This window comes from Miscanthus floridulus, chromosome 14, assembly GCF_019320115.1.
Source record: "Miscanthus floridulus cultivar M001 chromosome 14, ASM1932011v1, whole genome shotgun sequence".
Lineage (NCBI taxonomy): Eukaryota > Viridiplantae > Streptophyta > Magnoliopsida > Poales > Poaceae > Miscanthus > Miscanthus floridulus.
The window spans coordinates 12,328,465-12,400,238 of NC_089593.1; the positions used below are offsets into that span (position 1 = coordinate 12,328,465).

The 71,774-nt window shown below is 45.3% G+C and overlaps 2 protein-coding genes and 2 pseudogenes across 2 annotated transcripts; 3 read left to right on the plus strand and 1 right to left on the minus strand.

Annotated features, from left to right (window-relative positions):
* Positions 1 to 23,640: 23,640 nt before the first annotated feature.
* LOC136503051 (uncharacterized) lies at positions 23,641 to 42,614 on the plus strand (annotated as a pseudogene).
* Positions 42,615 to 50,039: 7,425 nt separating this feature from the next.
* On the minus strand, positions 50,040 to 50,710 carry LOC136503052 (protein LURP-one-related 12-like; annotated as a pseudogene).
* A 3,177-nt stretch (positions 50,711 to 53,887) lies between these two features.
* Positions 53,888 to 57,013, plus strand: LOC136503053 (uncharacterized). The gene is made up of 3 exons (XM_066498255.1): positions 53,888 to 54,188; positions 55,152 to 55,482; positions 55,882 to 57,013. The coding sequence occupies exons 1-3, from the start codon at positions 53,888 to 53,890 to the stop codon at positions 57,011 to 57,013; spliced, it is 1,764 nt and encodes a 587-aa protein (XP_066354352.1).
* Positions 57,014 to 63,946: 6,933 nt separating this feature from the next.
* Positions 63,947 to 64,651, plus strand: LOC136503054 (uncharacterized). Its single transcript, XM_066498256.1, has one exon. It carries the CDS (start codon positions 63,947 to 63,949, stop codon positions 64,649 to 64,651), a length of 705 nt encoding a protein of 234 aa, XP_066354353.1.
* Positions 64,652 to 71,774: the final 7,123 nt, after the last annotated feature.

Consider the following 71,774-nt stretch of genomic DNA (forward strand, 5'->3'; position numbering starts at 1 on the left):
AATTATTTCCAATGATCAATAAATTCAGAGAAAATTACAATAGGTTACATATGACCCCAATACTCTCCGTACAAATTTCATGCCATTTGGATAAGTATAGCAACCTCTACAAAAATGTCAAGTTAGCAAAAATAGTTTAGCCTTGTGAAAAGTGTCAAACAACAGATTTCATATTTTCCTTACTTTGATCCTAGCATAAGAACACTGTGTAGAAATTTGCATGATCATAAGTTATGTATTTTTACCCTAATTAATTTCACTAGAAACTAACATTTAATTAAGGTAAAATAGAAAGACCATATTCCAAGTATGCCCACTATAGGTTTAGTATTTTTCCTAGCTAGAGCATGCCAACACAAGATCCACAAAATTGGAATCACAATTTTAGCACTTCCCTAGCTCAAGTTATGCATTTTATAAGATAGAAACAAATTTAAAAGCACTTTACTAGCTTAATTTAATTCCCCTAGAAAAATACCCCAAACAGTTGGTTTCATATTTTTATCAAATAGCACACTTCATGATGAATCCAATAAAATTTGGATGACCCCATTTGGGTACTCCTAGCACAAGATATGGATTTTTGAAGTTTGCATTTAAATATGTGAAAATAAATAAAGAAAACATTTAAAACTCTAATTGATAGCTAGGCCCCACGGGTCAACGGGACCCACACGTCAACGATGCAGAGCAGAGCGTCGGCTTTGACTGGCGAGAACTCACCGACGGTGAGGTCTCCAACGATGGCATCACCACCACTACACTCGTCTCGTTAAGCCGCATCAAGGGGTACCCTCGGTTGACTCAGAGGCTCACCGGAGCAAGCTCGATGGCGGCCATGGTGGCTCGGTGGTGATGTGCAATGGCGCACTAGCCATCTCCAATAGCGAGAGACTCAGGCGAGCTCCGCTATAGCTTTGTGGTGACCTAGCGAGGCTAAAGGGTGAAGGTTAGGGTTAGTAGCGGCATCGGAGGAGCACGGCCGCGTGCATGGTTGCACGGCGGCACGAGCATGGCGATGGTGAGGTCACCATTCTGACGAGACAGCCATCCATGATGGATCTCCATCTTTAGTGATGGTGCTAGGGTTAATGGAGATGCAGAAACACGCACTAGAGGGGGATGATGGGGCCTAGTCGGTGCCGGCCGCGACGAGCTTGAGCTCACGGCCCTGGTAGGCGCGTGCGGTGCAGTCGCACGTTCCCGCGTGGTGGCGGCGGTAGCGGTTAAATTGGCTATGGCATGAGCTACAATGACTTAAGATGACAACAGACTAGGGGAGAAAGAAGTAGGAGGAGTAGTGGATAAGGTTGGCCATGGCGAGCTCAGAGCTCGGCGATGCTCTGTGGCCATGGCGGCGACGGTGACGTGAAATGCCACTTTACCTTGGCTTGAATAGTGGCAGTGGTGGGTTGGGGAGGTAGAGGAGATGATGGCAGAGCTATGAGCGTGATGGATCGGATAGAGGTGCAACGAGGATGGTGAACGCTATCGGCGGAGTCTCGACGGCGGCATGCAGGTGCGGTGCCCGCTCTGGCATGGCGAGTACGAGAGAGAGCAGAGCGAGAGCGAGAGAGCGTAAGTGAGAGTGGAGAGCCAGCACCTGACCTCTTCTCCTCTTTAGCGCAGCGACGCGGGCCGGCGATGGTGTACGGCCATCACATGGAATGCGCGCGCTGACGCCGGTCGGCCACGACGCGTGCGGCTTGCTAGTTCAAACCGGCCATCAGGCCGACTGATAAGCCATCTTCGTGCCATTGTTACTCCTAATCCATGCAGAATTAGCAAAAACTCCCTTACTAAGATTTGTAGAGCTGTAGGAGATCTACAACTTTACTTTAGAAAGTTTAGTCAAATTCCCATTGGTTTTCAAACTACAGTGCTCTAAAGTGGTATACTTTGAAACTGTAAGTCATTAAAGACTTAAAATTTCACAAGTCCCTAAAATAGCATTTGATTGATTCTTGTGGGCCCTATTTGACCATGTTAGGCACTGAATTAGCTCATGACCCTTAAACAAAGTTTGTTCCATATAAGATAAGCTACAACTTTTATTAAGGGTGCTCTACCATGCAAACACTTTATGCTATAGTTCAACTTTGGTCAAAGTAGGATCATGAAAAATGACATTATGAGTAAACTAGGACTTAGACGCAAAATTGGCCCATGTAATGAAGACAAACATTGTTCCATTTACCATCCTAGATATGTCTAAGGTCTTTTTGTGACCTCACAACCATTTCTCACAATGGTCACATATGATCACAAACATATGTAAGTATATAAGCAACATCACATGTAATAAAGAGAAGGTGAATGAAATGAAACTTCACATGCTCATGCTCATGAATGCTTAGATGATGCTTGTGCTCATGAAATGCAAGTGCCAAATGCATGCTTAACACTAGGGTGTTACAACCCTGTCTCCCCTTATAGAAATCTCACCCTGAGATTTGAAAGACTACCATTTTTGTAAAAAGAGGGATAGACCTCACGTAGATAGTCCTCTCGTTCCCACATGGCATCTTATTCATTGTGGTTATTCCACACCACTTTGTAGAACTTGATGACCTTGCACCGGGTCACTCTTTCCATTTCTTCCAACACTTGGATGGGTTTTTCTTCATAAGTCAAATATGATTAGAGCTTAATATTGGCGGGTTCAATGGCTTCATCAGGTATGCGAAGGCACTTTTTAAGTTGAGAAACATGAAAGATATTGAATATGGCTTGCATCTTTGGATGTAACTGGAACTTGTAAGCTATCCTTCCACTTCGCTTGATGATCTTGTATGGGCCTACATATCTACGTGCTAGTTTCCTTTTCACACCAAACCGTTGCACCTTTTTCATGGGTGATACTTTGAGGTATACATAGTCACCTACCTCAAATTCAATAGGCCTTCTTCTCTTGTCAACATAGCTCTTTTGCCTAGATGGAGCGGCTTTCATATGCTATTGGATAATACGTACTTGTCCTTTAGCTTCTGTGACAAAATCAATGCCATAGTATCACCTTTCTTTGGGCTCAACGCAATTCAAAGGAGTTCTACATTTTTGACCGTACAAGCCCTCAAAAGGAGCCATCTTGATTCTTGCTTGATAACTGTTGTTGTAGGAAAACTCAGCTAAAGGTAGCCTTTTTTCCAATGAACCCTTGGAAGAGATCACACATGCTCTCAACATATCTTCTAAGATTTGATTTACTCGCTCAGTCTAACAAGAGGTCTGAGGGTGATATGATGAGCTTCAAACTAGGTTGGTACCTAACTGCTTGCGCAACTGCTCCCAAAACTGAGCAGTGAATTGGGATCCTCTATCTGACACAATGGTTCTTGGTATCCCATGTAGACGCACTATATGTGTGATATACAATGCTGTGTATTCATGAGGTCGATAGCGGGTGCTAACTAGAATAAAATGTGCAGACTTTGTTAATTGGTCCACAATTACCCATATCGAGTCAAAGCTCTTTTGAGTGGGTGGGAGTCCAACAATAAAATCCATGCTAATCTCCTCCCACTTCCATCCTAGAACAGATAAAGGTTGGAGCAATCCAGCAGGTTTTAGATGATCTGCCTTGACCCTACTACAAGTATCACACCTAGCAACATAGGCGGCGATTTCCTTCTTCATCTTTGTCCACCAAAAACGCATTTTCAAATCTTGATACATCTTATTACTACCCGGATGGATATACAACTTGGATGAATGAGCTTCATCTAGGATTTGATTTCTAAGTTCATGGTCCTTTGGTACCACTAGTTGGTTCTTGAATCATAGCACACCTCTTTCATCTTTCTCTTTATGTGAAACACACCTATATCTGTCTTCTATAGTTCTATGATTTTGCTCTCAAGTGAACAACTGACAGTGATGTTGTGTAGCACAATAGGATGCAATAGGTTAAACCCATCTTCCAACAAGGCTTCTAAGGCATTACAATGTGATTTCTGACTAAGCGCATCTGCTATAACATTGGCTTTTCCTAGATGATAGTGCACTTCCATATTATAGTCCTTGATTAGCTCTAACCACCTTCGCTGCCTCATGTTCAGTTCAGGTTGAGTGAAGATGTATTTGAGACTTTTGTGATCAGTGTATATGTGACATACATTTCCCAAAAAGTAATGTCTCCATATCTTCAACGCATGAACAATTCTGCAAGCTCTAAATCATGTGTGGGATAGTTAACTTCATTCTTTCTCAATTGTCGAGAAGCATAGACAATAACTCGACCTTCTTGCATGAGCACATACCCCAAACCTATACCCGATGCATCATAGAACACATCAAATGGCTTTTCAATGTTGGGTTGTGCCAGAATAGGAGTAGTGGTTAGCAAGGTTTGCAGAGTGTGAAAAGTAGCCTCACACTCTAGAGTCCAGTTAAACTTTTCATCCTTCTAAAGTAATCTGGTCATGGGCTTAGCTATTTTGGAAAAGTTAGGAATGAAACGAAGATAATAGCCTGCTAGCCTAAGAAAACTCTGAACTTCATGAACCAAAGTCAGGGCCTTCCAATCCATGACCTCTTGTACTTTAGATGGGTCTACAGAGATTCCATCTTCAGATAATATATGACCCAAGAAAGGTACTTTCTTTAGCCAGAATTCACACTTGCTAAACTTTGCATACAATTTATGCTCTCTCAGCCTAGACAAGACAACTCTCAGATGCTCTTCATGATCTGCCTCATTCTCAGAGTAAATCAGGATATCATCGATAAACATGACCATGAACTTGTCAAGCTCGGACATGAACACTGAATTCATTAGGTACATAAAATAGGCAGGAGCATTTGTTAGTCCAAAACACATGACCAAATACTCATATAAGCCATGTCTAGTGGAGAAAGCTGTCTTAGGTATATCCTCTGGGCTGATCTTAATCTGGTGATAGCTTGATCTCAAATCGATCTTAGAGAATACCTTTGCTCTTACCAATTGATCAAACAAAATATTAATACAAGGCAAAAGGTACTTGTTCTTAATGGTTACGGCATTAAGCGACCTATAGTCCACACACATTCATAACGATTTGTCCTTTTTCTTCACAAATAAAGCTAGACAACCCTAGGGAGACAAACTAGGTTGAATGAGACCTTTGTCCAAAAGTTCTTATAGCTAAATTTTAAGTTCTGCTAACTCATTGGGTGGCATCCTATAGGGTCTTCTTGAGATAGGTGTTGTACCTGGCACTAACTCAATCTTAAACTCCACATCCCTATCTGGCGGCAAGCCAGGCAATTCATCTAGGAATACATCAGGGAACTCACAAACTACTAGAATATCATAGAGAGTAGTGGTTTGGATGGCACATGACAAGTTTTGAAGATCAAAACTTCTAGGAAGTGGTACTAGAAAAGCATTACCCCCCTTGGGTTCCATCAGCATAATTATTCTAGTGGACGTGTCAATGAGAACTCCATGACCACTCATCCAACTCATGCCCAAAATCACATCTATGGCTAACCCAGGCAATACTATGAGATCCACAGTATATTCCCTCTCTTGTATAGAGATAAGCACAACTCTAACTATTTGGTTTATAGAGATAGTAGCTCCAGCTAAACTTATACTATAACCACCCTTGTCTACCTCAATTATCTTCTGATCATGCTTAGATGCAAATGTTTAGCTCATAAATGAATGAGAAGCTCTAGAATCAAATAAAACAATTATAGGGTGCTTGTTTATAAGAAACATACCAGTAGTCATGACTTCCCCTGCGGGAATCTCCTCTATGGCTCTATAGTGCACATATCCAGGACGTACCTTTAGATTAGCTTGCTTTTGGTTGCCTTGATTCTGATTAGCACCCTTCTTATATGGGCATTCCCTAGCCCAATGGCCAGTTTGGTTACAATTAAAGCATGACATATTGCTTTTTGGCCCTATGGAGCTTCCCTGGCCTATTTTACCCTTGGGTATGGCAATAGCGATGGCTCTGTGAAACACCTACTAAGGACGACTGGCTTGGGCTTTCTGCTAGGGAGGACTAAATTTAGGTGTTGGGGGACGGAATTGTGGCCTAGCTGCCACTAGAGCCATGGAGTGAGAGGAACCTAAGGCACCTGCCTTAGCTGCCCGCTTGCGGCCTTTTGCTACCACATGTAGGTTGTTCTAGTTTTCTTGTGTCAGGACATCACTGACAAAGTCATTGTATGTAGAACATTTTGTAACACCCATGGTGTTACGAGCTTGCTTAGCACCGAGATTTAGGTCCGAGAAGGATTAGCCTAACAAGTTTCTGGGTTTCAAAAATTTATAATGCACGTGAGGCGAAAAACAATTTCTATGAACAAGGATCAAACATAACTTGTATTTAGTACTTAAATAAAAATTGAAGTACAAGTTTAGTAGATGGAAAGGCAACTTTAACTTTTGGAAAATAGATGTTGTTAACTAGTGTTTTGGGAGCTCAAAAATCAAATTTTACGTTAAGATAAGCTCTTTTCTTTAAGTCGACAAACACTTGAATTATTGTTAAAATACCATTTTTGGCGAATTATATTGAGCAAAATAGTTAAATGATACTTAAATATTTTGCTCCTACGGTTTAGTATAAGGTATGGACTATTGCATGACGTATTTGTTGGTTGAAGTTAACATGGTTTAGATCTATTAAAAAATGCGACAAAAGAGTTAATGGTTACTTAGCCTTAATTGAAATACTTAACATTCCTAAGTATGGAAAAGCAGTAAGACAACACTATTTTGAAATTTAAGTTCTAACAAAAATGTTTAAACACTAGCTGCATGTTTTGGTACTGTTGATTGCATTAAAGTGAGTACATGAGCATGGTGTAGGTTGAAGTTGTGTTGGAGATCACGTTGCTCTCGTAAAAATTGCCCAAACATCATTGGAACACGCTGTAAACCATGTTGATTGGCGCTCTATTCGTGAACCGGCACTCCAGCGATGAACCCAAGTTGGCATCCTTTTATCTCCCTCTCTGGTTGCTCTTGGGTCATGACGATTGCTCTGCTAGCTAGTTGGTAGTGTCGACTTTAGGTTCATAGAATTGGTTGAGCCTTCATCAAATCAGTGAGCAGTTTTTGGCCCACTTTAAATAGCGTGCGTAACATTGTTCCTAGTTTCTTGATCTGAGGCCGCGGTCACCATGCGCGCAAGTGTGCTGCCAGTGATGAGCTTGGGCTATGGCTGGATGGCTGCCACTGGTCAATCCACATTCCATTGTCGCGTGTCGCTTGGTGCCGTGCACCGCCTTCGCCTCGCTGTGGCCGAGTCCCACGGGCCAGCCCTGGTGGTCTGCCGATTGTGCGCTAGGCCAGGCTTGGCCGCCACCACCTCATGTCATGTGCTCATATTGCCATGTCATGCACAAGACTACACTCTGCCTTCTCTAGCACTTTGCCTCGCTCTGTAGCACGCGTTCACAACTGCTTACCTCACATACCCCGCTCCTGCTCATGCTGCCTCCCGCCGCATCGCGACGCCACGCTGCCGTGTACACATGGCCACATAGGTACCCCCAAGGGCTCCACCTGAGCATTAACCATGCAACCCCTACCCTCGCTCGTGAGGTTGTGTCCTCATGCTGCCATGCCTTATCGTGTCTTGGCCAGTCTACGTTAAGTCTAGGCCTCTGTCCACAACGTAGTAGCAGCAGCACACCATTCCTTCCTTTCAAAATCACTAGCTCAGGCTTCGCAGTGCAATTCCAAGCATCAGTGGGTGGCATAGGTAGTCAGCTACGTGCCCTATTCTCCTCAAGCCCGGCCGATCTCTACCAACCGACAATTTGGCATTTTGCTCGCCATCGGCCGTGGGCGCCTCTGAATCGGTAGGTTGGGAGGTAAGGCATGTAGGAGTGGTAGCAATTCGATTGCTCGTTGTCACACCCAATTTTAAGGATAAAATGGAGTGCAAAATCTTATGTGCACCCAGAGATCAGTCACACACATAAGCCGACAAATTATGAATAGTATCATCACAAATATTTATTACATCACGAATAAGACATAGTTATGACCTAAATATAGCGAAGGTAATAAAAAGATCTCTTACGGAAGCTCCACTTCACAGGGACGTCGACTGGTTGACCACAAGACTAGTAGTCCTCAGGAAAATCATCATACCCATGGTCATCTGTTACCCATCTGGGATTTTTATCCAAATAATGAAAATAAACAAGCGTAAGTATATGTTGTACTCAACAAGTGTAACACGGGGTTCATGAGGCTCAAAAGGCTTGACACAGGTTTAACAGCGTTTAGCTTTTAGTTGTCACAATTTTAGCTTAAGAGTAGCAACAAGTTATTTCAATTCCCAATGCAAAACACATGATCATATGTAAACATGAGTAATGAATAGCATAAACAGATATTACTTAGTGAATCACAATTTTATTGGAACCCTTATGGAATAGTGGATCACTAAGAATTATCCGTTTATGCTATTCATAAGAGTAGAGACTGTCCTATACCCGATTCGTCAAGCCATTCTTACGCCAATAAAGATAACCACTAACAAGCTAGAAAAAATCCTCATACTGAGCTAAAGCCAGAGCCATGTAGCCCTCACAGCTGTACTATAAGTCCCGGATGATCATTTATAGATAAGTCCTTAGGGAGAGGAATCTGAAGCATTTAGAAAGTAGCTAAACACTCCAGCCCCCTGTTTTCATGTTGCTAAAAGTCATATTTTAATGTTTATTGCATATACCATTAGTCAAGTCACAAGATCATGGTTTCATTGAGCTCTAGCAAAGCTACCCAAATGCATAACCCATAGGTGACATGGTAATAGTTCAATTCTAGGGAATCCCTATCAAGGCGATCAAGGCGACATATGCAACATGAATTTAATGATTTAAAGTGAATAGGAAACAAGGATGATCCCATGCAATACTTGCCTTGAGTAAAGTACTTCTGCTGGTCCTGCTCATCAAAGTCGTACCCTTGATCTCCCACAAACTGCTCACCGTCTATACTCTATAACCACAACAACATACAAGCATCTAGGAGCAATCATGCAAAGCAAACAAAGCTATAGATTAGAACAGTACACCAATAGCAAGGAATCAAGATGAAAAGTTTGGAAAACGAATCTATGTCTCGCTACGAACACACAGACGCGAAGATCACAAAAATCGGATCTAAAACAGAAAAGTTATGGATTAAACAAGTTTTCCTATAGCAAAATAATAAATTAAATCTAAGATCGAATTTTAGAAGTTGGAAATCTACTTTACAGTAGCATGAATATGTAGATCACTTAATTATGAACCTAACGCAACTTGAACGGATCAAATTAGAGTTAAAACGGAGAAGTTATGGCTAAAACAAAAGCAGCGGCAATTCTGTAAATAGCTGAAAACGTATTTTAATCTAACCGAACCAAAATACGCTTTCTAAAGAAAAAAATAGAATCTGTAAAAGTGCTTTGGACTGTGGGTTAACACTAAAATATTTATAAGGACGTATTTGCAAAATCGGCAGCAAAGGGGTATCCTTCGATCTGAGCCATTGGATTAGAAATAGACGGATGAGATTCGATCTGGCGGGGAGAGAGAAAAAGAAATCGGCTGGAACAGTGCCAGCAGCAGGCTTCCGACGGTGGCACCATTAGTGACACGTCGGAGCTCATGGTGGAGGCTCCACAGTGCATGACTCGACGGAATAAAAGTACAGGGAGAGAGAGGAAGGGATGGGGATCTCACCCGAACCGGAATACGCGAGCGAGAAGCAACGATGGCAGCGCGGTGCTTGATGGACAGCGATGCTTGCGGCGGAGCTAGGGCGAAGCGCTGCTGCAGCTTGCTAGGGTGAAGAAAATGTGCAACATATGAGATGGGGAGGCGGCGTGGGCGGCTATTTATGAGGACAGATTTACTTGGGCGCGACGGCATCAAGGAGATCGTGGCCGAGGCAAACACCACCGATGGCATGGGATGAAGTCCGAGCCGGCTATGGCGGAAGGAAGGGGAAGGCCGGATGGCTGGGCCCAAGCGGTCAGCGGGCGGAAGGGAGGCGCGCTGGTCTACGGGCGAGTCCAGGCTAGGCCTGCAGCTTGCGGCGCGGGAGAGCGTGGACCGGCACTGGAGCAAGCCGAGTGGGCCACTGCAGGGAGAGAGTGACGTAGGCTAGCGTGGGGAAGATATGGGCCACGACAAAAACAAGCCTACAGGCCAAAACAGAGGAAGGGGAAAGAAAGTTTTTTTTTCCTTTGTCTAATTTTTCCAAAACAAGTTTCAAAATGAAATTTCAACTCGATTTAGAATCGACTGCAACCCAAGCAATTCAAAATAATATGCAGCGGCATGAAGGCACATTCATGGTTGTTGACCTATATTTGATTTTAGTTTGATAAACTTTATTATTCTTCCTAAATTTAAATGCTCACAAAAATGCTTAATAAATCAATTTCCCCTATTTTAAAATGTTGTAAAATTTAGGGTGTTACAGTCGTAACCCTGAACTCGCCTTGACTCCCTCGATCCGGTGCTCGCACTATTTTGGTTAGGGAACTTGTCGACGATGTCCATCGCAGAGCGCCGCCGCCTCGCTCGATCGCATGTGGCCAAACCGTTGCAGCACTCCCCTGCTTTAACCGTCAGTAGGGCGTACACCATGGTGAGCCACAGATGCTTATCCGCCACTTCTACTCTACTGAGCATATGTAGGCTTGCTGGAACAGTCACACCACCGCAGCCGATAGCCGCTCGCCACTATAGCCCATGACAGTGCGCCTCCGAGTCCCTAACTGCCACCCATCCTTGCACGTTTAGATGTAGATGGTGGTCGGTCCCTTAATTCCATCGTAGAGAGCCCAGTTTGCCCGGCGTAACCACCTTGTGCCATCGGCCGATGTGCCGGCGTGCGTGGGGATCCTTGGAACTCCCTGTGGTAATGGCAAAAACATCTGAGGGTTTGGTTGCAAAGTTACTGATGGTAGGAATAGTGCACATAGCAATCGTATTAATCTCTAAAAGCTTAGGGGCCTTTCTGCAAAATGGCCAATGCGCACGGACGCCCCCGATCTTGGGCCATACTGGGCCACCACACCACGTGCGCAGCTACGCCGTGCTCTGCTGCCGGGCCAGATGGGGTTGCTGCCGGCCCTTTTCCTTTTCTAAGTATTTTTCTAATTTAGTTTCTAAGGTAAACTTGTAAATTTAATATAAAATTGTGTATTTGACTAAAAATTGTGAAACCAATTTTGTTAAGTTCCTAAAATCATGATCTATCTGTTGGTATATTTTGTTCACATAGTTTTATAAAATTTTTTAGAGTTATCTAATTAAATTGAGATGCTTAATATTGTAAAATATAATCTTGTAGGAATTTTTATGATAAATTGGTGATAGTGTTAGCTCTGAAACTTTCACAGTAAATTCCTAACATTATTAGGTGCTCACTGTTATTTTTGTAGCTCTATAATAATTAGTTTGCTAGGGTAGATAAATGAGCCCTAGTTCGAAAATATATATTTAATCAATAAAATGCCGAACACATTGGGATTTTAAAACTAGAACATTTTTCTAGAGGCAAAGCCTTACTTGATAACGTGGATACGTAGACCAATACGTTACTCATTAAGTCTAGCTCGCTAGCTTGTAGAGCGTAATCGTATTTTTAAGAGTTGCGGTTACTGCTGATTAATTGTGTCTCTACGTTGCATCCACGTATATCATAATAGGAACAACGATTGATCATGGAGTCGACTGAACTAGCAGAAAAGATAATGCCTTGATGATCGTGTCACTATGATAGAATGCGAATTTTGGTTATATCTTACCCAGGCAAGCCCCGGTGCATAACCCCTATTATTCTACACTTTATCTTATGCTTGTGTATTAAGTTTTAAGGAGTTTAATGAAAACCACTTGCATATATATCCTTATCCTATGAGTCCTACTAGTATGTCAGGATCATGTAGATTGCTATGCTATAAGATCTAGTAGAAGTTGAGTGATTACCTGTCACTCACGAGATATAGGAAATATATTATTGTTGTTATTATATTACTGTCACATAGAATATATATGAATAATAATTGGAGACCGGGCAGAATGGTACTTTGGATTTGGACTTGGTTAGGCATTCGAGCGAGGCTCAGATTGCACTTGTTCCGCCTGTGTTGATTGAGGACCATCTATTGCTGTGGATGGTAGTCAGGTCACAGACTTATTATCCTGAGCACATACTTGCTTATGGGAGCAGGAGGCTCATTGCTCTCTTGTCGTGGGTTCTGGCTCATCCTGGACCAACTGATTAGAGGCGGGGATGGTGGAGGTCTATGCACCACACTGAGTCCGAGACTTAGGAGTGGGGGCTTGTAGTCTAAGTTTGGATGGGGACCTAGACCCCTTGATAGGAGAGTGGTGGGTTGGTTTTGCTTATGCCTGGGGTACAAGCGGGTCGTGCGTTTCAGGGTATCTAGCTAGGATACATTGGTTCGTGAATCATTGTGTGATATGGTACGACTTGACTATGGTTTAGCACCATAATAAGAACTGGAATATGAAAGATGGTAAAATAGTTCTGATTGCTTACCACCTGCTTGAAAGTAGCATAGGTGCTTACATAGAATGGTTAGTTAATGAACTAATGATGACTGTTAATGAAATTGAATATAAGGACACACATTTAGTAATGCTTCCGCAGATGCAATAACCCACAAGTCAGATAGCCTTGCATATCCTTGGAGACTTTTATTTTCCTCCTATTAGGATTTTATTCCCCTATTGTAGGTGATTGGAGGATTCTTAGAGCTGACTCTTATGTGTGGAAACCTCCTGGTGGGCTTAGAGAGGATTTCTTTCACGCTACGACCATAGTGTTTATTTATAACCCTCATGAAAGGTTTTTTATAAGAAAAGATGTAAAATCTGCTAGCATCTCTTGTATAAATGTCTACTATGTTAATGCTCCACCATGTCATTAAATTAATCCTGCTTCCTCTGTAACTCTGATAACATTGTTATATTCCACTGTTATAATAAATTAAGGTAATATTCTGGTATTGTAATAAAGTGATGTAAGAAATGACTTAAGAATATTGTAAGCTTTATTCTCTCATTTATGATCCTAATGGAAAAATATGGATTTTTGAGTTCTCCCTTGAGGTGTGCTCGATGAAACTACATAGTTTAGTGTCCTCTCTTGGGTACTTAGTGTCTAATGGAAGACAAGTACTCCTAAGAGGCATTAGATTATGCGGTTCTGCCACACATTTGGAGTTGGCCATTGTTTTCTTCAACTAGGTGCTAAGGCCTCTCTTAAAACTTTCAATCTTCTTTGCTTCTATATCAACAAATTCTAGGGCATAGTGGGACAAGTTATTGAATGCATGCGTATACTCTGTAAGAGTCTTGGTCCCTTAGGTGAGCTTCATGAACTCAGCTGCCTTCATGCGCATCAGCCCCAAGGAATATGATGCCCCCTAAATGCTACCTTGAATTGATCCCAGGTGACATTTGCATTTGTAGGTAGGGAAGACAAATAATGGGTCCACCAGATTCCTGCTAGCCCCTGCAACTGATGGGATGCATACTCTGCCTTCATGGGTTCAGTGACTCTCAGCAAGTGGAACTTTTGCTCAATGGTATTCAACCACTCGTTTGCTTGGAGCGGTTCTTCTACCTCTTTGAAGATCAGAGGCTTAGTGTCCTAAAAATCCTTGAAGGAGCTATACTGGTTTAGTTCAGGCCCTTGGTTTTACTGGCGGGCGCGAGCGGTATTATGCGCAATGAGGCGCAATGTTTCTTCCATCACTCTTTGATTCCCCAAGAACTGCGTGAAAAATTTATTCGCAGAGGGTGGCAGTGGTGGTGGTAGGTCACGATCATCGCCACCATTTTGGCTAGTGCTGGCCCTAGCGTGTGTGCGTGGCATCTACAAAATTGCAACAATAAGTGATTATTGGATGATGTCAAGAGATTGCAGAAGAATTTTATAATCATGGCAAACTAATATTACTAGATAGAATCTTAAATTCATACAATAAAATAGAGGCACAATAATTCATTATCACAATATAACATCAGCAATTTGATCACTTATCATACTCACAACGCGTTAACATGCATGTCACATTTCACCAGCAAAACGAAACTAGGATTTAATTAAAATTCCAACCATCATGGACCAACATGCAAGGTTCCAATGTTACATTAATGATACATCTGAAGATCAAAACTTAAATCACATGTGCATTACATAAAAGATCAGAAAAGATAAGGAGCTAGCGCATCTAGCTAAGCACTATAGCTGAGTTATGCCTCAGAGTGGTCACTGTCAACATCGGACATAGCATTTGCCTCGTCATTGTTCATAGGCACAAGGTGTTCTTCCTCTTCCTCTTCCTAACCATCATCTTCCATGAACATTTTTGAATCTTCCTCTTCTTCTTCCATGGCTACTAGGGGAGGAATAGGATTAATGATGTTGTTGAGGCGATGAACATCATGTTGAAGCTCCACAATGGTGTTCTGGTGCTCCTAAATCTGACACTGGTACTCCGCCTCCCTCTGATGGTAGTCATTCTCCAGCTACCCAGCTAGAATCATAGTCCTAGTCCTAGCCTCCTCTCTAGCCTCTGCAAGATAGTAGGTCTCATTCCTCTGCTGGATGGCCTACACCCTCTAAGCATGAGTGGCCCGTGTCTCTGCCTGTGCTACATTCCTATCTGCAACAACATTCTCCATCTGAGTCTGGAGGGCTCCCAATGCTGTATGAGCGTCAGTAGTGTCCTAAAGAGCCTCCCTAGATGTCTTCTTATGCTTACGCACACGCTTCTTCAGCCTTCGCTGTACTTCCCTAGCTTCCATGAGCTTGTTCACACATATGTTATAAGACTCTTGCCAGAAATAGCGGGCATCCTCTCGGGCATAAAACATCTGCAAGATAGCGAACATAGCACTCATAGCAGGACTCGAGCTCTGTGCCCGCTCATCATGGTCCCGCACCATAGAAACATGGTCATGCTGCCTCCAAACTACCATAGCTGTATCCACCTGAGAAATAGATCCCACAACACTGTTGGTGAGTGAATCACCATGCTATTGACAAAGTGTGATCAAGATCTCAAAGGCTACCACTTGAGTGCCTTCCCATGGGGTTCTTCCCTCAGACTCCGCTTTCCAGCCCTGGTACCGTGGTGCCTATGTACAAGCTAGGATGGACACTTGCATTGCCTCTACAATGGGGTTACCAAGGGGTTTGGGTGCCATATCCTCCACCAATGCCCATGTATCATCAGCAGAGGTGGGGAGAGCCTACTGGCCAATATCCAAGGTCAACCATCTTTAGCCGACTGGGCAATGATCAATTGAGCTCTAGCGGTGCGAATCAAGGCCGGATGATGACATCCTGGACTTTTCACTCCACAAGAGTCGGGGAAGGCACCAGTGCAACAAGTTTATGTGCCCAAGAAGGTTGAAGTGTTCGTTGTTCCCATTCTAAAGCCTACACCTCTCCCTACCATCACAATCAGCTCTATGGAGGCTCCTTTCATTAATAATCATTGTAACTGAACCATCCAATTTATAAGAGCACAAGTACAATGCAGCCCGTAAGCGGGCACACTATCATACTTGAGCCCAAATAAACCTGGTAGTCTGTCGAGTACCATGAAGGATCTTGATTCATCACCAACATACAACCAAGATCGTACATGATTCAACATACATGCCACATGTTACATAGAGTTCACAAATATATTGCCATACATCAGAGTACGATTAAAGTTATTACAACCCAAGTTCCAAATAAAGTAATAATAGCGGACAAAAAGTAGTTTTAAAACCAACATCTCACACCATTGTTTAATACAAGCCAGTTCGTGATCAACACCCACAAAAGCATCACAAATAAGATATATAAGTAGAAGCGCCTTGCCCGGGGCCAACTCCTCGTCCACAGCGGGACAAGCAATTCTTACAATAGCCATGAAAGACTGTGTTATCTGCAACAAGTGGGAAATAAAACCTAAGTACAAGAAGGTACTTAGCTAGACTTACCCATCATAAACCAAAAATAAAGTGACTCCAAGGATCATGCAAGGCTTTATAAGTGGAGCTAGCTTGACACCATTTTGCATAAAAAGCCACTAATTCAGCTATATATTTTATAATTCGGTCATCAAGTTAATTATTGCTATTCATCTCTAAATTAGCAACTAACCGATGCTAAACATATGGTATATCATTTATTAGCATAACAATAGTAAACATAGTTGGTGTAAGATTTTCATGTTCATCAGAACCATCATATTCCATAATCCAATTACTACGATAAAGGGGCTACGCCAAGTTTCTCACTATCCGGGAGAGACAGCGATTCGAATCGATTGCAACCAGCTGGATAGTATTCCTAATACAAACTCAGGTAGACCAGATGAACAGTCATCTTAGGTCACCTTTGATACAACTCAGGTCCAATTCGTGGGTTCGATTAGCGCCACATAATCAGGGACACTACCAGATGTCAGGTCGATTAGGACTCAAACCTGCCCTTGGCCTCACACCGGCTCCCCGCAAATCCTTACTACCTCCACTGTGCGCACTCTAATAGAATGAAGCCCGTCCTGAGTGGAGCTACTCAGCTTCATGGTCGGAACGAGTTATCCAGCCAGCTAAGTGAGAGGCATGCGTTCAAAATAACAAGAGGGCCTCCAACGATGCGGTCCTTAATCGGCATAGATGGAATCACATGAATCAACCTACACATAGACTCCGCCTGGCCTCTAGTTACATTACCCCATGGTTCTGTTCCACGATAGCAAATATAGCCAACCGTGCTCCGGTATCCACCTATATCTCGCAGGTGATAGGAAATCACCTGACTTCTACCGGTCTAAGCATTTATTCGATCCTGGACCTATACAGGGTTAAAGGTATATATATCTGGACAAGGTAGTTCTATGCATCAAGTGTTTCCAAATTAATTCTTACAACGTAATGCATCAAATATAAAGGACTCAAGTGATATTTTGTAAAACATAGGAGGCTTAAAATGCTCCGGAGCTTGCCTTTCAGGAAAGAAGTGGGTCGGTGATCAGGGCACTCTAGAAGTTCCTTAGTAGCTGGCTCCTCGCCTTCAAGAGCTACTGGCTATGGTGTCTCTAGATTCTCCTCTGCCTCTTCTTCGAATTCCAGTAGGGTTACTCCTTCGGGCGATCCTATATGTATGAGCATGAAATAAGATATCATGGATGATATGATATGATAAAATGCATACTCATAAGTGTCCTTAACAGTAATGTATTAAAGTGATAACAAGATAAATTTTCTTTTATTGAGTAGGTGCACATCTCCTCTTTAGTAATTAAACAAATTTTCATTTAAGCAATTTCTGGATTGCAAAACAGCAACCAATTGTTTTGACCATAACTAGAGATTTACACATCCAAAATAATATGATCTTAGGCTTTCTGGAATGCTTATAAAATTGTCTACAACTTTCTTATAATCATCTTAAGATGGCTCAGTAGCTATCCAGGTGAAACAATTCAATCTTTCAGATCTATCTAGAGGACAGGCAAATCAGACAGCAGACTTTTAAAAGCTATAATTTTCAAACCATTAGGCCTAGATGAGTAAGTTATCTACAACTTTGTTATTGACAAGTTTCACAGAAAAGATCATTATCATCATGAATTTGTCACCACAACAGAAACTACTCATGCAGCCATCTAGTTGAATTATAAAGCAATAATTAACTAGCTGCCTATAACCAATTAATTCTAAGCACAACTACTAATATCAACAATCATATGCATCACAAGCACCATAGAAAATATCATGGTTATTCCCAAATAATTTACTTATGTGCATTTATTATTTTCCTTATATAATAGGGTGATTTAGAGGATTATTATTTACAATGATCAATAAATTTGAAGAAAATTACAGTAGGTTACATATTACCCCAATAGTCTACTATACAAATTTCATGATATTTGGATAAGTATAGCAACCTCTACAAAAATAACAAGTTGCATAGGCTTATTTTAGCAAAAATAGTTTAGCATAGTGAAAAATGTCAAACAACAGATTTTATATTTTCCTTACTTTCATCCTACCATAAGAACACTGTGTAGAAATTTGCATGATCATAAGTTACATATTTTTACCCCACTTAATTTCACCAGAAACTAGCATTTAAATCTATGAAAATAAATAAAGAAAACATTTAAAACTCTGACTCACTGCTGGGCCCCGTGGGTCAACGGGACCCACATGTCAGCGAGGCAGAGCAGAGCGCGGGCTTTGACCAGCGAGGTCTCCGGCGACGGCATCACCACCACTACACTCATCTCGTTAAGCCGCATCAAGGGGTACCCTCGATTGACTCAGAGGCTCGCCGAAGCAAGCTCGATGGCGGCCATGGTGGCTTGGCGGTGATGTGCAACGGCGCACCGACCATGGTGGCTCGGCGATGATGCACGGCGGCGCACCAGCCATCTCTAGCCATGAGAGACTCAGGCGAGCTATGCTACAGCTTTGCGGTGACCTAGCAAGGCTAAAGGGTGAAGGTTAGGGTTAGTAGCGGCGCCGGAGGAGCTTGATCGCGTGCATGGTGGTACGGTGATGCGAGCGCGGCGATGGTGAGGTCACCATTCCAACTAGACGATGGTCCGTGAGGGATCTCCATCTTTGGTGATTTTGCTAGGGTTAATGGAGATGTGGAAACATGCGCTAGAGGGGGGTGATGGGGCCTAGTCGGTGCAAGCCGCGGTGAGCTTGAGCTCACAGCCCTAGCGGGCACACGCGGTGTGGTCGCGCGTTCCCACGGGGCAGCGGTTGAAGTGGTTAAACCAGCTACAACATGAGCTAATGTGACTTAAGACAACGATAGACTAGGGGAGAAAGAGGTAGGAGGAGCGGTGGATAAGGCTGGCCATGGCAAGCTCGGAGCTCGGCGGTGCTCCGTGGCCATGGCGGCGATGGTGACGTGAAATGCTGCTTTACCTTGGCTCGAACAGTGGCAGTGGTGGGTTGGGGACATAGAGGAGATGATGGTAGAGTTGTGAGCATGATGGATCGGATAGAGGTGCAGCGAGGATGGCGAGCGCTGCTGGTGGAGGCTCGATGATGGCATGTAGGTGTGGTGCCCACTCTGGCGTGGCGAGTACGAGAGAGAGCAGAGCGAGAGCGAGATAGCGCAAGTGAGAGTGGAGAGTGAGCACCTAGCCGCTTCTCCTCTTTAGCACGACAAAACGGGGCCAGCGACGGTGTACGGCCACCACACGGCGCACACGCTGACGCCGGTCGGCCACAACGCGCGTGGCTTGCCGGTTCAAACCAGCCATTAGGCCGACTGATAAGCCATCTCTGTGCCATTGTTACTCCTAATCCGTGCAGAATTAGCAAAAACTCCATTACTAAGATTTGTAGAGCTATAGGAGATCTACAACTTTACTTTAGAAAGTTTTGTCAAATTCGAAATGGTTTTCAAACTACAGCGCTCTAAAGTGGTATACTTTGAAACTATAAGTCATTAAAGACAGAAAATTTCACAAGTCCCTAAAATAGCATTTGATTGATTCTTTTGGGCCCTATTTGACCATGTTAGGCACTGAATTAGCTCATGACCCTTAAACAAAGTTTGTTCCACAGAAGATAAGCTACAACTTTTATTAAGGGTGCACTGCCATGCAAACACTCTATGCTATAGTTCAATTTTGGTCAAAGTAGGATCATGAAAAATGACATTATGAGTAAACTAGGACTTAGAAGCAAAATTGGCCCATGCCATGAATACAAACATTGTTCCATTTACTATCCTAGATATGTCTAAGGTGTTTTTGTGACCTCACAACCATTTCTCACATTGGTCACATATGATCACAAGCATATGTAAGTATATAAGCAACATCACATGTGATAAAGAGAAGGTGAATGAAATGAAACTTCACATGCTCATGCTCAGGAATGCTTGGATGATGCTTGTGCTCATGAAATGCAAGTGTCAAATGCATGCTTAACACTAGGGTGTTACAATGATGGGCCGATTGTGATTGAAAGTTCCACTCCAGCAAACAAGTAAGATGAGGCTCCCAAAGTTGTTGCTGATGTTGATGAAGAAAAGCGCACCGAAAGAGATCCCAAGTATACTCAACCCAAGTGGTGTCCTCATGGGTTGAATAAAACCCAACGATGCAAGTTGCAGCGAGCTCGGCATAAGCAACAAATGAGAGAAGCTTGGGATGATGGGGAATGAGATCCCCAAGTCGACATGTTTAGAGAATCATCCAGGAGGCCAAAATGTTACCGTCGCTGCTGCCAAGTTGGCTCAGCCAACTCTAGAATTGGCCAAGCCGATTGCCTCCCCTGCTGGGTCAGCTAAGCCGACTGCTGAGTCAGCTGAGCTGACCACCACTACGCCTGCCGCTCTGGAGAGCCTCGAGTCGGCTAAGCCAACTCCCGCTGTCTCAACCACCCCCGAGGCGCCTCTATGTGACTTTGCCGCCGCCGTTGCTACTATGGTTGGCATTGAAGTTGTGGAGACTTCTGAGGTCCCTGAAGAAGAGAAGGTGGACTATGAAGCTACTCCGAAAAGGGGGGAGTTAATGTTGTCTATTTGTCCACCGATTGTTATGTTGTGGGAGATGATTTGACGGCGGTGGAGTTTAACTTCGCTACAGAGAGCACTGTATTTTAGAAACTAGATGACTCCATCAACCATCTCAAGCCTCTACATGTGAAGGGCCATGTTAATGGCATGCCGGTCCACAACATGTTGGTGGATAGTGGAGCGAATGTGAATTTGATGCCATATTCACTTTACAAGAAGCTCGGTGGCAATGATGAGGAGCTAATCAAGACCAACATGATGATTAGTGGTGTTGGAGGAGGTGCTCCTACTCTGGCTAGAGGAGTTGCTAATGTGGAGCTCACCATTGGGAGCAAGACTTTGGCCACGGCGTTCTTCGTCGCCGACGTGCAAGGTAGCTACAACTTGATACTTGGGCATGATTGGATCCATGGCAATCGGTGTGTCCCATCTAGCTAGCACCAATTTCTCATCCAAATGGGTGGGAGATGTTGTTGAGGTTGTGCATTCAGATACATCGCCCGATGTTGCCACGACCGATGCTCCTTTGCTCGGGGGGCACGATGCTATTGCTTGCTTATCTGGCAGAGATCTTTCTGGTTTTGAATTTATTAGTTTCACTAAGCATGGCTTTATACCTGTATCTCTAAAGCCAATTGACAATCGGCTCAATATCATCGTGTAATCATTTATTGTAATGGATGCCAACGTTGAATGGTAAAACATCATGTTGAACAATATCGGGCTTCTAAGACCGATGCCTGTGAGGCTATTGATGATTTTGATGAGCTCGATAAGTTGGTCCAAGGTTTCATGCCGGTCGACCCTTTAGAACAGGTTGATATTGGGGATGGCTCTGTGCCTCGGCCGACGTTTATAAATCAAAACTTGAAAGCTGATTACAAAGTTGAGTTAATTGTGCTTCTCAAGGAATATGTTGATTGTTTTGCATGGAATTATATAGAGATGCCTAGATTGAGCCGAGAGCTTGTTGAGCATTGACTCCCCATTAAGAATGGATTCAGGCCTTTCAAACAACACCCATGTCGCTTTATTTATGCAATTCATGACTAGATTAAAGAATAGATTAATCGGTTGTTGCAAGCGGGGTTTATTCAGCCATGCAGGTATGCAGAGTGGGTCTCTAATATTGTGCCAGTTGAGAAGAAAGATTTTGGAAAGATCAAGGTCTACATTGATTTTAGAGATCTGAATAGAGCCACTCCGAAAGATGAATATCCTATGCGTATAGCCGATATGCTTATCAACGATGCTTCAGGACACCGGGTTATTAATTTTCTTGATGGTAATGCTAGTTATAATCAGATTTTCATGGTCGAAGAAGATATGTCTAAGACGGCCTTCATATGTCCTGGGTTTGTTGGTCTATTTGAGTGGGTTGTGATGACATTTGGATTGAAGAATGCAGGTGCTACTTATCAAAGAGCTACGAACTGAATCTTTCATGATTTAATTGGGGTGATCATGGAAGTCTATATTGATGATATTGTGATTAAATCGGCTGCCATAAATCTCATTTGTCCGATTTGCATCTTGCTTTTGAGAGGATGCGCCGCTATGGATTGAAGATGAACCCACTCAAATGTGCTTTTGGCGTATCGGCTGGGAAGTTCTTGGGCTTCATTATTCATGATAAAGGCATAGAGATTGATCCCAAGAGGATAGAGAAGATCAAGGGAGTTTAGGTGCCTACATGCAAAAAGGACTTGCAAAAGTTCTTGGGAAAGGTAAACTATTTGAGGAGATTTATTGCTAACTTGTCCAGGAAAATCATTCCTTTGACCCCCATATTGAAGTTAAAGGATGAATTTGAGTTTACTTGGGGGGCAAAGCAACAAGAAGTGTTTGAAAAGATAAAGGAATATTTGTCAACACCGCCTGTTCTTCGTGCACCTAGAAGAGGAGTTCCTTTCAAGCTCTATATTGCTGCCAAAGAGAAGATTATCTGGGCTGTTTTGACTCAAGAAGACAAAGGGAAAGAATATGTGATTGCTTATCTTGGTCGTCGTCTTCTTGATCCCGAGACAAGGTATGCCCATATTGAAAAATTATGCTTGTCACTGTACTATGCTTGTGCTAAGATGAGGCATTATCTTTTGTCAAGTACGTGTGTCGTTGCATGCCAGGCCGATGTGATAAAGCACATGTTATATCAGCCAATCCTCAGTGGAAGGATAGGAAAGTGGGCATACGCTTTGATTGAATATGACTTGACTTTTAAACCATTGAAAACATTAAAAGGCCAAGTCCCTGCTGATTTTATTGTTGAGCATGGTATTGATTTAGAAGATGAGATCAATTACCTTATTTTTACCCCATAGAAGCTATACTTTGATGGATCAGTTTGTAAAGATGGCTAAGGTGTTGGCATTGTTATTGTTTCTCCCAATGGTGCTGAAATTGGGATGTCAAGCCGATTAGATTATCATTGCACTAATAACCAAACCAAATATGAAGCTCTTTTATTCGGGTTGATTATGTTGCAAGGCATGGAGGTTTAACATGTTGAAGCCTATGGTGATTCCTTGCTGGTGGTACAGCAAGTTGCTCATGAATTTCAATGTTTAGAAGGATCACTAAGAGCTTGCCTTGATATAATCGCTTCTTTTGCCAAATTCCGAATTCGGCATATTCCAAGGCATGAAAATCAAAAGGCCAACATGTTAACTCAACACGCATCTGGCTATGACGTCGGTGGGCGAAATTTTCATATTCAAGAATAGCCGATGCATGAAAATTTAGTTTTTTCCCGTGCAGGTACTGATGGGTCAGCTAAGCCGGTAGCCCTGGTCGGCCAGGCTGATTCTGCCTAGTCGGCTAAGCTGACAACCCCAACCAACCAAGCCAGTTCCACCAGGTCGGCTAAGCCGACTGACCTAGTTGGCTCAGGCGACCCCCCGGTGGCCAGACTGGTCACTTTGCCCAAGAGGCTCCCAAATTGGCCCAATTTGATCTCGAGCGATGTTGAGGCCGATTTGGAGGATTGGAGGACTCCCTTGCTGAGATATTTACGAGATCCAAGTGCCAAAGTTGATAAAAGTGTTCGGCGGAGTGCATTCAAGTATACTTTGCATAATGATGAGCTCTATCGAATGACCACTGAAGATTTGTTGCTTAAGTGCTTGGGATCTGATCAGGTAAGAGTGGCTATGTGAAAAGTCCATGAAGGTATTTGTGGTACACATCAATCAGCCCCAAAGATGAAGTGGTTACTACGTAGTGCCGGTTTCTATTGGCCTACCACAATGGTCGATTACTTTCTCTACTACAAAGGTTATGAGGAGTGCCAAAGGTTTGGGAATATTCAGCTTGTGCCTGCTGCTATGCTTCATCCTATTATCAAACCATGGCCTTTCTGTGGTTGGGGGCTAGACTTCATTGGCCAAATTCATTAAATGGTTTGTCTTGGTTGCTATTGATTATTTCATTAAATGGTTTGAGGCAGTTCCTTTGAAGAATATGACACATAAGGAGGTGATTGAGTTCATTACTGAGCATATTATTTATAGATTCGGCATTACCCAAACTTTAACTATAGATCAAGGGACATCATTTGTGTCTAAAGAGGTGCGGAGTTTGCTGAATTATATAAGATTAAGATGCTCAATTCATCACCATACCATGCTCAAGGTAATGGCCAGGCTGAGTCTAGTAACAAGACTTTGATCAAGCTTATCAAAAAGAAGATTGAGGATAATCCAAGGAGGTGGCATGAAGTTTTGTCTGAAGCTCTGTGGGCACATCGCATATCAATGCATGGTGCCACCAAAGTTACTCCTTTTGAGCTAGTATATGGTCAAGAAGCCGTGTTGCCCGTCGAAGTGATTTTGGATGCATATAGACTTGCTAAACAAAATGATCTATCTACTGTTATGTATCATGATATGATGATGGATAATGTAGACGAGGTGACTGATAAGAGGTTAAGGGCTCTCAAGGACATTGAGAAGGACAAAGCTCGTATTGCCAAAGCATATAACAAGAAAGTCAAAAGCAAGTCATTCTAAGTGGGAGAATTAGTGTGGAAAACCATACTACCAATTGGATCGAAAAGCAATAAGTTTGGCAAGTGGTCATCAAATTGGGAGGGGTCCCTACAAAGTGGTCACAGTGATATTTAGCATTTCATATGTGCTAGAGACATTGCAAGGTGAATGCCTCACAAGAGCATTAAACAGGAGGTATTTGAAAAAAATACTTTCCAAGTGTTTGGCAAGAAGCCTAAGTGCTCTCCAAACAATGGCCGATACATGTATCGCCCTTAGAACAAAAATGGTCGATGTATGCATCGCTCTTAGTCGCTGAGCAGCCGATGAGATGGGTATCATCGCTGTATGGTTTAGTTTTGATAAGTGTTTTTAGGATCATGCATCATTCACCTTAAAACAGTGGGGCATGTGTTGACACTCAAAAATGTCCTAAGATGGTTTTGGGCATGAAGAACAAGTCATAAATATCTTAGACATGTTGGGGGTCAAAAGGCGCAGCAAGAAAGCCAAGAAATTGCATGGAGGAGATGGCGAGCCACAGCGAGGCGGGCCAGTCGGCTTAGTCGAGTCCTCAAGTCGGCTAAGCCGACTAGACCCTGATGTAGCCTGAGGGGCCTTCCGGGGCTCGTGAAGATCGGCTTAGCCAACTTGTCTAGTCGGCTAAGCTGACTTGGCCTACAAGTCCGAACCGATTTGTTTCCAAATCGTGTTTTGGCAAGTTTTTGATGTGGGAAACTTGGAGAACGAGTTTTGGGATTGTTTCCTACTGGGATCATACCACCCTCCCTCTATAAATACGAGAGGATCATGGCAGATTGAGTTCCCATCTATCCAATCAAAAAAACACATCTATCAACTTCTTTTACCCTTTACTCCGTCTTCAACCCCTCCTTATGTTCGACATGTCTCCCGGCGAGATTTGTCAGCATTCTAGGTGGCCTTGCTGGTCCTAGGAGATCCTCCATATGCTTCTCCCTGACGGATCCTCCCGGGAGAGGTTCGGGAGTCTTTTCAGCCAAGAACGGGCTCTACATCGGTCTCATCGGTCCCTTGATCGGTGTTGATCGATTACGCTGCGTTCTTGCTGCGTTGCGGGTTGGTTGCAACCTCTTTGGGCGTCCAAGGCCTGTGGGTGTGTGATCCAGACCCCCTCCGGCATCAACACATACATACAAAAAATACAATACGAGTTCCATTCTATACCTATTGTATGTGTATCCTTCTACTTTTCTTACTTTATAATGTATTATCAATAGTTTTTGGCAAACACACAAGTGGTCAGTCAAAAAGAGTTCTTAGACTAGTCTGTTGTCACTTTGCCTCCATATGAAGCAAGCTAGATAGCCTGATATTTGTTAAGGCCTAGCTACTTGTTAGCTAACTAATGTGATAGAGGTCAGCCAATGATTTCATCCTATTTATTATTTTGCAGCAGGCAAAAAAAAAAAAACTCTACAATACCAAGAGAATGACAACAAACAGACATACATATCTGATAAAAGTAATTAATTAAAATAATTGACTAACAGAAACACAAACAGGATCAGGAAGTACGTAATATGTATAAGGAAAGCTTGAGTAGTGTTGAATCTAGCTAGATAAATGCATTTTTAGTCGTGAACCTACTATGTCCTTAATGTGTGCGAGCTTGGCCTTGTTCTCTTCTGACTCACACCACTGCTGTAGTTCCTGGTTCTAAAAAATAACTAGCTTCTGGAGGTCGGTGAGTTGCTGTGTGCGTTCGTGCGTGTGGAAGCATCATATCGGGACATGCGCGCGCGCGTGCGTGTGTGAAAATGGAACCTAATCTCCTTCCCAAACCTGAACCAGGAATCTACCACATATTTCAAATTTAAGGGTCCTTTGATGGTATACCCTCTAATCTCTTAGGATGTACTCTCCCATTTCATAAAGAGTGTCATTTTCACATTTTAAGAAGTTAAACATTTTCAACTTTGACCAAATATATATAAGAAAGTATTAATATTTATATTTCATAATTAGTATCATTAGATAAATCATTGAATATATTTTTATAGTAAACTTAGTTGGAGATACTAATGTTGCTAATATTTTATACAAACTTAATCAAACTAAAAAAGTTTGACCAACATGAACTCCATAGCAGACACTTTTTTGGGACGGAGGGATTAAGGTCATTGTGAGAACGTATGAATTGGGGAGTATTCAATGTATTACTCAGAGGAAATCAGTGCATACATATAGGCACGGTGGGGAGCCTGGATCGGCAAGCCCACGGGCCAGTTTACACTCTAACATGCCCCTGCAGTCGGAACTTGGAGCACAGTGAACATTCAGACTGGACCTAAACTCCATGAAGATGGATGTTGACAAACCTTTGGTGAAGATATCGGCGTACTGGGACAAAGTGGAGACGTGCAGGATGCGGACTTCACCGAGGGCGACTCATTCTCTGACGAAGTACAAGTCAATCCCGACATGCTTGGTTCGCTGAAGTTGGACTGGGTTGGTGGAGAGGTAGACAACACTGACATTATCACAATAGACTAATGTGGCGCAGCGGAGAGGACAGCGAAGCTCTTGCAGAAGTTGTGGTAACCAGCAAGCTTCAGCAACCCCATTCGCAACAACCCGATATTCAGCATCTGCACTGGACCGAGACACTGTAGAGTGATGCTTGGACGACCAAGAGATGAGATTGTCCCTGAGGAACACCGCATAACCTGATGTGGATCTACGAGTGTCGGGACAACGCGTCTAATCAGCATTTGTGTAGACAGTGAGATCAGCCGGTGAGGTTCGGTGGAGGTGAAGACCGAGGTCTAGAGTGCCCTGAAGATTCTGGAGGATGCGCTTCATTGCGCTGAGATGAGGCTCCCGAGGGTCATGCATGTAAAGATAGACCTGCTGAACAACGTATGCAATATCCGGGCGAGTGAAGGTGAGGTACTGAAGAGCTCCAGCTATACTGCAGTAATGGGTGGTGTCAGTGACCGAGACTCCATCGGCAGGGAGCTTGGAGTGAGTATCCACAGGGGTGCTGCATGGCTTGCAGTCACGCAAACCAGCACGATATAGAATATCCAGCATATACTGTCGTTGAGAAAGAAATAAACTATCATCTCGGTGCTCAATAGTTACACCCTAAAAATGATGAAGAGGCCCCATGTCTGTCATAGAGAATTCCCGGCGGAGGGCTAAAATAATATGCTGGAGAAAACTCATAGACGAAGCCATGAGAACAATATCATCAACATATAGAAGCAAGAAAGCCATATCAGCACCTTGGCAGTAGATAAATAGTGATGTGTCACACTTAGCTTCACCAAAACTGAGGGAGGTGATGTGAGAGGTGAAGCGGTTGTGCTAGGCACGAAGAGCTTGCTTCAATCCAGAAAGAGACTTATTCAATCGGTAGACATAGTCAGGTCTGGAGGAGTCAACAAAAAACGGTTGGCTGAACACAATAAACTGTCTCCATAAAGGTCCCATGAAGGAAGGCATTCTTCACATCAAGCTGATGAATAATCCAGGAGCGAGACAGTGCTAAGGTGAGAACCACCCAAATAGTTGCAGGCTTGACGACAGGGCTAAAAGTTTCATCATAACCGATTCCTGGATGGTGTGTGAAACAGCAAAGAACCCACTGAGCTTTGTAGCAGTCAAGAGAGCCATCTGACAGGAACTTGTGATGGAAGACCCATTTCCCTATGATAACATTAACACCGGACAGACAAGGCACCAAGGTCCAGGTGTCATTAGCTAGTAGTGCATCAAACTTAGCTTGCATGGCAAGGAGCCAAGCCGGTTCTGAGAGGGTGGTGTGGATGGATGTAGGCACCGGGGAGAGGACTACCGTGTTGAGGTTGAGGTGGTCCATGGGCTGGCGAAAGCCAGCTTGGCCATGGGTGTGCATGTTGTGGCGCCATGGAGGTAGTCCAGCCGATGGAACGCCCGGCGCTGCTGGCAACAGCCTAGGATGAGGAGTCCGCATGGGCAGCGGCACCAGGTGGTGACGTCGATGAAGGCCCAGCCGACCCAGTCAGGGGGGGTAGCTGAGGAGTCAGGGGCGTGCATCGGTGCTGAGCCAACAAGAGCGTGTGGCGCCAAGCCAGCAGGGGCACGCACAGCACCAGGGGCACTAGGGGTGGCGTCCATGCCACCAGGAAGTCGAGTACCTACAGTCACAGCTCTTGGCCCAACGGGCAAAGAGGAACCGTCATCATCGCTCAATAACTCAAGTGTGGCGGGATCCGAAGGGGAGGTGGACATCTCATAAAAGGGAAACAGGGTCTCGTCAAACACAACGTGTCGCGAGACGGTGATCCGATTGGAATGGAGATCGAGGCACCTGTACCGTTTGTGATCGGTGGAGTACCCAAGAAAGACACACAGGGAGGAGAGAGGTGATAGTTTATGTGGAGCTGTGGATGATAGGTTGGGGTAGCAAGCGCATCCAAAAACTCGAAGATGAGTGTAGGAGGGTTGGGTGTCATAAAGAGCGAAGAAAGGAGGAAGTGTAACACCCTCGGTGTTATGCCCTAAACAAATTAGTAAACCATATCATGAGCATCATGTTTATGTGATAATACATGTGATGGAATGTGTGGATAAAATTTTTGGAACCTAAGATGATCAATAAAAATGCTAAATGAGAGGCTATTCCATAACCCATGTATACCAAGTTGGGTTTAAAACGAATTTTTATTAAACAAAAATACTATAGAACATATATGTGGCATTTAAATAAAGTTTGGAATATGAATTTTGTTGATGACAATGAAATCCTTGCTGTAGAAAAATAACATCGTTAGCTAACATTTTTGATAGCCTAGAAATGGAACTTGGAATCAAAATTCAAGATAACAAGACAATGCAATGTTTGGCGATTTATTTTGTGAAGTCGAGTTAGGAGGTGGTGCTGTGTTTTAGCTTGGATTGAAAGCCTGATAAGCCCTCTTGAGCATGGTGAAGGTGGTTTGATTCCTAGAACAACCGTTTAGTTTTTAAAAGATGCTTTAAAATTTGTGCATGGCACGTTCTCGGGCTGGTTCGCCGGGTGAGCGCGATCACCACGCCTGGCCCATGGCGTCACGCGGTGGTCACACATGTGCTGCCACGCGTGGCAAGTCACAGCTGCTCTAGCCTGGCTATGGTCTTGCCGCCATTGGCCTCTGGCGCACAGAGCTGCCGCTGCTGCTTGCGCAGCCAAGCGGTACTGTTACCGGCCTCGCCGCACTGCCGACCCGCCCTACGCCGTGACATAGCCGCTGCTGGAGCCGTCGCCTCACCATCATGTCCATGCTTCTATCTACACCTTTGCACCACTGCTGGCCTAGTTTGAGGCCACCACTACCGCACACACATGGTCGAGCTCATCGTCGCCTTGCCATTTATGGTGCCACGCCACGCGGGCCATGCCGGTCGTGGACGCGCATGCTTGTCCATAGCGTCTGCTCGTGTGCCTCCACAATCACGTCCTGCCAAGGCGAGCCCGAGTGGAGCCCACCTATCATGCCCCATCTCTCTCTCTCTCTGCTGCCACCGTCGAGCCACACCATCAAATTAAGCATCGAGCGATCACCTCCATTCAATTCGGCGCATCCATGGCTTCATCATCAAGTCCTCTCGCTGCCTGACCCCACCCAGCCTTGAACCAGCACGACAAAGCTCCAATTTGAAACTTTCCTCACTGCCATGCCAATAAGGACATGCTCGGCCATGGCCAAGGGTAGCCCTCCATCACTTCACCCCAAGCCAATTCCTGTGCACCACTAGATTCACCTTCATCCCCTCTTCGCCCTACGCGCCATAGCTGAACCTCTACCGCCTCTCCATCATTGCTGATGTGATCGTGCCGCCGTGGTGCATCATCGTACCACTCGGCCACACGTGGCCAACCCTTCTCTGTCATCCTCCACTCCAACAGTCACCTCGGCCTGGTCCATGATAGCCTCCTGATGCTCATGCGCTAACCAATTAGGTCCACAGCTGCCCTAGCTCACCGGAATAGTGGCGCCGCCGTCGTGGATGGCTGCGCGCCGCTGCAGCCTTCCCCAGCAAGTCATGTCACCTTGCAACGCCGCTTAGCGTAGCCGCTCGGGTTGGAGATGGTGACCGGCCCGTTAGAAGGGTCGACATAGGTCCCAAGTGGCCGGCGCGGCCGTGCTGTGTCACCGCTGCCGCGCTGCCGTGCGCTGAGTCATCGGGGGTGCACACGGGGGAATTCCAGGAAAACTAGGGGGTTAAGTGAGAAGGTTTGAGAGAGGGAGAAATAGCGTTAGGACTTAGTTATAATTCAGGAGAAATGTGAGGTCTATTTTGCAAAAGCGCCAGCGCAAGCGGGATTCCCCCACTGTGGGCCGTCTCGTGCTGCAGGCCAGCCTTGCATGGGCCGCATCTACGAGCCACCGCGCGCTCACGTGCACATGTGCTGCGTCGCGTGGGCCACGTGGGAGATTCAGTTTTCTTTTTCATAAGGAATTAGTAAATTGTTTTCTAATTTAAATTCTGAGCTGATCTTTGATAATTAATATAAAATCATGTAGGTGTCCAAAAATTGTGAAACAAATTTTGTTCGGTTCCTAAAATTGTGATCTATTTGTTCGTGTATTTAGTTCATGTTTATATGTGTTGACACTAGGAGCTATTAAATCATTTGAGAGCGCTTAATATTATTAAGTTAATCATTGTAGGAATTTTTGTGGTAAATTGGTGATAGCGTTATTCCTAAAATTTTTATAGTAGATTCATTGTATTATTATGTGCTCACTATAATTTTTGTAGTCTTAGAATAGACTAAGCAGTAGGGTAGTTAAATACTCTTTGTTTCAATATGCATTAAATCCTTAGTAGGAATAAAGATGTACCTTTAATTTGCAAAGTGTCGGCACGAAAATGTCGACACAGAGCAAGCCGGAAGGATCTGCTTAGAATGAGCCCAGAGATCCACTTGGCTTCAACGCAGGGTTAACCGATCCTGTGTACTCCTCCCGAGGCGTGCCAGCCAATTTGACCTGCAATTGACAAGGAGAAAAAATTTATCAGTAATTTAAGGTGGAACATGCCGGTCTTTGCCTAGATAGTTCCAAGTGTGCCGCTTCGGGAGCAGCCAGACGGAAAAATCAACTAAATAGCTGACACGCGAAGAAATCAACTATTACAGACAGTAAAGCTTATGGATTGCGATTGATTTTATGTTGATAAGTACAATGCCCGCAGATGTAAGTGAAATCATTAGCTAGATGGATATTACCAGTGTGAATCATTGAGCCGATGAATCTAACAAGAAATGATATAACATGCGAACAAATCGACTGTCTAGTACGAATAGATCTACAAACGCTCTGAATCTAATCTGTTACCATCAATAGTGAGGTTTGACCTGATCGATGGCAGCTATGATGATAATAACAAACTAAAACCTTAGAATCCGTAAAACCATCTATACATCGACAGGCTTTCGAAAGACATGCTATATGTGTGAAAGCTCAAAGTGGATCGGCTGAAATAGCCGATTCAGGTGAAGAGGGACTACAGCATGCGAACAATCGACTATTTAACATGGACAAACCTATCAACTCATCAGACCTAACCTGCTATCTCCAACAGTGGGGTTCGACCGGATCGATGTAGCCATGATAAAGACAACAAATCAAACCTTTAAAGTAAACAGATCTATTCACATTTAACAGAATCATGTAGACACACTATAGGCATTAAAGCATAGGCAATTGGCTATTTAGCCGATGCAGACATAGCAAACAGTTAAGGTCATGCCTAATCAAGAACAAATCTACTAACTAGCATCCTCCAATCTACAGTGCCATCAGTAGGGATCGACCGGATCGTTATAGCCATAATAGCGAACTATAAACTAGATTTAACTAACCAGCAAATCTCTTCAAGATCATACATGTCTTTACCGTGTACTATGCATGATCAAGATCGAAGTAAAAACAGCCGATGAAACATAACCCGTCGCTCAAAGTAAGAAACATCATGTTGTAACAAAGCAAACGACGGACTAATAGGATATGAGGCCGATCTAAATCGATCTTGACCGAGCAGATTGATGTTGCCGCAAACTAATAACAATAAGAACATCAGCAAGATCAGTAACTTAATGAATCTACCCGAAGGACGCCACCCTTAGGTAGAGCTGATAACTTGACCTTAATCTAATTCGAGTAGTGCAGGTCGACCGGATCGATGTAGCCGTACTTGAACTAGATAAGAGTCGATAACTAGCTTATACTAGAGTTTGCAGTAGAGGTCGAACATAACCGATGCAGCCATACAAACAGAAGTATAAGCCATGATGGTACTTACAGAAAAGCCAGAGGTCGGCCAGACCGATGCAGCCCTGCTTGTTGAAGAACTCGCCGAGATCTACACTACTCCTACTCCTAAGGGTTGGCACGGAGCCGAAAAAAGTAAATTATATTTGATTGATTGGATGTCCTGGCCGGGGTCCAATATTTATACCCGGGGCCTAAGCATGAATCCTACTTAAGTACGACTCATTGCAATCTTTGGTATAAAAGAAAACATTCATAACTTAAGATAACTTGGACCCTAATCTTTCTCTTTTTGTAGAGTCCAATATGTATTTCCCGATACCAACTGTAGCTCATTGTCGTTATCCACTGATGTCATTCGAAGAGAGCCAATTCCAGTGTCGCATCTGAATTAACTGATATTGATCCTTATGCAATCGATTCCTTGATTGACACAATCTTGGAAGCTTCGAGTTCCCACGTTCTTCTTCCCAAATTTTAGTGTAAACACAAAGCCAAGTGTTTGTTAGTTGAACACAACACTTTGCTTGATGAAAATGATAGTTAGCTTAGTATCTTAGTCATTAGAGCTAGCTTAGTAGTTTAGTATGCGTATTCTTATTTTAAGAGTTGTTGTTGTCTAAATGCTAAGTGTTACATCATCATCGCATGCATGTAGAGAACGAGTTGGTGGAGATAGAGACCACAGACGATCACGAGTTTGAGGAGATCATCGAGCAGTATGAGGAGGAGATTCTCACATAGGAGGAGGTCCCGGTGCCACTGACAACTGACTCAGCTGACACCATGCCTGCCCAAGGCAAGCCCTAGTGCATAACCCTTATTTTTTATAATCATTGTATATATGTTATGTGCATTTATATTACAGGAATTTTACGGAAACCACATGCATAGATATATCTGTCCTATGAGTCTTACTAGTGTAGGATCGAGTAGCTGCTATGTTTAGGTTTTCGGTAGCATGAGTAACCTGCCGTTACTCACAATAGGTGATTATTATAATTACTCTCATGATAAAAATGATGAAAGGAAAATGAAGACCAGGCAGTGATATGGTATGGGTTATGGTGGGTGTGACGAGTTGTGTCCCGTGGCCAACGGGGCTTAGCTTGGTTACACTATTTTCTCTGTCCGTGTCGATTGAGGACCATCCATTGTTGTGGATGGTAGTCAGGTCATAGACTTTTTATCCTGAGCACATACTTGCTTATGGGAGCAGAAAGGCTCATTACGCTCTTGTCATGGGTTCCGGCTCTTTCCGAACTGACTGAATGGAGGCGGAGAAAGGTGGAGGTTGAAGCACCATATTGAGACCGGTTCTCAAGTGTGGGGGCTTGGAGTCCAAGTTTGGATGGGGACCTGGACCCCATGATAGGAGTGGAATGGGTTGGTCTTGTTTGTGCCTGGGGTATAAACGGGGCATGTGTTTTGGGGTACCCAGTTGGGATACATTGGTTCATGAATCGCTGTTTCTGTGAGACGGTATGACTTGGCTATGGTCTAGCACTATAGTAAGAACTGGAATATGAAAGATGGTAAAATGGTTCTCATTGCTCAACCCTTGCTTGAAGATAGTACATGTGCTTACCTAGAATGGTTAGCTAATGAAGTAATCATGACTGCTAATTAAACTTGATCTTAAAGACGTACTTCTAGTAATGCTTTTCGCAAACAAAAAGAAAACAGCAAACCCATATTACCTATCATACCCCTTGGAGTCAAGGAAACTATTCTCACTAGTCGGGTAAGTCTTGCGAGTACATTGTGTACTCAGGGTTTATTTTACCCTATTGCAGGTGCAACCTGAGGAGTAACTCTTGTGTGGAGGATTCTTCTGGTGGGCATAGATGGATCTTTGAATCATTTCCGCTAGATGTTTATTTTTATTCTGCTGTTTAATTATCGCACTCTGAACCCTAGTATTATAATAAATAATTTTCAAGAACTCTCGTTGTATGAAATGAACTAAGTATTATAAGCTCGTACTCATTATTAGATTCTAGAGGTAAAACATGGATTGATTCGAGTTCTCCCATGGGGTGTGCTAGACGGAACTGTTCGACGTAGCTAACTTTTGGGGTACTTAGTGTCTAGTGGAAGACTAGCGCGTCCGAAAAGTGTATTATTTCAGGCGATTCTGCCATAGTAATGTCGTCTAGGGTTTTGGTGGGGTGATAATTGAGGAGATACGTGGCGGTGTGAAGGGAGTCAACCCAATAAACCAGGGGAAGACTGGCCTAAAACAAAAGGGAGCGCACGATGTTGTTGACTGTGCGAAGAGTGTGCTCGGCGCGCCCGTTCTGCTGTGAGGTGTACGGGCACGACATCCGGAGGACTACACCGTGGGTAAGAAGAATGTGCGGGCCTGAGGAGTGATTGAACTCACGACCATTGTCGCACTAAACTACCTTGATAGCGGAGTCAAACTATGTGTGCATGTATGAGAAAAAGTGAGAAAGGACGCCGAATGAGTCAGACTTGAGGCATAGTGGAAAAGTCCAGGTGTAGTGGGTGCAATCATCAAGAATGATGAGGTAATATTTATAACCAGACACACTAAAAACTAGGGATGTCCAAAGATCACAATGTATTAAATCAAAAGGATGAAGCGCTTGAGAGTTTGACATGCTAAAAGGAAGACGCGCATGGAGACCTAACTGGCAGGCATGACAAATATGATCTGTATGGTGCTTATTACATGAAATAACATTGGAACTGATGAGCTTGTATAGTGCCGCCTCAAGACCGATGTGACCAAGGCGGCGATGCAAGAGGGTGGTGGAGGATGCTGCGGCAGCGAGGGTGGGAGTGCTGGCTGGTGCTAGTGGGAAGAATGGGTAGAGGTCACCCATGCTATTGCACCTGGCGATCATGCTCTGAGTCTATAGGTCCTTCACAGAAAGACCAAAGGGATCAAACTTGATGGAACAGTTATTATCAGTGGTGAAACGACGAACAGAAATCAAGTTCTTAATAATGTTAGGGGAAACCAGAAAATTAGAAAGAAAAAGAGGACGTCATGGGGTGGAAAATGAGTGTGACCTAGCAGAGGTAATGGGAAGCAAAGCTCCATTACCGACAACTATAGATGAAGGACCAGATGATGGGGGAGGGTGAGAGGAAGATAGAATACCAGCGGTGTTGACCATGTGAGAGCCAGTGCCGATATCAGCATACCACTCAGGTCAATGGCGGTGGGGTCAATGACATGGTGCTGAAGTTGTTGACGAGCGACAGTGCATCCTAGGACCCCCTTGCATCAGTGTCCAAGGGGAAGCCTATTTCTGCTGCGGTGGTGGTGTGGCGTAGGGGTGGGCGGGACGCCCCATAGTCAAAACCTAGAGGGGCGTCGATGCCGTATGGCGACGGTGGTGGCACGAGGGTAGAGGTACGGACGCTGGGTACTGCTACTGCTGGGGCATGGTGGCGAAGGCAGCTAGAGGAGGGTGATGGGGCCCCCCGGTGTGCCGCCGAGGCTATACGGGTATGGCCAGAACTGCACCATACCGGCCCAGGGGTTGGTGAATGGCGCCGCTGGACGAGGACCCCCGGTGTTGGGGCCGGAGGCGTTCTGCTACTTGCCGCCGCAGCCACGATGATGGCTAGAGCGCTAGGAGGACTGGTCCGCGCTGCCCGTCCTGCCTGTGGTTGGTGCCACCCGAACCGCCACCACCGGTAGCAGGTCGTGGGGCGGCGTTGGGAGCAGTAACGAGGGCGAACGGTGGTGGTGGGGCGGCATCGGTCTCGGCGGCAACGTCATCGATGTCGATCTCCTTGAGGAGGAGGAGCGTGCGGGCCTCCTCAAAGGTGGGAAAGGGTCATTTGAAGTTATTTTGTCAAGGAAAACTACGTTTGAATTTTCAAATTTGAATTTGAATTTTTCAAACGACCTCGGATGACGAAACAACCAAAATGAAAGTTGTAAATCTCGAAAAGTTATACAACTTTGTAGTTGACAACTTTTTGATTTGAAATCATCTTGTCAAAGAAAACTATGTTTGAATTTCTTATATTTGAAATTTAAATTTTGTAAACGACCTCGGATGGACAAACAATAAAAACGAAAGTTGTAGATCTTGAAAAGTTATACAACTTTGTAGTTGATAACTTTTTCATTTGAATTCGTTCAGGGTCTCCAACAATCAATTTAAATTCGGTTGAGGATAATACGATGAGAAAGAAAATCCATGATAGACACAAGTGAGTATGAGGTGCAGTGGTTAGAGGAGTACCACGTGAGGGGGAGGTCACGGGTTCGAATCCCGATGACAGCGAAGCGCGTGATTTTCGCACGAAAAATGCCCAGATTTGAGAAATTTTGAAAATTTATAGGGACGGCTGGCGAACCGTCCCTACAAATTGAGGATTTATAGCCACAGTTTGCTAGGGTGGCTGGGCAAACTGCCCCTACAAATGCCTTGGAGCCGCCCCTACAAACTCTGGCTCTAGTAGTGTGGTCTGCATAGGCATAGCAGCAACGCCGCTGCCAAGTGATAGAGAACTTATCCATCAACAATGAGACATCTGTGGTGACTTTGTTAACCTCAAGCTCTATTGGCTGAGTCGCATGGAGTGGAGAAATAGTCTACATGTGTGTGCGTTCATAGAAAATGAGTGCACATACGTATTCATGGGCGTCTATGTTTGTGGTAAAAAAAGAAAGAAAATGCAACGATGATGACGCAGTAAATGTTGAACCAACATATGTGTTAACCTCAAGCTCTATTGGCTCAGTCGCATGGAGTGGAGAAATAGTCTACATGTGTGTGCGTTCATAGAAAATTAGTGCACATACGTCTTCATGGGCGTCTATGTTTGTGGTAAAAAAAGAAAAAAAAATGCAACGATGATGACGCGGTAAATGTTGAACCAACATATGTGCGAGAGCTAGTGTAGTTTCTCTTTCTCTCGATCGGCCAGTTGGTCCATCGTTTTCAGGTGAACTTTTGCACTTTTTTCTGGCCTACTAAATAAATGGATGAGCTTGCATTGTACAGGAAAGTGCGTGCACTTTTGTTGCCTAACATTCTCCGTGATCCTCAGACATATGTCCAGTGCTTTGTGCGCAAGGAAGGAGACGTTAGTTGTTAACCCGTGGCCTTGGTTCTCTTGTAGCCACAGTTTCTCACTTTCTCAGCACGTCCATCCGTACAGTACCTCGGATTGTGTAATCTTTTGCACTTTTTCTAAGTTTGTGGGTCAAATTTGATAACTTTTTTCTTGAGAAAATTAAAGCTGTCCTGTGATGCGGACGGAACGAAGCTCGAACGAAGCTGCTTGCATATTGTCTGTCAATTTTGAGTGCGTGTACGTCGTTGTGCCAAGTGTCAGCTCTGTTCACAAGGTACTATGTTGGTTCAACATTTACCGCGTCATCATCGTTGCATTTTTTTTCTTTTTTACCACAAACATATAGACGCCCATGAATACGTATGTGCACTCATTCTCTATGAACGCGCGCGCGCGCACACACACGTAGACTATGTCTCCACTCCATGTGACTGAGCCAATAGAGTTTGAGGTTGACAAACAGATGTCACATCGTTGATGGATAAGTTGTCTATCACTTGGCAGTGGCGTTGCTGCTACGCCTACGCCAGCCACACTACTAGAGTCAAAGTTTGTAGAGGCGGCTCATTTATAGGAGCGGTTTGTCTAGCCGCTCCTACCAAATTGTGATCCTCGATTTATAGGGGTGGTTCACGCGCTTCACTGCTGGCGGGAATCGAATCCCGTGACCTTCCCCCTCACGCGGTACTCCTCTAACCATTGCACCCCACACTCACTTGTGTCTATCACGGATTTTCTTTCTCCTCGTATTATCCTCAACCAAATTTAAATTGATTAGTTGAAGACCCTAAACGAATTCAAATGAAAAAGTTATCTACTACAAAATTGTATAACTTTTCAAGATCTACAACTTTCGTTTTTGCTGCTTGTCCATCCAAGGTCATTTACAAAATTTGAATTTCAAATATGAGAAATTCAAATATAGTTTTCTTTGACAAGATGATTTCAAATCAAAAAGTTGTCAACTACAAAGTTGTATAACTTTTTGAGATCTACAACTTTCATTTTGGTTGTTTTACCATCCGAGGTCGTTTAAATTATTCAAATTTCAAATTTGAGAAATTCAAACATAGTTTTCCTTGTTAAAATGATTTCAAATGAAAAAGTTGTCAACTACAAAGTTCTATAACATTTCTAGATCTACAACTTTTATTTTGGTTGTTTCTCCATCTGAGGTCATTTGAAAAATTCAAATTTCAAATTTGAGAAATTCAAACGTAGTTTTCCTTAACAAAATGATTTCGAATGAAAAAGATGTCAAACACAAAGTTCTATAACTTTTTGAGATCTACAACTTTTATTTTGATAATCTTTTCATGTGAATTTATTTGAACAATTCAAAATTTGAATTAAAAAAAATGACTGTTGAGACTTGCGGTCTCAGACAGTGTGGAGGAGGTAGAGGCCTCCGCCCGCCGAGCGCTGCCCTCAGACGGAGGCTCGGGAAACAGGCACGACAAGTGGGCGTGTAGGGAAATGGCACGTAAAACTAGGGTTTCATTAATTCATTTTCCAACCCCCGGTACTGTTACAAGTGTACCCTATTTATAGGGCTCAACTACCACTTTTACAGAGTTTACATTAGTACCCTTCAACTACTACAGTACATTCTCGGAATATTCCACTACTCGCCTTTCCTCTCGGGAGTAATCTTGTCATGCCGCCCTCAGGTACTGGGCCTGCGCGATCAGCTGGCCCATCAGGCCTCAGGATTCGGCGATGGGCCTTTGGACCTCCGCCGTCGGTCTCCGCCCCTGGGACGCCGAGGCCGTAGACCCCCGACGCCCAGTATTGTCGTCCTCCGGCTTGGGTCTCTGCCCCTACGAGCTGAGGCCGAACCGACGCGCCCGCGCCGTCCACGAGCGCCTTCCTCTGGTTACCTGCACACACACATAGGTAACGTTGGTACTTGATTAGCCTTGCAGCGGGGCGGCCTCCGCCCCCTCCGCCCAGAGATGCCTACGAGCTAACCGGGCGGAGGCTGCGCCAGGGTCACCGGCAGCGTCCTGCAAGCAGTCTAAGAAACCGTCATCTTTCTGGGTCTGGAGGCGTGGTAGTTAGGCCTTTGCTTAGGTAGTTGGTCGGAGACGTCTTTGCGAACTGCTGGCCGCGTAGGTCTCCGCCACTCTTGGAGGCCGTGTTACAACAGTTCCCCCCTTTTGAGACCATGGTCCGCCCGAGCGTGTCGTGAGCTCAAAAATGCCCTAAGCAAGGACGTCCGTGGGGGTAGAGACTGCGCGTAGTCACGTCTCCAACCGATCCCCGTAGTTTCCCCCTTGGCCCGCTCTGGCGTGGCCGTTGGTCTTGTCATAGTAGCCGTTAGGCTGCAAAACTAGCTGTTGTCCTACGCTATGGCCGTTTACGTCGTATTGCTTTCCATTGTATACCTTGCAACTTCTCCGGAGATGACCGTTGGGCGGCAGGCGCCGAAACGCCCACCCACGGCCTATATAAGGGTGGGGTCCGTGGCGGGGTCCCCCTCGCACTGCTCATTCGCTTTCTTGCCTCTGAGAAATCGCTCTCTGCTCTCTTCGCGCGTTCCGTCTTTCCGCTTGCGTCTTCCGCCTAGGCTGCCGCCACGGTGGCTTTCTTTTCCGCCTCCACCCATACTCGCTGGCCCACCTTCTTCGGACCCTATCGCCACCTTCTCGACGTTAGGGCCGCCGGCTGGAGTGCACGCTTTGAGGAGTGCATGCTTGCTTCCGCCTCTGCCTCCGCGTTGGAATTTGAAAAGCTAGTGGAGGATGATTTGGGGAGTGTCTCAGCGTCCATCAGAGACCTGATCGCTGTGGATTCCAGAGACATGGCGATAAAGTCATGGGATTTCAGCCCCTCCTCCATTACTGAAGAGGCGGTCCGCGAAGATGTTGAAGGAATCGTATTTTCCTTCTTCGAGGGTAAAAATCCGTCCGCCCGGCCAGACCGTTCTGGAGCTGGAGGAGGGATATGCGGTGGTGTTTCGGGACTTTTTCACCTGCGGCCTCCGCCTTCCTTACGTCCCCTTCCTCCGCCGGGTGTTGGAGACGTTCAACATCTAGGTTCACCATCTGACCCCTACGACCTTCCTTACGCTCAGCAAATTTTGCTGGGCATGTGTTTCTTATGGTGCCAAGCCGGATGTGGACACCTTCTGTGCATACTACGAGCTGCAGAAGCAGCCGAAGAAGAAGAAGGAGGTGCGAGAGGGCAAGGAGGTGGTGGTGACCTACCAGTATGGTAGGTGCACCTTTATGTCGAAGAGGAACCAAGGCGTAGACCGCCTAGAGATTTCTTTTTGCCAGAAGGGCAAGTGGGACTGCGACTGGCTTGAGTAGTGGTTCTACGTGAAGACATACGGGGTCCATGGCACTACCGAGGACGGTGCGGAGGTCACGGAGTATCCATTGACTTCAAGAATGGAAGAGATAGCGCCGCATACGCGCGTGGATCCACCGGAGGAGATGTCTCTGGCGAGGAAGGCTTGCGACCGGGCTTTTACATCTGCGTGCCGCAACTCCGGGGGTCATGACTTGGTGGAGGAGATGATGGCCTCCAACTACTGGCCCCTGGGCAGAGACAACCCAGCCTTTTGGCTGGAACAGGTGAAGGTTCCCATTTTTTGGCCGGAGGCCGGGATTCCTTTCCCCCGCTTCGGGCAGTCTTTGGGGGAGGGGGTGACGGAGGACAGTTTTGTCTCCGAGGTTGAGGAAGCCGCCGTTGGGTTGGTTGGCAAAATTTCTGAGCGTGAGTACACGTCTCGGAGAGCTGTGGCAGGCACCATGCCGCGGCTCAATTGAGTTTTTGAGGAGGTCGGGATCGTCTACCAAGAGCGCGAGGTTCCCGCCGAGGTCCTGGCTTCAATTGAGAAGAAGAAGAAGAAGAAGAAGAAGAAGAAGAAGAAGAAGAAGGCCTTCGCGAAGAATGTTACGGCGGAGGCCGAGTCGAAGAAGAGGAAGGGCGCCGCTGTTGCTCAGGCGCCTGCGAAAAAGAAGAAGAAGACCGGTGCTCTATTGATCGCGGCGGCCGCGTCTTCGGCCGGTAGTGCTGGCGTTGCCTCCACCGGCAGTGAAGACGTTCAGAGCTCATCCGTCCCATCAGTGGACGTGCGGGTCATGAGCGACGGGGATCGCGGCTCTCCTAGAGCTCCGGTGCACCCTGTGCGTGGCGCTGTGAGCGGTGCGGAGCGTTCGGGGGCTAGCGCTGCTTCGGCGCGCTCCTTGCACGGTGCTACGAGTGTCGCCGAACAGCCGGAGGCTAGCGCCGCCGATCCTATGCCCGACATTTTTGGTGGGCTGTATTCAAGTTCTGAAGAGGGTGCGGAGGTCGCCTTGCAGCACGCTCCTTCGTCTCCCGCTGTTGTTGCGCTTTCCCCCATGCCAGCGGCCGACGTCGGGCAGCCGGAGGCCGTGCTTGCTGAGCAGGCCCCGGCGGCTCAGTCTTCTTCGAGCCCTCAGACCGCCAGGCCGCTGGCTGAGGAGAGCCGGCCCTTTGGGCCTTTGCCGCATGATATGGCAGAGACTTCTGCCCAGGGGGCTCGGCAGGCGGCCCAGCCTAGGCTTTTTATGAGTAAGTTTGTTTTGCGCACATTTTTGTGTTTACTGTCTTCGCCCGGTTTATTTGTTTATGTATTCTACCAAGTGCTAATACCGTGTACTTGTTGCTTTGTAGGTGATGTCATGGCTGGACTCCTCGCACCGGAGGAGCGAGTGGCCGCTGCTAGCATCAGGTTTGGTCCGGGGCATCTAGGGCCGATTGCGCCGGGTCCGAGTGAGTGTAGAGTGTTTTTATCTTACTCGTCTTTTGGCCTATTGTTATTGTCTATTTCTGATCGGCCCTCTGACCTGAGTTGTTGTTGTTGTTGTTTTTTGCTACGTAGGCTCCTCCGACACTTCTATCTCAGGTTGGGAAGAGTGCTATCTTGGGGTTCTTGGAGACGTCGAAGGTGGTCTCTGGCAGTTGGTGTATGTATTGTGAGATTTGCTTTTCTCACCTTATGGTCTTGTGTTATTTGTTCTTCTTTGAACAAATCACTTCAAACAGCGTCTGAGGGACATGGATTTCTTCCAACTTCTCTGTGTTCATCTAGAACACCAGAGCTTGGTGCGTCTTCGGCGGTTTGCCTTTTTTGGTGTATGTTCGCCTTTACACTTGTTTTTGTTTCTATTGCTGATCGCCTTGGTCTTATTCTTTCTAATCGTAGGGGTATCACACGGCTGTTGTTATGGAAGAGCGCTGCACTCGCGAGGTCTCCAACCGAGATACTGCGATTGAAGCGCTCAAGGCAGAGAACGAGCGCCTGGAAGGTGAAAAGGGGGGTTTGGCCAACTCCCTTGCAGCTGTCCGCCTTTCTCTGGTGGAGAAGGAACAAGAAAAAGAGGCTTTGAGGGCCGATCTCTCCAAGGCCCAGGATGCAGAAGCTTTGTCTGCCGAGCAGGCCCGCAGGGCGAACGAGTTCGCCGAGGGTCTCCGACAAGAGCTGGCCTCTGAGAAGGAATCCGCAGCTGTGGTGGGGGAGCAGCTGTCTTTGATGACGAGGCATTTGGACTCGGTCAAGGGGGTCCTTGCTTCAACAGTTGGCCATTACTGGGCCATCATCGCCGAGTTCGGAGGCGAAACCTCTGCTCCTCCTGAGGAAGACAACGTCTACGCCCTCGCCTCCTGGCTAAAGCGTCACCTTGCAAAGCTCCCCAGTCTGATTAATGCCTGCATGGACTACGGGGCGCTGGTGGGAGTAGCGAATTACGCCAAGCTTTTGGTGCGCGGCTGGTGTACGCATACCAAAAGTATTCCGGAGGGAGCGCTGCCGGGTCCGGAGGAGCTTGGTGAGACTTCTCTTAGTTTGCGAAAAACCTTGAGAAATTTCATTGGGTACTTTTGGGCTCTGTTTGGGAGACCTACTGCCCGGAAACTGGTGGAGGAAAAGAGGGCGAAGGTATTTCTAGTCTTTGTAGCCTCTATTTTTCTCTCCTTGCTTTTTGCGAAGCTACGAAGGCTTTCATTGCCTGTGCCCCTGATATTTTAGGCTGTGCTACAGGATGCGCAGAAAAGTCTTGCGGGCAGACCTCCACCAGTTCCGCACTCGGCGACCGCGGGCGACACCTCCGCCACCGCTGGCGCTCCGGTGGGCGCTACGATCGGCGGTGGTGATGGTCGGAGGCCGCAGGCGCTGTCCCCGCCCATAGTTGATGCGGGCTCCGTTCTAGGGACTTCTACTGTAGGCCGGGACGCCGGAGGTCTAGGCTCTTTATAGGACTTAGCTGTTTTGACTTGTATATTGTAGTCCAGTTGGACTCTTGTAAATAAAGTTTCTTTTGTTCTGAATGATTTTGTGGAAAATTTTAATCTTGCGCAGGTTCTGAATCAGGGAGCCTGCGCAAGATGTTGCGCCTTTGACTCTCTACAATGATGGTATTTATGTGAGAGGAGAGCTTTGGGAGTATTGGCGTTCGGCCTTTCCCCGCAGCATTGCGTGCGACGTGTTTGAGTCAGTTAAGTTTGACATAGACAACGAGTGCGCTGGGTTTACTCGCGCGCTTGCTTGGCGCAGGACCTCCGCCATAATAGTTTGGATTTTATTGTAAGTTTGTGTCCTATAAGAATGGTACTTGACATTTTATGGAATACAAAATAGGTTCACTTTCTTGATTGTTTGTGCGAGGGCTTATGTCTGTTGTGCTGGTTTACATATCTCAGTCTAGTCCCAAGCTTGCACACCAGTGGGTCCTTTGCTTGGGCGAACGTGCGCGATACAGAGGTGGTGGCCAGGACCTCTGCCCCATGTTCTCTCCTTCTCTGTGCTTGCTTGATGGCCAGGGGTAGAAGTGTTGGCAGTGTTTTTGCCCTGACGGAGGCAGTACTTGAAGTCCGCCTGGCGAAGGCTTGCTGAATCGGTGTGTAATCCGATAGGGGGTTTAGGCGCAGGCTTGTGTAGACGGTGGAGACTTTTGGTATTTCTTTAGCTAGGCTGTTTTAGCTGTCTGGTGGTATGGGCCTCCGACGCTGCACACCCGTGGGACATGTTTCATTTGTGGAGATGGCAGGTTAGGTCTCCTGGCGTTAGGGGGATGTTATGAGATTTCAGTACGATATCCCCCTTCTTCCAGTAGGCCTGCGCTGTTCATCACCGTGCCGTAGTTCCTGTCTCTTTTCCCACTGTCTCCGACCGTCTACTGGTGCCTCCGATTTTATGAGTTTTCGTACAATATCTACGGCCGACTTAGATATCTAAGGAGACCACTGCCTCCATGGCTGTTGCTGTGGCTTGTGCTTGTGCTCTGTCTTCTTCCTCCCATGCGCCCTATGTTGACTGAGGTTTTAAGGGCATGGGGGGAGCCTGTTTTATAGTGGGGTGGTGGCTTTTGGGTGTTAACTTTTTGGTACGTTGTTAGTTGGAATGTATCTTGGCTTTAATGGTCTATATCTTGCTTGAATTATTCGTTCCTTTTGAGATCTTTTGACGTAAATAGGCCTAGCGCCATAATGGTGACAATGTTTTGTCAGACATTTTCCTCTTTTTGCTGTTTTCGATGGCGGAGACCTTCTTCTTGGTTCTAGCGCCACAATGGTGTTGCCCCTGATGCTTGGGGTGGTTTTTGTTAAGGTCGGAGGCCTATTTGGCCGAGGTTGGTTTTGCCTTGATGCCTGAATTTGTTCAGGTCTTCGTCAAGGTCGGAGGCCTGTTTGGCCAAGGTTGTTTTTGTCTTGATGCCTGAATCTGGTCTAGTCTTCGTCAAGGGTCAGAGGCCTGTTTGGCCAAGGTGGTTTCTGCCTTGATGCCTGAATTTGGACAGGTCTTTGTCAAGGTCGAAGGCCTATTTGGCCAAGGTGGTTTCTGCCTTGATGCCTAACTCTGGACAGGTCTTTGTCAAGGTCGAAGGCCTGTTTGGCCATAGAGGTCGTTTCAAATTGTCAATGCCTATGGCCGGCGCTTTGAAAGGACCTGTGCTTATTTTTGTTCACCGAATATTGCGGCACCAGAGCTGGCCGCTTTCGGTTTTGGACTTTTCAAGTGTTCTTTTGGAGAATTACCTCTTTATACTTATAGAGGATTTTTACATTGAGCCTGCCTCGTTAAAAACCTCACCTCCGCTTTGAGTTCCCCTGTGAGGAAAAGAGTATAGGCTCTTTTACATTTTTTGGGTTGAAGAAAAAAAAAGCTGAAAGGTAAATGAACGGAGGGGCCTCCGCTTATTATTTGCGGAGGTTGCCCTTTGGTACATTGCCTAGATGTAGTATCTGCGGAGGCTGTCAATATTCTAGGTGTGGGTTGTCGTGACACCTTCGCTGTCGGTCAAGTGGAAAGAGCTAGGGCGGCCTGCTGTCGTTGCTGTGTATGGGCCTTCCCATTTCGATTGTAGTTTGCCAACAAGTTGTGCGTTGGGTTTTCTTCTAAGTACGAGGTCTCCGTGTTTTATGTCTTTTCTTACCACCTGAGAGTCTCTCCACTTCTTGGTTTGGGACTGATATTTTGTAATGTTTTTGACTGCTTCCAGTCTTATGGCTTCGATTGTTTCTTTTGCATATTCTTCATCTTGCAACATTAGCTGTCTCGTTGTGCGGAGGCTTTCGTGCTTGATTTCTTCTGGCATCATGGCCTCTTCTCCATAAAGCAGTTTGAATGGTGTGAATCCTGTTGTTCTTGAGATAGATGTATTGTGTGACCAAATCACTCTAGGGTAATTCATCTACCCATTTTCCTTTGCGTAGGCCCAGCAATGTTTTTGATATTGCTGAAAACACTATTCTATTTGCTCTTTCCATAGCACCATTGGACTCTAGGTGGTACTACTGAGGCGAAGGCTAGTTTTGTCCCAATGCTTTTGCAGAATTCTGTGAAGTTCTCTGAATTGAAATTGTTTTCCATTGTCTACTATCAGAATCCTCGGTACACCGAATCTGCAAATGATAGTTTTGCCAGAAGAATTTTCTAACAGATTTCTGAGGTTATCTTCGCCAGCGGCTTTGCTTCTATCCATCTTGTAAAATATTCTACTGCCACTATTGTGAATCTGTTTCCTCCTTGGGATTGTGGTAATGGGCCGACTAGGTCCATACCCCATCTTTGTAGCGGCCATGTCGGAGGTATAAGCTGTGTCTCCGACGATGGTTTTGACTACCCGGGAGAGAATGTTTGGCATGCTTTGCATGTTCTGACTGTCTGCTCTGCGTCTTGTATGTGTGTTGGCCAATAAAAGCCTTGCCTTATTGCCTTTGCTGATAATGCTCTAGAGCCAATGTGCGACCCGCAAATTCCTGAGTGTATTTCTTGAAGCAACTCTACTGCCTTTGCTCTGCGATATGCATTTGAGGAGAGGCTGGACTACTCCTTTCTTGTACAGTACACCATCTATGATTGTGTAATTTCTTGCCCTAGCCTGTATTCTTGCTGCTTTTGCTTCATCTTCTTCGGTGGTTTTGCCTTCTAAGAATTCTGTTATCGCCTTTCTCCAATCTTTATTTTGCAGGTGTAGTATGGGCTTAGGTGCCTTAGATGCGCAGTTGCCGGAGACTTCAGGATCTGGTAAAAAGTGTTTGGTGGCAGTGGCAGGTTGTTTGCCGTAGCTTTTGCTAGTTCATCTGCCTCTGCATTTTCTGATCTTGGGATGTGCTTCAGGGTGAAGCCCTCGAATCTCCGCTCCAAATTTCTGACAACAGATAGGTATTTGATGAGTTCTGGCTCTCTTGCTGTGTATTTTTCTCTACTTGGCCAGTAACCACTTGAGAATCTGTTTTGACTGTCAATGTTTTTGCCCCTAGGGCCTTTGCTTTACTGAGCGCTAGGATCAGGCCTTCATATTCTGCTATGTTGTTTGTTAATTTGAACTCTAGCCTTGCTGCGTATTTCAGTCTGACGCCGGAGGGTGCCGTTAGGACGGCGGAGGCTCCTGCTCCGGCTTGGCCCCAGACTCCATCCATGAATGCTATCCAGCCTTGAGTGGTTGGTTGTGCCTTGGGCTTTGTCGTAGGTGTCCAATCTGCTACAAAATCGGCTAGTGCTTGTGATTTGATTGCTGTTCTGGGAACATATGAGATACCAAACTATGATAGCTCTGTAGCCCATTTGCCTATTCTGCCAGAGGCTTCTTTGTTTCTAAGCAAGTCTTGCAGTGGCAGCGATGTTGGGACTGAGATTTCATGGGCTTGGAAATAATGCTTTAGTTTTCTTGATGCCATCAGCACTGCGTAGGCAACTTTTTCTACCTCAGTGTAGTTTAGCTTAGCTCCGGACAACGCTTCTGAGATAAAATAAACTGGCTTTTGAGTTTTACCTGATTCTTTTTCCAGCTCGTGAACTAAGATTGCGCTGACTGCATGGTCGGAGGCCGCCACATATAGCAATAGGTGGCTGTCCGATTCTGGGACGGAGACCACCAGTGAGTTTGCCATATACTCTTTCAAGTTATGAAATGCCTCCGACTGCTTGGACCCCCACTCGAAGTTGTCTCCGCCCCTCAGGGCTTGAAAGATGGGTAGGCTGCGTTCTGCTGAAATTTGCCAATATCTTGTCCCGAAGGTTTACCCAAGAATAGACCGTGCTTGGTTTGAGCATGGAATACCAAGCCAACGCGTCACCTTCGGCAGATGTTGAGACTTGCGGTCTCAGACAGTGTGGAGGAGGTAGAGGCTTCCGCCCGCCAAGCGCTGCCCTCAGACGGAGGCTCGGGAAACAGGCACGACAAGTGGGCGTGTAGGGAAATGGCACGTAAAACTAGGGTTTTATTCATTCATTTTCCAACCACCGGTATTGTTACAAGTGTTCCCTATTTATAGGGCTCAACTACCACTTTTACAGAGTTTACATTAGTACCCTTCAACTGCTATAGTATATTCTTGGAATATTCCACTACTCGCCTTTTCTCTCAGGGGTAATCTTGTCATGCCGCCCTCAGGTACTGGGCCTGCGCGATCAGCCGGCCCATCAGGCCTCAGGATTCGGCGATGGGCCTTTGGACCTCTGCCGTCGGTCTCCGCCCCTGGGACGCCGAGGCCGTAGACCCCCGACGCCCAGTATTGTCGTCCTCCTGCTTGGGTCTCTGCCCCTACGAGCTGAGGCCGAACCGGCGCGCCCGCGCCGTCCATGAGCGCCTTCCTCTGGTTACCTGCACACACACGTAGGTAACGTTGGTACTTGATTAGCCTTGCAGCGGGGCGGCCTCCGCCCCCTCCGCCCGGAGACGCCTACGAGCTAACCGGGCAGAGGTTGCGCTAGGGTCACCGGCAGCGTCCTGCAAGCAGTCTGAGAAACCGTCATCTTTCTGGGTCTGGAGGCGTGGTAGCTGGGCCTTTGCTTGGGTAGTTGGTCGGAGACGTCTTTGCGAACTGCTGGCCGCGTAGGTCTCCGCCACTCTCAGAGGCCGTGTTACAACAATGACTATTTCAAATAATATTTTGAAACAGTAAATGATTTCAACTGAAAAAGTCGTGAAAATAAAAGTTGTAGCACTCATCAAGATCCACAACTTTTATTTTGGTCATTTATTCATCCGATAAAGTGGTAGTATACATTGTTCATAAATTTACATATCTCTCTTATAGTTCATGAAACTATACGAGAGATACGTAAATTTATGAACAATGTTTACCATCACTTGCTCGGATAAAGAAATGATAAAATAAAAGTTGTAGATCTTGATTAGTTCTACAACTTTTTCATTTGAAATCATTTACTCTTTCAAAATATTGTATCAAGTTGCCATTTTTTGAAATTCAAATATTGAATTGATAAAATAAAGTCACATGAAAAGATGACCAAAATAATAGCCGTAACAACACAATAAATTGATAGAGCATGAATTTAAAAAATTTAGAAAAAAATCATCAAATTTGAAGTTTGTATAAGGGAGAAAAGAATAGTTACAAGTTTTAGCCAGAGATTAAAAAGAGAAATCAGAGTTATTCAACAACTTAAAAATTGAATTTCTAATAGCCTTTTGAAACAGTAAATGATTTGAAATAGAAAAGTTATAAACATCAAAGTACTTTTCGAGATCTACAACTTTTATTTTGGTCATTTATCCATTCGAGGTCATTTAAAAAAATTCAAATTTTAGTATTTAATTTTTGCTATTCGGCGTCATCCAGCCGCCCCCTACAAATAGGTGCAGCTCAATATAGAGCCACCCCTAAAAAAAAAAAAACGAGGCGTTGCTATATATCGTTTATGTAGTAGTGTCATGTCCTGCCCAGCAGGGATAGGGTCCTGGCGGCCGAGCGCCCACCGGCGAACATCTAGTCGAGGGCGATGACAAGGCCCATGGCCAGCGTCGCACCGAAGCGTGGGCCCTCCACGAGCTGGAACACGTCGTCCCCCACCATGGCCTCCTAGCTTCTGGCGGACCTCGGCCACCACGACGTCCCCGCACGCGTCCCGCACGGCGCAGGCTCGCTGCCCGTACGAGCCGTCCACCACATACGATGCCTCGGCCCCGGCGGTGGCACGGTGGCCTGAGATGACGAGGAAGAAGCTAGCAGGGGCGTCACATAGGCTAGCGCCTTCATCTTGGACGATGCCCTGTGGCTGCGCACGGAGAGGAGCGGCTTGCTGTTGGTGGTGCTCGTCTCCTCCGCATCCGCGGCAGCATCGCCGTCGTAGATGACCCAGCGCTCCGACAGCACGCCGAGTCCTCCTCTTGCGGCGCATGGACAGGAGCGGGGTGTCCGTGGCATCCATGAGCACCACCTCGGCGCGCCGGTGGATATTAAACGTAAAAACATAAATTGATGGTGTCCTCAAACTTTTATTCCCTTCTCATATGGTCATGTGGATGAATGTTCAGGCTAACAATAGGGTGGATCCAACTCTATCGGGACCCCTGGTAGGGGGGCTCAAGCCCCCTACCCATTAGTCGAGAGGGGTTGGAGGAGGGGAGATGATGTAACTCTTGCACTGGTGCACGTTGTCACTTGAGCACATATTGGTGTTGCACGGGCAAAATTGGTGTTGCATGGGCAAAGCCATGTCCATATAGTCCAGAGGCGGTCGACGTTTGTGTGGTGGGCGAAGAAGATTCGATCTCGTGTTACCGAATACAACACCCACATATCTTCTCCGTTGGGGTGCCTGGAGCACCGCTACAATTATGAACTAGGTTGTGTGAGGCATATTCTATGATGTCCACTCCTGGATCTGGTTAATCTCGCTCTCTCACGGTGTGCCTGGTCAAAAGAAGAGTTCCTCCCTTTTTTGTGCTAGAAACCATCTAATGGCAAAATAAAGCATATAGTCAATTCCACATGTACGAGGGTTTATTAGGATTAAGTTTTCTCATTCCGCTATAGTAGTTCTTTCCTCGAATCGAGAAAAGCATTTTGGGGCTCCCCGAGTAACTTCTTTTGGGGCAGAGTACTCTTATTTTGCTGGAGATGCTCTTAACGTATTATTTTATTTGCATGGGCATTTAGTAATTTCGTCTTTGCAGTTAAAATCTTCGGAATTAAAGTAAGGCTGTCACGAGTGGAACTCCTAAATCCGTCAATAAAGACTTTCTAGTTCATGGCCAAGCATGCATGCGTGCACTAGTAGAGAAATGATATTTCATCCACTTCGATTTTAGACTTTAGTCTCGGTATTTTTTTCGTCCGAGAGTAAAGGAAGAATTAGTCCTGGTTGGAGCTACCAATAGAGACTAAAGGCACTCTGTCCTGGCATGCTTTCGCAGCAGGCCACCTTTAGTCCCGGTTGGTGTTACCAACCCGGACTAAAGGTCCTTCCCGATTGGTAATACCAACCAGGACTAAAGGGTGACCTTTTAGTCCCGGTAGGTGTCACCAACCCGGATTAAAGGTCTCCCACCCGGGACTAAAGGTACCCCACAGGTCAATTCAAAAGGAGAGTGTCCAGGACCCTGTCACATGTGTACAGCTAAATTGGTAAGGAGTTTATGCGCGAGGAAAGATGTCCTGGGTTCGAATCTCACACATCGCAAGAGAGGTCTCCCTACAATTTCGTTTATTTTTCTTCTGAGAATGGACTTTTAGTCCCGATTATATGACCCAGGACTAAAGGCTAAAGGCCAGGATCTTTAGTCCTGGATTTATAGTCCCGGTTGAAAAACCAGGACTAAAGCCAGTTCCCCTGCCGAACTTACAAGCTTCAATTTGTGCGTTGTTAGCCTGTCCTGCATGCGCGAGCAAGCTCCACTACTGTAAGATATAGCTAGGACCCTAGCTCATTTTACAGGAGTTACACGTAGGTCTCGATCAATCGAGATCGAGTTGCCAATAAATCTCTGCTGATATAGCATCAAAAGCTAGCTTTTTTTTCCTTGGTGTTATGGTGTATAATGCTGCTGGTATATGTGCGTTGGATCCATTGTGGATTTGGAACAGCCGCATGTTGTTGCATTGCTACTGGTGATCGATATACCATATACTTCGTATATCACTAGCTACAAAGATCACGTGCATGCATATGAACTGGCCGGGCCGCATGCTTAGATGGCAAGATCCGCGTGCATATCAACGACTTGCTCTGCCATCCTCCATATCACCTGCACTACTACCGAAATCATTTTTGCTGGCACGTTGTTTTTTTTTCACAGGCGGTTCACAATTTCATGGCGCCAGTAAAAAAATAGGGTGGGCCCAGCAAGAGAACCGCCTGTGTAAAACAATTTACACAGGCGGCTCTCCTATCTCTACCGCCTGTGTAAATACGTGTATTTTCACAGGCGGTTTACAATGACAACCGCCTGTGTAAATACCATTTACACAGGCGGCTGACATTATAAACCGCCTGTGTAAGAGAGCCGCCTGTGTAAATTGTTTTACACAGGCGGTCCTCCTTACCAACCGCCTGTGTTAATGCTGCTATAAATTCCCTTCGTCCACCTCCAGACAAGAACAGTTACTCGCGTGCTGTGTGCACAGTGGCGGACAGAGAAGTGGCGATTCCAAGGGGGGAGGTTTTGAACTTCATTTCTTTGGTGAGAAACTTCTAAAAGGTTAGTTAGTGTCGTTGCCGCCATTTTTTTTAGTGATTCTTTGGTTCAATTCTTGTATTGGAGGTGCTCTAAATCTAGGGTTAGGGTTAGGGTTCATAGCTAGGGCAAGGGAGAGAGTTTTAGCTTTTTTTTTGTAAATTCATAGTAAATTGTATCTTGCTCGGATTATAGAAAATAAATACTTTTTAGAATTCTTGTGAGTAGATCTATGTAATAGAATAATGATTAACACTTTATAAAGTCTTGTCAATTGTTATACTTATTTCCTGTAATTATAAACTGTGAATTAATTTAGTTTTTTAATCTACGTACTTAGGGTTTATGAATTAATTTAGTAGTTAATGTTTTGTTAATTAGGGTTAGTTATTATTGTCTATACTTAGGGTTTGTTAAATAGGGTTAGTTATTATTTCATGTACCTTAGGTTTTTCAATAATTTTTGTTAGTAATTGATGGTTTATTATTTAGGGTTAGATATTTCATGTACTTAGGGTTAGTTAATTAATTTAGTTAGTAATTAATGGTTTATTAATTAGGGTTAGTTAGTATTTCATGTACTTAGGGTTTGTTAATTAGGGTTTGTTATTTTTGCTTATACTTAGGGTTTGTTAATCAAGATGCCATCTCCGTTTAATTAATTCTTATAATTATAAAAATGAGTTTAAATAATTATTTAAATTTTTTATTTTGTAAATTCTGTAAGAGGTAGGTTTTCATATCTATTTAATTGATGGAGGATAGAATCTTAGTTATGAGGGGTTATTTTCGTTTTGTTTTTAGAGTGACATACAATATTTTCCTAACTAATTACAGATAAATATGGAGAGGTCATTATGGATGTACAACTTATCAAGATTAGACCCATCTTATGTAGTGGAGGTCCAAAAATTTATTGATGCCATGAAGATACATGCTCAGAGAACAAAGGCGAAGCACATATGTTGTCCATGCGCAGACTGTAAAAATATTGTGGTATTTGACAATGTGGAAGCAATCACTTCTCATCTGGTTTGCAGAGGATTTGTGGAGGACTACTTGATTTGGACAAAACATGGTGAGGGTAGTTCTACACCTTATATGCGGACAACTGACAACACTGCAAGTGACATCAATGTGGAGGGTCCAATGCCATATCTCAATGAATGTGATGCTATGCCAGATATCAATGAAACCCATCATGCTATGCCAGATGTCAATCAAACTCATAATTCTACGTCCGATGTTAATGAAACTCAGCATGTTAACACTGATGCCATTGAAGATGCAGATTTCTTAGAGGCAATAATGAACCGTTGTGCGGATCCATCAATATTCTTCATGAAGCGAATGGAAGCCTTGAAGAAGGCAGCAGAAGAGCCTTTGTACGACGAGTCGAAAGGTCGTACCAAAGAGTGGTCGACACTACGGGCTGTTCTTCAGTTTTTGACGATTAAGGCTAGATATGGTTGGTCCGATGCTAGTTTCAATGATTTATTGCGTGTACTTGGAGACCTTCTTCCTAAGGAGAACAAAGTGCCTGCTAACACGTACTATGCAAAGAAGCTAATCAGTCCACTTACGATGGGTGTTGAGAAGATCCACGCATGTAGAAATCATTGTATTCTATATCGGGGTGATCAGTATAAAGACTTAGACAGTTGTCCAAACTGTGGTGCTAGTAGGTACAAGACGAATAAAGATTATCGAGAGGAAGAGAATGCAGCCTCTGTTTCTTCAGGGAGGAAGCGAAAGAAGACGCAAACAAAGACTCAACAAGACAAACGTTCAAAGCCCACTAGCAATATCGAAGTGGACTATTATGCGTTGAGAAGAATTCCTGCATTGGTGATATGGTATCTCCCTGTGGTTGATCGTTTGAGGTGTTTGTTTGCAAACCCTGATGATGCGGAACTTATGACCTAGCATGCTTCTGATGAAAGGAAAGATGATGGAAAGTTACGACATCCAGCCGATGCAAAGCAATGGCAAGAATTCGATAAGAAATATCCAGACTTTGCCGAGGATCCATGAAATGTAAGGTTTGCTCTTAGTACTGATGGAATGAATCCATTTGCCGAGAGGAGCAGCACGCACAGCACATGGCCAGTGATCATGACAATATACAACCTTCCTTCATGGTTGTGTCAAAAAAGAAAATATCTTTTGCTAACCATTCTTATTTCTGGACCTACACAACCTGGAGTTGATATGGATGTATTTCTAGAGCCCTTAATGCAAGAGATGCAAATACTATGGGAAGTGGGTGTGAAAATGGTCGATGCGTTCCGCAAAGAGACATTCACACTGAGAGCAATTATTATTGTCACAATTAATGATTATCCTGCTCTCTTCTCATTATCAGGCCAGTTCAAGGGAAAGGTTGGTTGTGTAGAGTGCATAGATGGAACATGGCACGTGTCTCTTCCTCCATCTAACAAGATAGTGTACATGAGGCATAGGAGGTGGCTACCGGCAGGCCATAAGTACCGCTTACAAAAGATGAATAAGTACTTTGACAATATGGATGAATCAAAATCTACTGCTCCATCAAGTTATAGTAAAGGGCACAGAGTGTATAAGATAGTTGAGAATGTCAAGTTTGTGTTTGGAAAAAAGACCAAAGATGGGAAACCAAGAAAGGTTGTGAAGGCAAATGAGGGGGACACATTCAAGAAGAAGTCTATTTTCTTTAAGTACTTATCGTACTAGAAAGACTTAGACGTACGACATGCGATCGATGGTATGCATGTTCAGAAGAATGTGTTTGACAGCGTAGTTGGAACTTTGCTAGACATAAAGAGCAAGACAAAGGAAGGTCTCAATTCACGTTTGGACATGCAACATTTAAAGATCAAAAAAGAACTTCACCCTGTACTCCTAGAGAATGGGAAGTACCATCTACCGGCAGCAAGCTATAACCTGAACAGAGAGGAGAAACATGCAATGTGTGTGTGGTTGAAGAATTTAAAAGTTCCATCTGGTTTCTGCTCCAACATAAGGAGTCTTGTTTCGATGAAAGACCTTACACACACCAACTACAACTCACATGATTGTCATGTAATGCTGACCACTTTTCTTCCTATTGCCATCAGGGCTATAAATCCAGTGTTCTTAAAGATGGCAATCACACGGTTGTGCTACTTCTTCAATAAGATATCTAAGAAGGTAATTATTGGTGATGAGTTAGAGTCCCTACAGAAATTTGTTGCAGAGACATTGAGCCAGTTGGAGATGTGCTTTCCCCCATCGTTCTTTGATATCATGGTACACCTTATTGTTCATTTGGTGCCTCAAATTGAGGCATTGGGCCCCATGTATTTCCATGAAATGTGGACGTATGAGCGTTTCATGTCAATATTGAATGGCTATATGTCAAATCGTGCTCATCCGGAGGGTTCCATGATAGAGGCATACACTACAGAAGAGGCCATTGAGTCTGGAGGACCATTATGTAATAATTTCCTAAAAGACCAGGTATCAATTGGTTTGCCTCCGTTGCGACATGAGGGAAGGCTTGGTGGACGAGGGAGGATGGGACGGAAATCATTCATCCCGCCAGATTACAACATAGTCCTAGAGGTACATTACAGCATACTACAACAACTCATAATAATGGACCCATTCACCAAGCAACACATGAAAGAGCTTCATGAGGAGAATCCAGGATGCACAAATGATTGGGTACACAAGGAACACAAGCGTCGGTTCACCGCATGGCTAAAGAATTTGGACATGACAGATGAATCAGAAACCATCAAGATTTTAGCATCTGGACCATCAAGCCAGGTCATATCATGGCAGAGCTATGACATTAGTGGCTTCACATTTTCCACCAGTTTTAGGGACACCAAGCGCATGGCACAGAATAGTGGCGTTCGATGTGAGGCTGTAGATGAAACAACTGGTGAAGAAACTACATACTTTGGATTCATTGATGACATATGGGAGGTTGAATATGGTCCACGCCTGCAGATTCCAGTGTTCCGATGTCGATGGGTTCAAGATAAACATGTCACTGTGGATAACTATGGCCAAAGAGTTCTTGATCTAAGTAAAGTAGGTTACAAAGATGATCCATGGATCCTTGCTAACCGTGCTGCACAGGTGTTCTATGTGGAACAAATTCTATCTACGAATGAAAAGAAAAGTACCCAAAAGCCAAAGCACGTAGCAATCCCTGGAAAGCAACAAATTGTAGGAGTTGATGGTGTAATGGATTTATAGGATGTTAACCAGTTCAGCGAGATGTCTCTTTTTACAAAGTTTGAAGAAAAGATAAAAAATGTGGAGAAAAGTATCCCGCAAACCTCTTTGCCCTGGGTGCGCCATGATGGACAAGGAAGGACTGTAGCACGCTAGATTGTTTATCATGTAACTAATGTATCACTTATCATTTGTACCTAATGCTACTCTTTCTTATTAAGCAAGATGTTTACATTTCCCCTTGTTGTATACCTTTGGACTATGATATTATTTTCTAACTTAATTAAACAAATCTTAATTAAAACCTCTTTCCCCTTCTTGTATACCTTTGGATTCTATATTATTTACTAACCCTAGGTACATGAAATATTAACTAACCCTAATTAACAAACCTTTAATTAAAAATCTTTTTACAGGTGGGCGTCATTGATCGCCGCCTGTACTAATATATTAGTACAGGCGGCTGTTGATGAGGGCCGCCTGTAGATTTTTACAGGCGGTGGTCAATATGGCCCGCCTGTACTAATGTGCTCCAATATAAGTTCCCGCGCGTGGCCCGCGAAAATTTCTAAGTCCCGGAGGCGCGAGTTCAGAAATTGGACGCCGTCAGGCTGCCGAAATCCGCCGCCGCTCCTCCACCGCTCACCGGACCACCACCGTCGTGAGCTACCGCCGCCACGCCGCCGAGGGACCTCCACTCCGCTGGCACGCCTCCACGCCGCCGCCGAGGGAGCTCCGCTCCGCCGCAGCGAGCCGCCGCCGCCAGCAGCTGCCGCACCGTGCACGGCCTACGCGCCGCCGCCACGACCTCGCCGGAACGCCGAGAGGTACGCCGTGCACACCCGCCACCGCCGAGCTCCGCTCCGAGGCGGCTCCGATCGGTGCGGCGGCGGCTGCCATGTGCGCCGCCGCGCGCGTGCCCCTCCAGCGCCGGCGGCGTTGCCTGCTGGGCTTGCTGGGCCTGGCAGGCCGCCTTGCCTTTTTTTAATTAATTAGTAATGTTTTATTAGTGTTTGTTAGGTAATTTTGTTAGTAATTAGCTAATTTTTTTTGTTAGGGCTTACTATGTTTTTTGTTAGGGTTTTTTCCATAATTTAGCTATGTTTTTTCCATGTTAATACTTATATTTCATGCATAATTAGGGTTTGTGAAATAATAATTAGTTTGTTAAATAGGGTTTCCTATTTAATATTCATTATTTAGGGTTTGCAAATTAGTGTTAGTTAATTAGGTTTGTTAATAATTGGTTCGCTAATTGATTAGGCTATGTAATTCATGTTAATACTTGTATTCCATGTTAATACTTGTATTCCATGTTTATACTTATATTCCGTGGTTATACTTATATTTCATGCAGATGAGTACTCCATCAAATGCTGAGCAGGCCGATGCCCAGATAGGTACACGGGGATCTAACTCCTCTGGATCCGAACCTTATAGGAGCCCGAGCATATCACCACGTGAATCTCCTAGAGCTAAGAAGGCCCATCTTGAGTTGGAACGTGACCCTAATTACAAGCCTGAAGATGAGCCAAATGATGATGAGGTATATATGCTCGTAGATTGTCTATACGAGAGAATAATGCATGTGTATGTATGTACCTAACAATTGAATTGACAGGAGGTGTTCTCTTAAGTTGTTGCTGAAATGGAGGTAGAGTCACAAGATGTTCATAAGGACACGGCGCCTCAAACGACCGGGACATCCTTCGAGCAAAGAAGTACAAAGAAAAAGAGTGATCGGGCACGAGGAGATAGAGGAAGGAATAGATTTCCAGAAGAAGTTTATAGGATTACAGAGATTAGCCCGAGCGGAGAGCCCTTAGCACCTCTAGAGGCGCTACCCAAATTTAGGGCCGCCATTGGATGGTTAGTAAAGGAAGAATTTGATATCACCTGGAGTGATTGGAGTATGGTGCCTGAAGGAAAGAGGAAGAATTGTTGGACTCGATTGTGCACTAAGTTTATTTTCCCGGAGGGAACAGAAGGTTTGGTCAAGGGTCATGTCATGAAGCAGTTAGCAATATCATTCCGGGGCTATAGGCACGATATGAATAAAAAGTGGCTGCAGAAGGGGCGGGACCCAACGAAGCGGTACCCTATCACAGCAGAACAGTGGGCACATTTTAGTGTCATAAAAAACTCCGATGACTCCAAGGCTAAGAGCCAAGCCGCCTCAAGACTTGCGAAGAAGAACAAGTACCACCACCACCTCGGCACTAGCGGTTACAAGACCAAGATTCCTAAATGGAGGGCAGAAGACGAAGCAAAGAGGAGAGAGGGCAAGTTGGCATTGACAGATATAGTGCCAGAACGAAGTGCGAATTGGCTTCGCGCTCGGAAGGCAAACACTGAGAGCGATGAGATCTCCTGTCCCGATGAGATCAAGCCAGTTGCCGAGAAGGTTTTGGAAGCAACAAACCTAGAAAAGACAGGTGCCTTCAAGTCACAGAGGGAGAGGGACAGCCTTTCCCATGCTCTAGGTAACAAAATTATATTTTCCATTTTGTTCGAGTAAAATAGAAATCGACACTGACATTAAATATCATGTTGTAGGTAACCCCGAGCATCCAGGTCGTGTACGGGGCGTCTCATCTAGAACCACCTAGAAAGAAGGGTTTGGTGAAGAGTGGAAAGGCATGTATAAGAAAAGAGAACGACATAAGGAGCACATGAAGGATTTTTTTGAGCAGCAGGCTGCCAAAAAATTTAGGGATTTGATGGAAGACTTCGTTAAAAACCCTGATCCTGAAGTGATGAAGCGGTTGGCGGGAGCAGTGTCTGCTCAACAGATGTCATCACAAGCTCCTTCATATATGCAGCATGTCCCAGCTCAACCCTTGGGTAGCCAGGAGATGGCCACACAATCTATGCCCTTTCCAAGCAGTATAGCGTCAACATCAAATTAGGACCATTATCCAGTTGACGATATTGATAAACCTTGGCCTTGCTCATTGTTAATTGGATATGGCCTTAGGAATCAGCATACAAAGCAAGTGGCCACAGGCAATGCCATCCCTGGACGTAGGTTCCATGGTGTCGAGATGCAAGATGCATACTGTAGGGTGGAAGTGTTGACGGTCGAGAGTGGATATGAAGACGACTTCATCGACATCCCGACCTCTGAGGGTATAGAGAAGCTTGGACAAGCAATCAAGAACTTCATACAATGGCTGAGACGGTACGTAAGGTTGATTGATCCACCAACGGCACCCTCTCCACCAGTGCATCAAGCATCCCAAGAGGCCGAAACAAGTCAACAGCCAGCATCGCCAATGCATGCCCCATCATCCCCGTATATTTATGAGCCACCGTCGTCATCCCCAATACATGATATGTCATTCTCGTTGGATGAGCTCGAGGGGCCAGCCAAGAACATGCCTGAGCAGCAGACTCCGCCAGCCAAGAAGGACACAACACCAGAGAAGGAGGTAGAGCAAACTCCCCCGCCACCACCAAAGCAGAATGAAGATGAGCAAACTCCCCCGCCACCACCAAAGCATAAGGAAGCAGAGCAAACTCCCCCACAAGCACCGGCCTCCAAGAAGGCAAAGAAATTTCCAATTCCAAAATTGGTTTCTCCCTATGAGCCAAAAAAGGGGAAAGCAGCAGGCACAGTTCTATTTCTGAAAGGGATTGGAAAGCAGCGGACGGCACGAGTCGTTGAGCTCGAACCGTCACAGAATAAGGAAGCCACCGGCCAAGCAACTGAAGCCGTGCCACCAACAAAGGAAGCCCCAAGTGGCGATGTACATGTCAAACCGCCATCAAATACACCATTGACCCTTAAGGATATAAGAAAGCCAACGGTTGATGATTATGTCAATGTCCCCAGTAACTATGTGCCCGGAAGGCCTATGCTGCAATGGACGGTGCTTGAAAAGGGTCCATGGACGATAAAAAGGTTTCATGACTGGTACATGAGAGCAATGAATGCTGGCCTGCATGCAGTTAGTGTTGACATACCAGCAGACGTGTTTGCTACTGGCATGGATAAAAGCAGGGCATTTGTTACCTTCAAGGACATGCACCTGCTGTTGAACTATAGGAAACTTGACGTCCAACTCATTACAATCTGGTGCCTGTAAGTATCACTCATGCACACACATTGTTATTATTAAATTTGGAATGTGATAAACTCTAATATGTGGATGTTGTATGTAGTTTGCAAGACCACGAGCAAATATCGTTAACTACAGGATCAATGGTCGGTTACCTGAGTCCAATCAGGTTACAAGAAAATATGCACAAATTTGTACTTACAAATGAAGATAGAGCAAAGATAGAGAAGGACAAAACACCAGAACAAGTTGCAGAAGCTGTAAAGGAATTGCAACGAAAATACGAGGACAAATATGCCCTCTATCTCGGTAGAGCAATGCTGAGATATAAGTACAGGGATTTTATATTGGCACCCTACAACTTTGGGTAAGCGTGACCTCGTATGCGTACTTCAAATTATCGTGTTAACCCTAAGTACATGTGTCGCTCACTCGTTTATTCATGCAGTGACCATTGGATTGTTTTTTATATTTATCCATTCGAAGGGAAGGTGCTTGTCCTAGACTCCTTACATTATCCTCCTCAGTCGTATCAAACATTCCTGATTCATTTAGAAAGGTGAGCCAACATGCAACCACATCCGTACTTATATGAATTAGAGTTTCTAAATAACTATAGTGTTTTATATTCGATATCTACAGGGCATGGCGGTTTTATAAGAAGCAAAAAGGACCGGTCGACGTCGCCCGCTCAGATCCTAGTGTGCCATTGACGATACAACACCATTATCCGGTAAGTTGTCCGAACACATATCATCATATAAATAATACACAAGGCATGACAATTTTAGTTTAATCTTTTGCTCATTAATTACATAGTGCCACAAGCAACCACCTGGATTGGTCTACTGTGGATACTATGTGTGTGAGTTCATAAGGCAGCAGGGACGATACGTCAGGGACAAAAATATGGTAAAAAATATCTATGTATGAAGTTTTCTCATTAAAGTTGGAAATATTAATATTGGACATGTGTCAATGATGCTTTTAAACTTTGTTTCCAGCCGAGAAGCAAAGGAAAGGACGTGCCATTCACTCCAAAAACTATGGAAGATATAGTAGCAGACTTGTGCGGTTTTATTATGAGAGAAATAATTCCAAGTATCGGATCATATTTTGATGAAGCCGGTGATTTAGCAAGTGAAAGATTTAGAGCGCTGACAGACCTAGCAGGTCTAAACTTGAAATGAAATGACATGTAAACACCAAATGGTTGAACTCATAACATGAAATGACGTGTATTATATGTAATTTTATGCTTGATGTTTGATTTCATGTGTACACATCTGTAATATTTATATGTGTTGTATGTATGATGCAATTTTATGGTTCATGTTTGCATATCTTATATATATATATATATGTGACAAATATAGTACAGTGTGGAGGCAAATATTAAAATTTGAAATAAAAAAAAAATTAATTACACAGGCGGCACACAGAGTGAGCCGCCTGTGAAAAATGGGTTTTCACAGGCGGCTGACAAAGTGAGCCGCCTGTGTAAATAACTATTTACACAGGCGGTTGACAAAGTGAGCCGCCTGTGAAAACCCTTTTTTCACAGGCGGCTCACAGCCCGCCGCCTATACTGTGGGCCGATTAGTACTGACCCCTAGTATAGGCGGTGGACTTGGCCGCCTGTATAAATTCCTCTACCACCGCCTGTGAAAACGTTTTCTGTACCAGTGCTGAGTACTCCGCCTCATCATATGCTAGGTTACAGGGACCTTGATCTCCTTCTCTGGATCTCCCCGTTCTCCACTTGGTAGTCCTCCTCCTTTGAGGCTTCCTTCCCTCAAATGGCATTGGTGGGCGTCGGATGGAGCCCATATGCGCTCTTAGGCGATGCTACTCATGGCCACCGTCTGCTGGCTCCGACTCAATGCCTTACAGCTATATGTGGGCTAGAGTTCTTCAGAATATGTCATTGGTGGTGGCACAGGTTAGGAAGCATTGCTTGCACTTGCTTCAGTTAGTAAGCAGAGCTGGTAGCTGAATCATGTTGTTGTTTTGTTAAATATTGTAATCCTTCTCTCTCTCACATCTCATGTACTTCATTAACCTTCAAGGGTCGCCCTATACTAGGTGCTCAGCACCCTCTATTCCTGGCTTCGCCGGTATCAGTGGAAAATTATTCATGCGAGGACTTCTCGCCCCCCCCCCCCCCTTGTTTGGGAATGTGATACATGGCAACGAGGATACGGCACAACTAGGAATAATACAGATTCGTAGCATGGAACAGCCGATTACAATATTAATTATTCCTTCAGCCAACTTAATTTTCTCTAGAAATGTCCAAGGTCTTATAATCAATGTGTTAGAGTGTAAACCGGCTCGTGGGCCTGCCGACCCAGGCTCCCCACCGTGCCTATATGTACGCACTGATTTCCTCTAAGTAATACATTGAGTATTCCCCAATTCATATGTTCTCATGGTATCATCGAGACGGTTTGCTCCTACGACCTCTCCGCGCTTCAGCAAACCCTAGATCATGCCGCTGCCGAACCCCACGTTCGCCGGCCGATCCACCGTGCCGCCTCAGAGCCTCCCCGCTCGCTGGCCCCCTTCCCTCATTGCGCGTCGCCACGGAGCCCTCGCTCGCCGGCCCGATCTCACCTATCGCCGTTGATCTCGCCGATCGCGCCTAGCACCATCGTCGCCGTGATGTTGCCAGGTCCCCGCTCCCATGGCTGAAACCGAGGCCGAGCGCTAGGCACGCGAGCAACATGAGCAGCTCGAGCGCGATGCCGCGGAGGCCCGTCTCCGTGTCGCGTGGGAAGCTGCGGAGAAAGCCACTACCGATCACGCCGTCGCCCTTGACGCCTATGAGGCCAAGCACGCCGCCGTCCACACCCAAGCCCTCGCTGTCCTCAACATCAAGGTTCTTGTACCTATGGTGTTGGATCGCGCCGCCAATTACAACCAATGGCGCGCCACCCTCTCCCTCGTTGTCTTGGGCAAGTATGCCCTAACCGATCACGTTCTCACTGACGTGGTCAATGTTGATTGCTCGGCGTGGATGCAGATGGACTGCACCATCCTCACCTGGATCGACGGCACCATCCACGGCAACCTCCAGCAATCGGCAATGCTGCGCAACCCTAACGCGCGCGTCGCCTGGACCTTCCTCGAGAATGATTTTATTGGCCAGCGCGAGTCAGGCGCCCTGCTGCTCTCCGTTGAATTCCGCATGGCTAAGCAGGGGGCGTCATCGATCACCGACTTCTGCCGCCGCCTCGAGACAATGGCCGTGGCCCTCACCGATTTTGATGACCCCATCGGCGACCGTACCCTCGTCCTCACACTTCTCCGCGGACTCAGTGGCAAGTTCTGGCCCATGGTCTCCAACTTGAAGATGCGTCAACCCTTTCCCACCTTTCAGCAGGCCCGCACGCTCCTCCTCCTCGAGGAGATCGACATCGACGGCGTCACCGCCGAGACCGATGCCGCCTCACCACCACCGTCCGCCCTCGTTGCTGCTCCCAACGCCGCCCCACGACCTCCTACCGGTGGTGGCGGTTCGGGTGGCACCAACAACGGGCAGGGCAGCCAGTCCTCCCAGCACTCCGGCCATCGTCGTGGCCACGGCGGCAAGTAGAGGAACGCCTTCGGCCCCAACACCAGGGGTCCTCGTCCACCGGCGCCATCCACTGATTATAGCAAAGAAATACGAGGAAATATATATGCTGGGCCATCATTTTCTTGGCGATGAGCTTTTGCACTATTCTAGCCGAAATGGGAGAACTTTTCCAGGAAATTTGTGCACTTTTGCCGCCTAATGTTCTCCCCTCCGTTCCATCCTCCCGAAGAGCTCGCCGGCGCCTCTGCATGGTCCGAAGCTCGCGGGCAGCTGCCTTTCCGTCGTCAACTTCCAGTGCGTGCTGCTAGGCTGCATGCGCGTTCGCAAGGTACGTGCACAGCAGCTAAAACCAAACGTGGTCTGCAGGAGCACCACACGGAGAATTTGACTGCATGCTCACGTTCCGGAAGGTAGCAAGCGACAATATCTAGACCGAGCTCTCTTTGGCAATTAATTAATACATGCATATAGACAGGCAAAATATATTATAGGTAGCTATTGGATAGATGTCTTGGTTGGATACTTGGATGGCCACAAGTCAACACCGATCAGCGCATGAATAACGCATGTCAACGCAACAGCTTCTTGTATATCAAGCATGCATATACCACTACCACAGCAGCGGTAGTACTGTCGTCCGTCCTTTTCAATATATTGATTGATTGTCTCTGCTGATGACTGGATGCATGCGAAGAAGGGTGCTTGCACTTTTAAGAATACTTTTTGTGCACTTTTTTCCTGATTGGAAAGAGTGATTTATACGTTAAAACCCTTCTGATTGGAACGAAAACGAGATTGTACGCAGATGACAGTTGTGTTCTCCCTTCCCTTCCGCTGTGTCGCCCATGCATGCCACATCCAAAGTTAAAAGGTCCTGGCCGGAAACGTGGTCATCGGTACGACCAAGCCACAATGAGCTGAGCTACAACATGGATCATGCAAAGAAAAAAAAAACCCGGAGAAATTCTTGTCAAAAGTCAAAGTCCGCTGCCTCCACCATGGATCGAAGCATATCTCGCCGGAGTCATGGACGTCCGCTGCCTCCACCATGGATGCGTGTCATGGATCCACCTACCATGGGCGACACACACAGCAAGTTGTTGAAGCCGCCTCTATCACGATAGAGAGGGACAGTGAGGGGAGGCATATAGAGGCGGCCATCGGTAGAAGACACCGATCTAGAAGGAGACTAGGGTGAGATAGGGAAGGCAAGTGCAATGAGTGTCGTTGAGACCTGTTGCCGCCACTAGATCTAAGGTGGTGGCAAAAGAGGAGGAGCGTTGGTGGGGCCGGGGACTCCGTGATAGCATGATGATGTATACAAAACTACCTATATTATGAAAAATAGACATGGCAGCTCGCCGTCTGTGTTTTTTTTACCACTTCTCCCATTTGATCTGGAAATGTGCAAAAGTGCAACGCCTGAGAATGATGGTTCGTTGCTCAAAGTCATGCATCATCCTCGAATATTTGTTTGGCAAATGGAACCATCTAACCTATATACTAATCGTTTCACCCACAATTCCATTTGTCATGATTAGTCATCGCACGGGCAGCTACATTAATTTACTTGACTAAATTGCCATTGTATTGTATGTGACAACCCACTGTCTGTCCTACTTAATTCTCCATGATGTAACGCGTACCAGCCTACGTCCTCCTCCAAGGCACTGAAATCGGCACAATCTCCCTTATATATATGTATCCTCCATTCTAAATTATATATGGTTCACTCTATCTCTCATAAGTTAAGTTTTTCTAATTTTAACCAAAGTTTTAGAAAAACATATATTATTATCTATAAGTCGTTGAACCAAATCTTCATTGAGAATTAAGGAAAGTAATACGATGCTCTAGATGTTAACATCAATATTAGGCTGTGTAAAGTGCTTCAGCTATCAAAAAGCAGAACGCGTTCGTCAACCAAACAGCTGAAACACAAAGTTGCTTTTTCAGAAGCAACTGCTTTCGTGCAGTACAATTTTGAAAGCTCCTTGAAAATGGGTGAAAATAAAGAGCTATTGAGAGAGAGAGAGAGAGAGAGAGGGTAGGTCTTATACTTGTTTAAACTAGACAACATACAGTTTTCTATAGCACATAGCTCACAATAATATTTTTATAGCTCACAACAGTTTTTTTACAGCTCACAACTAAATCAAATAGACCCTTAGTGTATTTTCCCATAAACAAGATCAAAATAGAAGAGATGTCACTTAGAACCAAGCCAAAGTAATATGTATTTTAGATTGGAAGATTGGAGAGAATAAAAGTTACATGACTTACACATCCGTGTCAAAAAAATATATTTCAGTGGCAGTTAGGCTACGATCATTCCTCTGATTGCAACATGCGCGAATGGTGCAGAATTGCAGATGCAAGGCCTCTTCATGCTTATCTGCTGCTGCTATTTTTTTTAACCTAAACATATATCTGCTGCTCGTTACATATGCATGCATGGTGAACAAGCAACTCGAGACACATTCATTTTGTCCATGCCATGCTGCCACGCACACGCACACAGAGATATCATCTTTCCATCTACGTCTCGACCTTGACCAGTGCCTGGCATAATAATCAGGAGGCACAGTCATCTTGAAAATGGAAAATCCATATATCAGGATCATGCATGCGTTGTTCCTCCTACTACGCATGGCATGACACACATTGCACGACTTTGGATGCACATAATCAGCACACGGGAAACAACAGCATCTATTCACTTCACTGTACGTACGAATTGTTGGGATGTTGACCGCATGGACCATCATCTGTTGTCCTTGGACGTGAACTAATAACCACCAGATGTGTGTATTCGTACGAAGCTAGAAATTTATACCACCGGGGTCATTAATTGGGGTCTCTTTTGCAATCTTATATATTTTGAAGAGGTGATTTGCTATTCTCATGGTATAATTATTGAAGGATTTGCAAATTTCTTTGGGGTCCGCTGACCCCAATGAATGCACGTAACTCCGCCCAAATTGTTTCGTTTTAGGTGTCCACACATAACATGTGTGTATACTATGTGCGAGAGCTAGTGTAGTTTCTCTTTCTCTCGATCGGCCAGTTGGTCCATCGTTTTCAGGTGGTGAACTTTAATTTTGCACTTTTTTCTAGCCTACTAAATAAATGGATGAGCGTGCATTGTACAGGAAAGTGCGTGCACTTTTGTTGCCTAACATTCTCCGTGATCCTTAGACACATGTCCAGTGCTCTGTGCGCAAGGAAGGAGACGTTAGTTGTTAACCCGCGGCCTTTGGTTCTCTTGTAGCCACAGTTTCTCACTTTCTCAGCACGTCCATCCGTACAGTACCTCGGATTGTGTAATCTTTTGCACTTTTTCTAAGTTTGTGGGTCAAATTTGATAACTTTTTTCTTGAGCTGTCCTGTGATGCGGACGGAACGAAGCTCGAACGAAGCTGCTTGCATATTGTCTGTCAATTTTGAGTGCGTGTACGTCGTTGTGCCAAGTGTCAGCTCTGTTCACAAGGTATACACACATGTTATGTGTGGACACCTAAAACGAAACAAACGTGTCAACAAGGACCACCTACATACGAATCACACATCTGGTGGTTATTAGTTCACGTCCAAGGACAACAGATGATGGTCCATGCGGTCAACATCCCAACTATTCGTACGTACAGTGAAGTGAATAGATGCTGTTGTTTCCCGTGTGCTGATTATGTGCATCCAAAGTCGTGCAATGTGTGTCATGCCATGCGTAGTAGGAGGAACAACGCATGCATGATCCTGATATATGGATTTTCCATTTTCAAGATGATCACTGTGCCTCCTGATTATTATGCCAGGCACTGATCAAGGTCGAGACGTAGATGGAAAGATGATATCTCTGTGTGCGTGTGCATGGCAGCATGCATGGCATGGACAAAATGAATGTGTCTCGAGTTGCTTGTTCACCATGCATGCATAAGTAACCAGCAGCAGATATATGTTTAGGTTAAAAAAAATAGCAGCAGCAGGTAAGCATGAAGAGGCCTTGCATCTGCAATTCTGCACCATTCGCGCATGTTGCAATCAGAGGAATGATCGTAGCCTGACTGCCACTGAATTTTTTTTTTTTGACACGGATGTGTAAGTCATGTAACTTTTATTCTCTCCAATCTTCCAATCTAAAATACATATTACTTTGGCTTGGTTCTAAGTGACATCTCTTCTATTTTGATCTTGTTTTATGGGAAAATACACTAAGGGTCTATTTGGTTTAGTTGTGAGGTGTAAAAAAACTGTTGTGAGCTATAAAAATGTTATTGTGAGCTATGTGCTATAGAAAACTGTAAGTTGTCTAGTTTAAACAAGTATAAGACCTACCCTCTCTCTCTCTCTCTCTCTCAATAGCTCTTTATTTTCACCCATTTTCAAGGAGCTTTCAAAACTGTACTCAGTTGCTTCTGAAAAAGCAACTTTGTGTTTCAGCTGTTTGGTTGACGAACGTGCTTTTTGATAGCTGAAGCACTTTTCAGAAACTCAACCAAACACAGCCTAATATTGATGTAAACATCTAGAGCATCATATTACTTTCCTTAATTCTCAATGAAGATTTGGTTCAACGACTTATAGATATATTAATATATGTTTTTCTAAAACTTTGGTTAAAATTAGAAAAACTTAACTTATGAGAGATAGAGTGTCGACGAAATATGGTCGGCAGTCCACCGAGGGGGGTGCCCGTGGTGGTAGATTGTCGGTAGACGGTGCGTGTAATCAGGATCCAGATGGTGACACAAGGCGCAGAGACAGCGATTTAGACAGGTTCGGGCCATCTGGTCGACGTAATACCCTACGTCCTGTGTCTTTGGTGTATTGTATTGAGATGTATATAGATTAACCTGTCCTCTAGGGGACCCTTGTCTCTCCTTATATACTCCGAAGAGACAAGGTTACAAGTAAAGTATCCAATTTGGTACTATTACAATATCTAGTATAACTTGTAATCTTGATGTGTACGCCTTGATCTTACGGGCCGGGCCACCTCGGATGGTGCGGCCCATGTACCATCTTGTGGTACCCGGGGGTATATCCCCCACAGCTAGTCCTCGAGCGCCATGTATTCTGATGCGACACGCTATTTTAACCTTCTCCGAACAGTGAGGCTTGAGTTCTTGACATCTCCGACCACCGTTGTCGCCGGAGAAGGAGGTTGTCCGAAGAATGTATGGTGCTCTTAAGAAGAAAGAAAAAGATGTCCGTCCTGGGAAGTGTGCCCACTTGTATTTCTGAAAAGAAATGTAAGTGCGTCTTGAAGCGTAGCGTCCTTGATCATCAGAGGCGTAGAGGTCAAAAAACAAACACATTCACCGCAAGGTGAAGTGTGCCCACTTAGTCCCCGAGCCTGGTAGTAGATGACGTAGGCACGTGGTGCCAGGGTCTAAAAAGAATTCCCAGTTAAGTTGAGAATCCAATCGTCGTACCGGCGATACGAGATGCACTGGCAGGTGCATCGTACCGATGTAGTCCCCGAGCTTGCTGGAAGGCGAGGTATGAGCCTTGTAGCAAGGTATAAACGAGAAAGAATATCCCAACTGTATGCGAGTCGCCAGTCGCATGTAGTTGAGACATAAAGTCCCCGAGCCATGGTCGGAGAGTGGTCGAGGCAGTCCCCGAGCACAGGTCGAGGAGCGAGCGACGAAGTCCCCGAGCCGTGGTCGGAGAGTGATCAAGGCAGTCCCCGAGCGTAGGTCGAGGAGCGAGCGACGAAGTCCCCGAGCCGTGGTCGGAGAGTGATCGAGGCAGTCCCCGAGCATAGGTCAAGAAGCGAGCGACGAAGTCCCCGAGCCGTGGTCGGAGAGTGATCGAGGCAGTCCCCGAGCGTAGGTCAAGAAGCGAGCGACGAAGTCCCCAAGCCATGGTCGGAGAGTGATCGAGGCAGTCCCCGAGCGTAGGTCAAGAAGCGAGCGACGAAGTCCCCGAGCCGTGGTCGGAGAGTGATCGAGGCAGTCCCCGAGCGTAGGTCAAGAAGCGAGCGACGAAGTCCCCGAGCCGTGGTCGGAGAGTGATCGAGGCAGTCCCCGAGCGTAGGTCAAGAAGCGAGCGACGAAGTCCCTAAGCATAGCTCAAAATTCCTGCAATATAAATATGTAGAATGGTAGTACATGATGTACAAAATAATAAATTATGGAGAAAAATCAGCGGTGAAGAAAATACGATCAGCAGTCATTTGCAAATGAGCATGATGTGATAAAGCAGTTGGTGCTTTGTGAACATCAGTGTTAATATGAAGTTTGTGTTTATACTTAATATAAACCGCCCGACTAGTTAATATGTAGCTGAGTCTCTAGCCCTAGCTAGCCCGTGAACCATAACGCGGGGCGCGGAGCCCATGCACGTGTAGGAAGAACAAAGCGTCGCTAAGGAACCGCTGCCGACCACCCATAACGCAGAGGGCAGACGCTCATGCACGTGTAGGGAGGAGCCGGAGACAGGGCCGTCTCTGGAGGCATCGAGCGTCAACATGACTGGTCGAGGATTTGCATTAAGTATAGATGTATGTTATATTTAAGATGGTATACATGGACAAACGTTATTTGAAGAATAATCATGACGAGGACGTTGTGGAGAAACGTCGTAATAAAAATTGTATAAATATTAATATTAGAAGTGTACTTATCTTTGGATAGAAATCTGGTCGATGGCGATGAAGTTGTCCGGTCCTCGAGCTTTCCGACTTATCGTCACGACTGTGGTCGCGATTGTCATAGCGCCGTTCTTCGCGGCGATCATCATTGCGACGTGGTCTGGTGGTCGATGTGGTCGGAGCTCGGCGGAGCTGCTCGGGACGTGGTTGTCGTGGTTGTGGTCGGAGCTTGGCGGAGCTGCTCGGGGCGTGGTCGACGTGGTCTGGTGGTCGGAGCTCGGCGGAGCCGCTCGAGACGTGGTCGACGTGGTCTGGTGGTCGGAGCTCCCATATGTGCATGCATCCTTGTTTAGCTTTTTCGGCAAATAGACAAGTCGTCTTGACCTCTTCTGCCCGATCAGATGGCTTGCATGTATGCTTTTGTGTAGACGTATACACGTATACGCATGGCTCTTGGCTAGCTTGCTATCTGGAGTTTTAGTCGACTCCATAACGGACGGAGTTGTTGGCTTCCTTCCGTGTAGATGTGTGTATATGTAAGCACAT

What these genes read in the sequence shown, in the direction of transcription:
- LOC136503053 (XM_066498255.1), top strand. Translation starts at nt 53,888, where the DNA reads ATGCGGACAACTGACAACACTGCAAGTGACATCAATGTGGAGGGTCCA. An exon ending in TTTGTACGACGAGTCGAAAG is followed by an intron (nt 54,189 to 55,151) that starts GTCGTACCAAAG and finishes TCTCATTATCAG; the next exon opens with GCCAGTTCAAGGGAAAGGTT. An exon ending in AAGAAGTCTATTTTCTTTAA is followed by an intron (nt 55,483 to 55,881) that starts GTACTTATCGTA and finishes TATTGCCATCAG; the next exon opens with GGCTATAAATCCAGTGTTCT.
- LOC136503054 (XM_066498256.1), top strand. Translation starts at nt 63,947, where the DNA reads ATGGTGTTGGATCGCGCCGCCAATTACAACCAATGGCGCGCCACCCTC.